The 65,003-nt window shown below is 44.8% G+C and overlaps 1 pseudogene; it reads left to right on the plus strand.

The window, feature by feature from the left end:
* The first annotated feature begins 18,966 nt into the window (after positions 1 to 18,966).
* LOC146855207 (KIF-binding protein pseudogene) lies at positions 18,967 to 58,439 on the plus strand (annotated as a pseudogene).
* Positions 58,440 to 65,003: the final 6,564 nt, after the last annotated feature.

A 65,003-nucleotide genomic window follows, 5' to 3' on the forward strand; every position in this document is an offset into this window, starting at 1 on the left:
AACCTAGTTTATCTAAGACCAGTCTGATCAGTTGGATATCATGGTTGTTAGTATCAATAGCTTTAATGACCATCTTTAAACACTGGCGAACCCATATTGTTAAGCCACCCATGGGTCTACCCCTTGAGCCCTTTGAAGCGGGTACATAATAATTTAGGTATCCCTGAACAAAACAGGGTTCACATGTCCAGGTCTCCTGGAATATGCATAGGTCAAATTTGTTGACAAAAGATGTCCACTCCACAGATTCCAATTTGGAGGTCAGCCCAGCAATATTCCAGGAGAAAAAATTCCCCATGGTTCCCTGAAAACTAGTCGGGCTTTTAACTGAAAGCAAAGGCTCAGAGACAATATAATCATTAGGACAGATATCTGTACCTGTTTTCAAAGGTAGGTATCTTGGCTCATTACAAAAAAGTAATGTATCAGATAGTGGCTCAACAGGGCTCGCTGTCATAACCTTGTTGTTTTCAAGTCAATCTACATCTTCAAGGTTATCTAACACCTCATATCGATTGCTTAACGGGATCAAAAAATTAGGTTGTATCCAAAATGGATCCCCAGAATTGGAGACGGGGCCTAGCCTCGATCTAGGAAAAAAATGTGTAAGTTCCCAAGTAGTAATGAAAGAACTCCTATTCTTCATGTGCCAATTTAAAATATGGCTAACAGCTCTAGAGTCCCTGAAATTAATTATAATAATATCCCCATTGAGATTTTTTGGTGTTTTACCCAACCAAGGTAGTCTCCTAACATGTAAAATTTCCCCATTGACATACGAGGGGAGAGGGCGGTTTTGCCCTAACCAGTGGATAACCTTGTTTTTTAGTTGTGGGTATCGTTCTATGGTTCCGTCCTTTAGAGTGGGAACACCCGCAAGCACCACTACAAAAGGAACAGCTTCCGGTGGAAGGTCGATAGAAAAAGGCCCTTGCGTCTTAACCATAGGAATCAAATTACAGCTTTTACTGACATGCTTTGAGCCCCCTTGTAATGGGATATTACCCTCCCGGGAATCACAAACCCTATTTGTGTGAGTTAGCTTTTGGGTGGTAATTCTACCAGCGTAGTTATTAATTTCATTATTTGTACTACGGTCAACTTGAGGGGCTATCTCCTGTGGTAATGGTAAAGTGGTAGGTGGTACAGCAGATGTTGAAGTAGAGGGAATCTCCGTTGCTGGCTTCATAGGATTCATAAATGCATCCCATTTGGCACCCATGAGAGATTCCACTTTCTCCAACCTTTTTTCAATAGTTTTTAAACTATCCACAATTGGTAACATGTGAGATTTAAATAATTTATCTATACTGCCCATTAAATCCGCAATAGTGGTGTTATTTGCAGAGCAGGATACAGAGGTACCAGGAAGAGGTGTACTATCAAGGCAAGGAGTAGAGCCTGCATCAGTATGAGCCAGTGACAGATTATAATTAAATTTGTTTTTACCTTTGCATTGCACGGTGTCTATCTTCCTCCTTTTCCTGGGCAGCGGGTGTAGTGTTTTTGGTGTCTTAGGGGGGATAGCATTCTGAGATGAAAGCTCCGTAGTTTGTAATAATGTATTACTCGATGTAATAGATTCACTAGTTATGTCAATGGGAGGGGATGAAATAGGTAAAGGCAAATGATTAGGTAGAACATCCATGTTTGAGTTACCAGGAGAGATTAGGGAATCATTATTGTCCTGGGGAATTAAAATTTCTTGATGGGGAGGGGCACTCTTGTCTGAAGGAGTAACTTCATGAGGGGAGGTTGTACTTAGAGACATGTTTTTAATATGCTCTATCGAGTTGCGCCGCCTAACTCTTAATTCTGTAAGAGTGGCTTCTCGATCTGACCCTAAGTTAATTTTCAGTAAATAACTATCAAGGGTACCCTTGTTAGAAGGATTAGTCATGATAATGCAATAGACACCCCAAACTCTACAAACAAATTTCAAATACTAAAATACCTCGATATATTAAAACACAAGGAAACCGCTAACAATGACAGCACGGATAAGGCTTCAACAGTACTGACCAAAGTCAAGAGGGTAGGCCCAGCCCGGCCTCCTTCGGCTCCTGAGGGCTACAGAGGGCCCGCCCTTTGCCCGGGCTTAGCCCTCGCGCGGTCCCGCGAGGTGGGGGGTGGAGTTGCTTTTCAAGCGCCAACGCGCGCCAAACACCGTGTCCCCACTTCCGATGCCCTGAGGGAGCCTGGGTAGTGTAGTTTTTCCGAAGCCGGTGATCGCCGTTCTCATCAGCGCTACAGCGTCGTAGATGCCCCCAATTTGTCAGGGGGGGGAACAGGTAATGTCAACTGCCTTGTTCGTGCACCAAAGGAAATGTTTTAACAGACCCCACTCAACCGGGGGTGGAGTTGCTTTTCAAGCGCCAACGCGCGCCAAACACCGTGTCCCCACTTCCGATGCCCTGAGGGAGCCTGGGTAGTGTAGTTTTTCCGAAGCCGGTGATCGCCGTTCTCATCAGCGCTACAGCGTCGTAGATGCCCCCAATTTGTCAGGGGGGGAACAGGTAATGTCAACTGCCTTGTTCGTGCACCAAAGGAAATGTTTTAACAGACCCCACTCAACCGGGGGTGGAGTTGCTTTTCAAGCGCCAACGCGCGCCAAACACCGTGTCCCCACTTCCGATGCCCTGAGGGAGCCTGGGTAGTGTAGTTTTTCCGAAGCCGGTGATCGCCGTTCTCATCAGCGCTACAGAGTCGTAGATGCCCCCAATTTGTCAGGGGGGGGAACAGGTAATGTCAACTGCCTTGTTCGTGCACCAAAGGAAATGTTTTAACAGACCCCACTCAACCGGGGGTGGAGTTGCTTTTCAAGCGCCAACGCGCGCCAATCACCGTGTCCCCACTTCCGATGCCCTGAGGGAGCCTGGGTAGTGTAGTTTTTCCGAAGCCGGTGATCGCCGTTCTCATCAGCGCTACAGCGTCGTAGATGCCCCCAATTTGTCAGGGGGGGGAACAGGTAATGTCAACTGCCTTGTTCGTGCACCAAAGGAAATGTTTTAACAGACCCCCATCAAAACTGTAATACCTAGAGCATTTCCTTTAGAAATTACATATATGAGAGGGTCTTATTGGCATCAAAATTATGGTTAGTGCTCTAAAAGACTAAAATAAGGACATATTTTCTGAGTTTTCAAATAGCGAGAAAGCACTCTAAAATTATTTGTTACCTTTATGTTTTTTTATCCAGTTGACCACTTGATTAAATGTTGCACTTAGGGGAGAGGATGTGGTGTTACTTCCAGAACTGCAGACTTTGCAACTGGGGAACCAGGTTGGAGTTTCTGCTTCAGCTCGACATTCTGTGATTCTGGTCAAATCACTTAGTCTCTCCATGTCTACAACCAAAATGAATTTGTTCTTGTGTGGTGTAACCAATGCTCATGTAAAGCACTCCAATACCTGTAGTGCACTATATAACACTGCAAAAACACAAAATAATAAGTGTTTTGCACACTTCTGTCATTGGGCTATATTTGGGCTACATCTGGGTGATTTTGGGCTACATTTGGGCTCTTTTGTCTCAGGTGGCCATCTTGGGAGATTTATTTGTTATGAAGTTTCCTAATTTCCTCATGTAGTGCAGTCTCCTCAGTAGGAAATGCTTTCAGTTTTTTACTTTGATTCCATCATGAAGGTATTCAGATATGTCACACATTTGCCATAAATTCTGAATGTTAGCACTCTAGTTGCTCATTAGATCACTGTAGTAAAACTACTGTTCACCATGGAAGTCTGCTCCTGGTATTAAAAGTGCATGTTTCAGTCTGCATGTCAGAATTTTTTAACCCCTTCCATGCTGCGCGAATTCCGCCGCTGTGCTGACGGTTTCTTGCGCGGGCGTGGTCATGACGGAACGGTTCCGTCATGAGCACAGCTCAACCGTGGCTCATGACGGAACCGTTCTGTCATGAGCACCGAAGGGGTTAATGAAATAGAAGAGGATTTGAGAAGTCACTCAAAATGTGCCCTCATTTTCTTTCTTCAGCATTAATCATAATTTCTATGGCAAAATGAACCCCCTCATTGTGTTCCTTTTTAAATTAAATGTTTTAAGTGTTACCAGTTTATTCCAATCAAGATGGCTTCAGGTGTGCCATACTTTTGTCATAATGAAGACAGTTAGCGCTCTAGTTGTTTTTAAGAACACTCTGGGACATTCTGTCATTGGGCTATACTTGGGCTACATCTGGGTGATATTTGGGCTACATTTGGGCTCTTTTGTCTCTGGTGGCCATCTTGGCAAACTTATTTGTTATGAAGTTTCCTAATTTCCTCATTTACTGCAGTCTCCTCAGTAGGAAATACTTTCAGTTTTTTACTTTGATTCCAAAGGCATTCAGATGTGTCACACATTTGCCATAAATTCAGAATGTTAGCACTCTTTTTGCTCATTAGATCACTGTAGTAAAGCTACTGCTCACCAGGGAAAACTGCTGCTGGTATTGAAAGTGCATGTTTCAGTCTGCATGTCAGAATTTTTTCATGAAATAGAAGAGGATTTGAGAAGTCACTCAAAATGTGCCCTAATTTTTCTTTCTGCAGCACTAATCATACTTTTTATGGAAAAATGAACCCCCTCATTTTGTTCCTTTTTAAATTAAATGTTTTAAGAGTTACCACTTTAATCCAAGCAAGATGGCTTCAGGTGTGCCATACGTTTATCATAAGTAGGACTGTTAGCGCTCTAGTTGTTCTTTGGAACACTCTGGGAAGCTGCAGTAGAACACAAAGGAATCAACTGACAGTCTCTGCCCTTGTTGGATGTACATGTTTTACTGAGAATGTCAGACTTCATTCTCACATGACTGAGAAAGATAATGTGAATTTACAGAAAATAAGCTCTCAGTTTAGTTTATAGATTACCTTCCAAACCTCTGTGGGAAAAGCATGAGAAAATATTTTTCTCTCAATCATGATATCCCAGCAGAAGGCTTTTTCACATGGTGAAATCACCTTAGAACATACCACAATTCCTAAAATGAGTATGGTACCATCAACAAATTATTTATAATGTAACTAAAGTCTTAAAACCTTCTATTAACTGCAATGCTTTTTAATGAGGTGCTATCATGTATATTGGTCCCAAGATGGCTGCCAACACTTCTTGGATGAAGTGCTGATAGCCAATCAGATCTCAGGATGATATGTGTGGTTAGGCTCCGCCCACATATATATATGATTTTACTTTTGATTTTCTCAGGAACTACTGAACAGATTGACACCAGACCTGCAAAAGGCACATCCCTGACCTGAGGACTACCTCTCTGCCAAATGTCAAGTAATTCTGTTCTGGCGTTCGGGCTGTACCTTGGACTAAAGGTCCCTATGGAAAATTGCATGGGCAAAAAGCGTTTTGGGACCCCCGTTTTTTCTCAGCCCCCGCTTGACGAATCCCCCCGAGACTTTCAGGGTAGGAGCGGAGCGGAGCGCCTCACCTATTTTTAAAATTTCGCGAGGATTCGTCAACTGGCGCCAAAGTTATTCCAAATAGAATGTTGCAGATTATCTACTGGCGACCGCCAGAAGATAATATATATATATATATATATATATATATATATATATATATATATATATATATATATTCAAACCACCTCCGATTCCACCGCAGAAATCTTGGGTGAGCTTCACCATTCAGCTTAAGTTTATTAAATCAGCTTGACGCGTTTCGGCACACTTGCCTTTCTCACACAAAATAAGGAAGGACATCCAAGTGGTAGTAGTCATGAGTCAATCAGCCTCGTAGGCCTCCTTGATAAGGGCCAGTGTACTGTTGAATCTGGTGATAAAGAAGCATCCTCGGTAAAGAAGTGTCGAGCAGCCGTCCGCTCTGCTGGCAAGTGCAGGCAACTATAACTCACGCGACCGCAATCCTCTGCTGATGACGTCAGATATTACATCACTGTATTTAGACACTTATTTACCCATGTCTTCTTCCATTAATTTTTAGCTATACATATATTACAAATATTTTTTTTTCAGAAAGACACATATGTCATCAGTGATGTAATATCTGACGTCATCAGCAGAGGATTGCGGTCACGTGAGTTATAGTTGCCTGCACTAACTATAACGGGGGAATTTCAATGGTTTTTCACGAGTGAAATGTCCAGCTAACTATAACATGTGTGAAACCTATGGTTTTTTAAGTGAATTTTTAAGGTTTTTTAAATGCTAATTCCTATCTATAACGTGTGTGAAACCTATGGTTTTTTCAGTGAATTTGTACGTTTTTTTAAATGCTAAGTTATGTATTTTTTTATTGTATTTTATTTTTTTTAAAGGTTTTTCACCGTGCGCGTCGCACACCGTGCGCGCTCTGTGGGCGTGCGGTGCGCTTCGCGCTCCGCGCTCCCACGTTACACAGTTCGCGGAATTTTTCCGTTTCTACCGTACACGCACGGTACGCGTACTCTGCGATTTTTCGCAAAAAAATTAAAGGAAATTTTGGCCCTTGGGGGTCCTTCTGGGACCCCCTGACAAAGGCTAGGGGGTCAGGAACTGTCCACCCTGCCCCCTTTTCACGTTCTCCACCTTTGTTTTTCACCCCCTCAGACTGCGAGAGACAAAATGGCGGCCGACACTTCCTGGTTTCGACCGATTCGAATGTTTACTAAGATCTAACAACCAATCAGAATCGCGCTCGCGCACGGCAGCGTGCGCAGACGGTAAGTTTTACCGTACACGGTGCGCGCTTACAGATATATATATATGCTTTTAAATGCTATTTTCTCAGGAAATACTGAACAGATTTACACCAGACCTGCAAAAGGCACATCCCTGACGGGAGGACTACCTCTCTGCCAAATTTCAAGTAATTCTGTTCAGCCGTTCGGGCTGTAGCTTGGACTAAAGGTCCTATGGAAAAATGCATGGGGAAAACGTGTTTTGGGACCCCCCCCCTTTTTCTCAGCCCCCGCTTGACGAATCCCCCCGAGACTTTCAGGGAAGGAGCGGAGCGGAGCGCCCCACCTATTTTGAAAATTTCGCGAGGATTCGTCAATCGGCGCCAAAGTTATTCCAAATAGAATGTTGCGGATTTCCAATGGAAACACGATCCAACTATAACTATCTACTGGCGATATATATATTATCTACTGCCGGTCGCCAGTTGATAGTTATAGTTAGAACCACATTTCCATAGGAACAGCATTTTGTGATTTGCTAATAACTTTGGCGTCATTTGACAAATCTTTACGAAATTTTCCAAAAAGTTTCTCTTTTTTGATCAGCTCTTATCTTAAAAGTCAAGGGGGGGCTGAGAAAAAAGGGGGGTCCCAAAACATGTATTCTCAATGCAATTTCCATAGGAAACTTTAGACAAGGCTTCAGGTCAAACTGCTGAACGGAATTATGCCAAATTTGGCAGGGAGAAAGGTCTTGGTCCAGAAAGCACGCTTTTGTTGAAATGGGGTAAATCCGTTCAGTAGTTTTAGAGAAATATCAAAGTTTACAGATATCGATATTTGAGAATTCTGACATCTGATTGGCTGAGGCGTTACAAGCACGAGTGTGCGGCTGATTGGCTGCGAACTGTTGAAACTAGGAAGTGTTGGCAGCCATTTTGTGACTAGGTTGAAAGGCGTAGGGTGGAAAAAAAGAGAATAATTGTATAAGAGGGTATACACTGTGGTCTTAGTTTAAGCAGTCTGTACGGTGCAGAGGCAGGGAGTTTGAATGTTGCGTAGGCCGTGGAAATTACGTCCGCAGAACAACGGTGCGCGGTATTGCAGCAAGGTTGCATAGGCCCTGGAAATGCAGTTGGGAAAACAATGTGCCGTATTGCGGACAGCAGTGTGTAGGGTGCACACACAGGTAGTGTGAACGTGCAGTATTGCGGCAATGTTCTGTAGGCTGTGTAACGGTGCACACACAGATAGTGTGAATGTGCGGTGCGGAAAAAAAGAGAATAATTGTATAATAGGGTATAGTAGGAACAGTGTGGTCTTAGTTTAAGCAGTCTGTACGGTGAATATAATGCACAGTAATGTTTACATATAATGCAGTGTTTAATTTTATCACGGACAGTGTCACTTTTTTAGACAAAATTTAATATAATGTGGGACCATTGAAAGTAGAAATGTTGTCAGCCATTTCCTCCCCTTCTGCGGAGTATCAGGGACATCTGATTGCGTAACGTGTTGCAAGCAGGAACTTCCCAAGCTTAATGTTCATTGGCTGCGAAACATTGAAAGTAGAAGTGTTGGCAGCCATTTCCTCCCCCTCCGCGGAGCATCAGAGACATCTGATTGGGTGCCGTGTTCTAAGCAGTACCTTCCCAAGCTTAATGTTCATTGGCTGTGAAGCATTAAAAGTAGAAGTGTTGGCAGCCATTCCCTCCTCCTCTGCGGAACACAATGGACATTTTATTGGCTAAAGTGTTACGAGTACAAGATTGCTCCTTATTGGCTGGGAACGGTTCATTGTTGTCAGCCATTTTGTGACGCAGTTCAAAGGACTACGGGAAAAAAATGTAGGGGAGGGTAGGAACACTATTAACTCTGTACAGTGCTCATAAGGTGGTTTATAGGGACTGTAAATGGAAAAATTGCTTTTTATATATTTTAAGGGCCATTTATATAATTTGCATGGGCCTTACAAATCAAGGCAGGAAAATAACAGAGTGTGTTGCGGACTTCTCTTTATTAAGTCTGCGGGTGGGATACTTCCCAGAAGCACTATTTACTTAGAATGTGGTGTTTACTTTTCTGACGGGGAGGTGTGGTTGCAGCGCAAAAATTTCAGTCTAGGTTTGAAACAGGTTTTATTAAGCAATCACTAATATACTTTCTTAGGAAAGTGAAGCTGTATATATCAGAGGCGTGACAAAAAATACGCAATTCATAAAATATCCCTTAAGCGTGGCCGCACCCTCCTTTTTTTTGTCGGCTATAGTTTGTAAAAGCGTTGCCCCATATTCTTGTTAATATACAAGGGCATCAGTTACTTTTCGATAAAGTAGAAAAGAAGTGCTACAAGAAACACTCCCGCACTACATCATCTGAGGTCACAACAACAATCACCAGTAAAAAACTGTTAAACACAAATGACGTGATATTACATAGAAATGTACGCTTCATCAAAACATTACATGAAGCACTATGTATACAATTTTTTTTTGCAACTACTTTTTGATGAAACATTAGCCGTGTAACAAACTGTGAGGTACTACGTTATCTACGGAAATAACTATAGTATGTATTGTAAATTTGTCACACAGATAGATGTCCAAACCCTTTGAAGTACTATAAACACACAGTATATGAATATACAGGGTGAGTTTATAGTATTCCACAGGAGAAAAAGAATAAGGGTCCCTACATTGAATACAAAATTTTTACAATTTGTATTCTGTAGAACGCTGGAACGTTTTGTCGTAGTGCTTAGAGGTCGCTGACTGCTCCGCTGATAGATCAGGTACTCCTTTAAGAATATATAGGATAATAGTATAATATACACTACTATTCCAATATATTCTATAAGGAGAAGGAGAATAACTAAATATTTTCCAGCTGTGAATATGTTCAAAGCTTCTTTTCTCCGGGACTTCGAAATCTTTCGTCCTCGCGCCGACTGGTCATGAAGTCTTCTGAGATCAAAATGACTGTGAATATTAGAATATACATATTCACACTATATTATCCCGGGGGGGAAACAAAGTTAGAATGAGAAGCTGCTAACGTTACATATAAATCTTGAGATTTGGCGCCCACTAGTCACCAACACGTCTGTGGTCAAGTATCGTGTCACTATTATAATATAGAATATCACACTATATGAGCTCAAAGAAGCCAGTAAAGGAACAGTGTATCCTCTAATCTGTCTGTTTCTGAATACAAGCTACTGACGTTACATATAAATGGCAAAAACAACCACTAACACTTTTTTGTAAATCCAAATCTTTAAATATTCACAAATAGCTACGAATTATAAGTATCTACTATGCCATAATGAAACAACTTACAACTCCGTAATATCTTTTGTTGTCGCAAAAGAAGAATCCGACGCTAGAAAATGGAACCTGCATCACAGAATGGACACGCATAAATAACTCGCAAAAACGAAACTAATCGAGCAATGGGTGTGGTTCATATACTTTTTGGTTATTCAGTAGTCTATGGAAGGAACATGCGGCTCCGCCCATTTAGATGTCACATTTTACAGTTGACACGTGCTCACATTTTCACTGTTTAACTTGTGCACGTGTTGGCAAAAGTTACAAAATGTGAAGCGTTAAGGTTTCGATTTCGATCCTCACACAAATTTGTATGACGTTGGAGAGATTAAAAACTGTTACCCGGCAAACCATGTCATTTCCTTTCTCGTGACTAAAAACATCTATTAATTGCCATAATTCTATATAGAACACATAAGAGAAATAAAATACGTGCTAATATTTGTCATCACTATGGTTTTAAATTTGAAAAAATGCTGGGATTTGTAAAGCGTACAGCTACCTCCAGAGGGGTGCTCCGGCGCTCGGGGGCGTCGGGAAAATTAAGCAAGGTATTGCCCACAGTGACATAGTGGTGGGCTAACGTGCCGCCGGAGCCGGGAATCGAACTGTGAACGCTGTTGTTCGAAGTCAGGTATCATAGCTGCTGCGTCACAGTTTTTCTGCACTTACATTTTAATTAGTGCTAATTTAGTTTTAAACATTGTTAAATTATAACTTATATCAGACTAATGTTACAGTTAGTTTTTGACTACAAAAAATATGCACGTCTTTTTGAAATTTACTTAAGAACAATATAGGTTACAAAGGATACAGCCCGCAATCTCCAGAATAAGCAACTAGAATATAACGCCCTTGCACGTGAACAGACTCAGATAAGACTCCTCCGTACCCGCCATAGAGTGTACGAGCTTGGTGAAAGAGCTGGGAAAATGCTTGCATGGCTAGAGCGACGAGATCAGGTGGCTCGGTGGGTCCCAGAACTCCTACTGGAGGACGGGACGCGGATCATTGACCCACAAGAGGTGGCAGAGACATTTGCAAACCATCTAGAGGAGGTATATACTTCCAAAACCATCACTTCCACTGAGGATTCACGTCAGCTCCTGAGGGAAATGACCCTACCCACAATTTTCGATAGTGATAAGGAAGCCCTAGACGCGGATACAACAGCAGAAGAAATCTGTAAAACCATATTTACTATTAACTCGGGGAAGGCAATGGGGCCCAATGGGATCCCGATCGAATTTCTCAAGGGAATGACCCTTAAAGTGGCCCCACACCTCAAAAACATGTACGAAGAGAGTTTGAAGAAGGGTGTCCTTCCCTTAGATCAAAGGCTAGCTTCAATTGTCGTTATACATAAATCCGGCAAACCAGCTACCGATTATGGCTCGTATAGGCCCATATCCCTAATAAGCTCAGAAGCCAAGGTGTTGGCCAAACTCCTCGCCTCCCATCTGATAACAGTCCTCCCCTCACTGATCCATGAGGACCAATCGGGGTTTGTACCAGGCCGCAACACTGCTTTAAATATACGTCGGGTTCATAACATCCTTGGCAGGCAGCCATAGTTACAAGAAGACGCGGTTATATTGTCATTAGATGCAGCCATAGTGTTTGATACGATAGAATGGCCCTATCTCTTGCAGGTACTAGCGAGGTTTAGTTTTGGTCCTCGATTTAGACAGTGGGTGGCACTGTTATACACCACACTATTGGGTCAAGTTAGAGTAAATAATCACACATCAAGTACATTTGCCTTGCAAAGAGGGACAGACAGGGTTGTCCCCTTCTCCCCTACTATTCGCGTTGACCCTCGAGCCACTGGCACATTGGATAAGGCGTGATGTTTCGATACGTGGTCTGCGCTGGAGCAAGGATACGGAAGATAAAATCTCATTATATGCTGATGATATCCTAATCTATTTGGCATCCCCACGGGCTTCACTTAACAGCCTGCTCAACATCATTACCAATTTTGGGAAATATACGGGATATATTGTTAATTGGTCCAAATCTGTACTATACGTGTTGTATGGCCCCCCACCTACACTACCGCATGGATATGCTATTGAGGTTGCCACTGGCGGTTTCAAGGACTTAGATATTTATATTACACCCGACCCAAAAACATTTTAGAAGCGTAACCTTCTAGGACCCCTCCGTCGGCTACAGGACGATGTCGAACACTGGAGATCGCTGCCCTTGTCCCTCCTGGGAAGGGCAGCTCTGTTTAAAATGGTTGCACTCCCTAGACTTTTATACGTGCTCCAAAACTGTCCATTCCCAATTGCCAACACCTACTTTACTGCTATTGAAGGAGAGATTCGCAATTTACTGTGGGATGGAGGGACACCTCGCATTGCCCTCCGGAAATTGACAAAGGGGTGGTACGATGGAGGGATTGCCCTGCCGGATTTGTGTCTATATTATTGGGCCACCCAACTAGTGGCTCTTAACCAATGGATTCATGGCTCCCCGTCGAATCCTGCCTTTCACTTAGAACGCTATCACACTGGAAGAGAGGGATATTTAGGCGCCCTCTATAGTAAGACTATAGGTTTCAGGGACATTGTAGTTAGAAATTAGCATTTAAAAAACCTTTGAAATTCAATGAAAAAAAACATAGGTTTCAGCGACGTTATAGTTAGCTGGACATTTCATTCGTACAAAACCAGAGAAATTCCACCGTTGTAGTTACTTCAGCTAACTATAACTTGCGCACCCGCAATGCACTGCTCATGACGTCACATATTACATCATTCATGACATCACGATGTCATCAGTGATGGCTCCCCGGGGCTCGGAGGTCTGTAACGTACGCCCAAATTTGCATTTTAGTGCCCTGGGGAGGTGGCGGTCCCCGGGGCGTGTGGGGAGACTCGAGCCCCCCCACAGGTTTATTTTTGCCCCCGGGGCTGTGGGGGGGTCTTGTGTCCCCTGCAAATATTTGATAAAAGCCCCGGTCGTGGCAGTCCCCGGGGCTTGGGGGGCCTTGGAGGCCCCTGTAACATTAAAAAACAAGCCCCGGGGGTGGCGATCCCCGGGGCTGCGGAGGACACCTTGGGCCCCCGCAATCAAATTTTAACCATTCCCCTGGGATTTGGCCCACCCGGGGGCTAAATAATAACGAAGCACGGGAGCCTACGCTTAGTTTTTTTAATTTTTTCAGTGTGATTCGCGGATCCTCTGCGGATTTTGCCATTTAAAAAAAAAACATAAATTTTTTGGCCCTGGGGGTCCTTGTGGGACCCCCTGAGCAGGCTTAGGGGGTCAGGGTGTTTCTACCCTGCCCCCTTTTCTTGTTTTTCGCGTTTCTTTTTCTCTTTTCTTGTGACTCAGTTCTACCGAGTCACAAGATGGCTGCCAACACTTTCTGGTTTGGAGTATTGACAGCTAATTAGAATAAAGCTTGTGGTCGGGAGGGTCCGCGGATCCACCGCGCCTCTATAAATCGAAGCTTTAATTTTTTGATTTTCTCAGCAACTACTGAACGGGTTTACACCATTTAAACAAAAGGGCACTTTCTCTCAGCAACTACTGAATGGATTTACACCATTTAAAAAAAAGGGCACTTTCTGAACCAAGCACTACCTTTTTGCCAAATTTGGTGTAATTCCGTTCTGCAGTTCAAGCTGTAGCCGTGTCTAAAGTTTCCTATCGAAAATAACATGTCGTTTTGGGACCCCCCTTTTTTCTCAGCCCCCGCTTGGCGAATCACCCCGAAACTTTCAGGATAGGAGCTGACTGGAGTGGGCCACAAGTTTTGAAACTTTCGCAAAGATTTGTCAACTGGCGCCAAAGTTATTGTGAAAAGAAAAAACGCTTTTCTTATGGAAACTAGGTCCTACCTATAACTATCTACTGGCGACCGCCAGTAGATAATATATGTATGTGTATATATATGAAAAAACAAATTGCCATAAATCCGACTTCTGCAGGAACACAGGTACAGACCACAGCACGCTGAGAATTGGTTTAAGTGCAGGTTTATTCCATATGGATCGGCATGACGCGTTTCGGCCGTGTTGCCACGACCTTGATCACATGACACGCTAGGAACCATTTTTTCAAAATATAGTGCAATCGAACTTCCCTCCTCCCTGTTCAGCCAATGGGAATGCGATAAAAATAAACAGCATACTACAAATATAATCAGGGCAAGAAAAATAGGAGAACTACTTATTCACAGAGTGCAATGGTCATTCCAAACACGAGTTGATTGGATACATAAATAAATGACACCATAGTGGTTAAACTCAACATCATAGTGCCCTGATTACACATTAATCGCAATTCCAGAAATGAGGAAAAAATTGTTAGAGAGGCAAGAGAATTACTTGTGTACAAAAAAGTGCGAATAAGTGCTGTAAGTTAAATTATAAAATCGAGGTCGAACCTCATATACACTAGCCTCTATTCAATGCATCGATAGGTCAGGAGTAAATAATGGAGGAGAGCAGGGAACTGAGTATAGAAAAACATATATAGGGAAAGAAAGGGGAGGGAAAGAAAGGGGAGAAAGTGAGACCCTAGTGAGCCACTCAAATAAATATTCATAATTCCAGAGTAGCGGCAAAATTTAGGAAGACCAACTCATTTTTTAAGCTTCACCCAACAATGCTGATTTTATAATGCTTGTGATTTCTAACACAGTAATAATGTAATGGTAGATCTCATGTGGTGTGCAACCAGATTCTGAAACTGAAGGACATATAAATACACATATAGTCAGTAAATAGCTAGCTATGCATAAAATATCTCGTCCAATAATGGTAAATTGGAGATGGAAATGTGCTGATACCCAATAAAGTGCAAGTGCAATAAATATTGGGATAAATAAGGCTAAAAACACTATGAATATTAAAAACATCCTCAGAAAGTTACTAGTGCCCCACAAGATTAAAACCAACAGTTCATACAATAAAGTGCAAGTGCACCTGTGCATGATCAGCAAAACATGTGCAAAATAGCAAGCAAATAGCAGCAAAAAGAGTAATCTGATGGATGTAATTAGACTTCAACATCGAGTAAAGTGCTGAGATCAAAAAGAGCAGAAGGAGATAATACTGATATAATAAGAAAATAAATATTGCAACACCCATAAAATTGTCAAAAAATCCAGGAACGCAACCTCAGTAAAAGCCCAATCACAACCAAAAGGTTAAAACTAGGTTAAAACCAAAGCACGGACCGGCTAAAAGGAAGACTAAATGAATGCTTACAATACAATCCAGTAAAACAAATGCAAATAAGACAGTAAAAACGAGACAGTAAAAAGGATTACATCAATCAGGTCACAGAGACTGTTCATAGAGACCGCTCACAGTATCATAGAAAAGTATGCAAGTCCTCCCCTGTATTAAGGCCGTTAGGCATTTTGGTGTCAAGTAACAGTATGTAATGGGATTCTAGTTGTCTAAGTCGTTTTTCCCTGTTGCCTCCTCTAGGTAGTTTGGGTACCGCATCAATCACAAAATAGTTCAACTCATTCAAATAGTTGCGATGAACTAATTTGAAATGGCGTGCTACAGGGTAACTGGGATCGGAGTTAACAATGGCACAAAGATGTTGTAGAATGCGTGCCGATACCTGCAGTTTAGTGCTGCCAATATACTTTAGTTTACAAGAACATTCAAGTATATATACTGCATGGTCAGTTTTACACGTAAAGAATCCCTTAATGCTAGTGGGAGTTTGTTCAAAAGCATTCATGAATTCAAAAGTGTTGATGCCAAACTTGCAAACTCTGCATGAGCTGCATTTGAAAAAACCTTTACGATTAGACAACCGGGTATTGGTGGTAACAACCTCGGGGCTGGTCCTCACTAGTGCATCCCTCATAGAGGGTGCTCGTCTAAATGTGATCTGCGGTAAATTTGGCACTAGCTGTGACATAGTCAAATCAGTTTTCACTATGGGCCAATTTTTGTAGATGAGTTTCCTTAAGTCTTTGTCCTGACTGCTGAAGGTTGTGATTAGTCGGACAGGGTCAGGATCTGAGGGCTTAGTGCTAGTACTGGAATTAGTTCTGCGGGTAGTCTTTCTAGTGACAGTCTCAAAATAATCACTACGACTCATGTTATTAGCTTTAGCTAATGCTGTTTCTAATTCTTTTCTTTTGTACCCGCGGGCTAAAAATCTTGAAAAGGAGTCATTCTGGCAAGATGTACGATCTGATTCTGAACTACATATTTGATTGATGCGAAGGAATTCACCGTAAAGTATGCTTTTAAGAAGATGATAAGAGTGAGAGCTCTGGGCATGTAATATAGCATTTCCCACTGTACTTTTGCGTTGTAGTTTGGTTTGTATGATGTTGCTATCAATTTATAATTCTACATCAAGAAATTGTACTCGGTCTGAACTGATCTGAGCAGTGAATTCAAGATTCAATTCATTGTTGTTGACGCACCTTACAAAATCATTAGCTGTTTCGATGGATCCATTCCAAATAATACAGATATCATCAATGAATCTCCGCCAGCGTATAACATGAGCTTTGTACAACTCACTGTGGGTGTGCCTGAGGACATGCTCCTCCCACCAGCCAACGTGTAAACACGCATAACTTGGAGAGAAGCATGCCCCCATGGCTACACCCTGCAGCTGCTGAAAAAGCTCATTGTTAAACATGAAGTTGTTGTTACGTAAACAAATCTCAATCATTCGTAATAACATAACATTGTGCTGATGGAAGATGATGTTTCTTTTGTTGAGATAGGATTCAACTGCATTTAATCAGTCTGTGTGCCGTATACTTGTGTAGAGGGAACATATATCCATGACAATGAATAAATAACCATCTTGCCAAGTGACCGTTTGTACAGTGGATAAAAAATGGCCAGTGTCTTTGATGTACGAGGGTAGTTCCTCAACAAATTCATGGATAAAAAAATCCACGTATTTAGACATAGATTCACAAAGACTACGTTGGGCAGATATAATTGGCCTTTCAGGGATGGGCACCTCTTGTTTATGTACTGTAGGGATAAAGTATAAAACCGCAGTAATTGGAAAATCAACTTTAAAAAAACTGTGTTAATTTTTATTCAATAGTCCATCCCTTTTCTACTGTCCAAGCTCTTTATGAATAGTATCTTTTAATTGTCTTACATCATTGGCCATGGGCTTCTTATAGCATAGTTCATCATTCAAATGACGGTATGCCTCTTATAAGTATTAACTTTTCGCCCACAATACAACATTGCCTCCCTTATCGGCCTTCGTTATTATTACATCAGTGTTGTTGTTAAATTTTTTCATTAAAGTAGAATACTGTTGATCACAATAAGATCGATGTTTCATTGTTTTCAGTACTTTTCGGTTGAGCACTTTGAGATCATTGATGACACAGTCGCTAAAAATATCCAAGGCATCTTTGGGCATGAGTGGAATTAAAGTAGAAGTTGGGCGAAATGGGCTCTGAGCTGGTGAGTTCCCAGTAGTGCCAAGATTGGACAGTTGTTGTTGTGTTGACCAATCAGTGTCATCTGAGTTTTCAACGAGAGCATGCATAGTTTTAAGATTAGTCACATCACTGACAGCAAGCTGAATACTTGGTTTGTCAGAGATCGAAATATTAGCAGCAGTGGTAGAAGCTTTACTCAGTTTAAAGTGTTTCAGTAGCTTTAATTTTTTTATAAACATAATGACGTCAATTCTGGTTTGAACATATTTGAAGCTGCTTTTGGGGCAGAATGACAAACCCAATGCTAGTAATCGCGTCTCAGCTGTCGTTAGATGTACATCAGTTAGATTGATGACAGTGTTGTCCATGGCGGAATTATACATAGTGCTTAGTTCTTTTTCATTGTGTTTCACCATCTGCCCCTGTTGTTTCCTCCTTTTGATTTTGCGTCTTTGTTTTCTACATTCGTTCCTCCATCTGCGCCTCTCTTGGCCTGCGTGGTTTGCCGCAAGGTTTGGCGGCGATCTTCTACTAAAAAACCCCAATTCCTCAGATGGAGAAAGGCTACTTGGGATTACCGTTGGCCCTTTGTATGATCCACTGTCATCTGAACATGTGCTACTGGCAACTGAACTGAGGACTGAGTCATAATCATCAGGATTGCGCAAATTGGTTGTCGGTACTGGTGTTATTTTAGGTATCAGAGCCTGCCTCTTAACAATATCAAATTTGAGCACAAAAGTAAAAATTCTTCCGGATTCATAATCCCTCTTGTCTCTGGCAAACTTAAATATTTTGCGCGCTTTGATAGTTTCTTCGTACTTCTGGAGGTGTAAGTCAATTTCTCCTCTACTTTTGGCATTTTGGCAATGATGTCTTGTTGTTCATATGTTGCCAATAATTAATTTAATGCGTCAATCTGTTTCAAAATGTCATCTCTGTCAATAGCAGCATATTTTATCAGTATGATAACCATATTCATTGAGGCTTCAAGGTTGTTAGTGGCCCATTCCTTAAGCATTCGAGGGTTTGGGTTTTCGAATGAGGGAGCAATTAGCACTCTCAACCCCCATGGTACTCTTCCTACCTCTTTATACTTCTCCAAGGAACGTTTCTCCCACCATTTAGTTAGTTCTGTACGGAGGAGTTTTTTCAATTTCTTTAAGTGGGTTTTAACATCATTGGTGGTTTTAGGATTTATATCATTAGTGTCACCGGGTGTCACATCGTTATCTGGAAGATTGTTGAAAAGAGTTTCCGCTATGGCCTCTCAGTTCGGTAGCGCGTCTGCCAATGACGACATTATTGGAATATAGTCTGAATACACTCAGGTTGCCGCCACTAGTCACGGGCGGGTATCCTGTAATCTAACAGCGCAATCCCTGTGCCCGCAAATGCCAAAGAGATAAACACACATCCCGGCTTACCCTCAAGGGATCCGGTAGGTTCGCTGGCGTCCTCCGACTCCCATAGACCTTCGTTTTCCCAGGAGAAAGCGCCAAGACCCGCGATACAGAAATCACTCGGCTGCGGGGGGCTGGCTCCAAGTTTATCCCTTCCGGGTTACTGAAGTATCGCATCCGCGATGTCGGCCGTGGAAGAGTCAGCTTCAGAGGTACGAGGAGGGTCCGTAAAGGCAAAGACCGACGTACTTTGCCGTTGATAAATGAAAAAACTAATTCCCATACATCCGACTTCTGCAGGAAGGAACACAGGTACAGACCACAGCACGCTGAGAATTGGTTTTAGTGCAGGTTTATTCCATATGGATCGGCATGACGCGTTTCGGCCGTGTTTTGCCACGACCTTGATCACATGACACGCTAGGAACCATTTTTTCAAAATATAGTGCAATCGAACTTCCCTCCTCCCTGTTCAGCCAATGGGAATGCGATAAAAATAAACAGCATACTACAAATATAATCAGGGGGAAGAAAAATAGAAGAAATACTTATTCACAAAGTGCAATGGTCATTCCAAACAAGAGTTGATTGGAAACATAAATAAATGACACCATAGTGGTTAAACTCAACATCATAATGCCCTGATTACATATTAATCGCAATTCCAGAAATGAGGAAAAAATTGTTAGAGAGGCAAGAGAATTACTCGTGTGCAAAAAGTGCGAATAAGTAGATTGATGAATCCCCCCGAAACTTTCAAGGTAGGAGCGGAGCGGAGCGCCCCACCTATTTTGAAAATTTCGCGAGGATTCGTCAATCGGCGCCAAAGTTATTCAAAATAGAATGTTGTGGATTTCCTATGGAAACACGGTCCTAACTATAACTATCTACTGGCGACCGCCTGTAGATAATATATATATATATATAAACACACATATATATATTTATATATACATATATGTGTGCGTGTGTGTATTTATATTTGTGTATATATGTGTGTGTGTGTATATATATCTATATATATGTATATCAAGATATCTTTCTCTGAAATGTCTGAGAAAGATACCCTCTCTTACACTGAGGAGTACATTGATAAACAGTTCAGTTTCTTTTGAACAATACCCTAAACCAGAAAAAGGAGAAACTGCACAAAAAAGTTTATACGTACACAATTATATTGCTCTCTTATTACCCAGTACCTCCATTCCAATATGATTTTTTTAGTACTCCTAGTAAAGAATGAACTAGCTACATTCAATGATGATCCTAAATACATTAAGAACTTGAGTTTCGTGGCGAACCATTGTTCCCCTCATTGTATGGTCTTGGGTGTAATAGATACAGCTTTGGAACACGTACAAAAATAGAAAAAGAAATAGCTGATCTCACCAAAGACATCCTTGGGGATCAGTCTCTCGTCAATGCCAAAGAAGAACCAACACCACTGAAAAAAATCCTTCTCTGATTTTATGATGAACCATCAAACGAAACAAGAGAAATTAGGCAGAAATATTAAAAACTGTGATAAGTCTGACACTTATCCATAATTATCGCAAGAGTATTATCAAGACAAAAAACAGCAGAATCAACAATTGAGGCTGACAGTATCCCAAGTAGTTTGCCACATTTTCTGACACTTCGGTTTCTGACTTTTGATAACTTGCGCCCCCCATCATTCACAGTGTTGTAATGAATGGTGTAATTTCAGATGTTGCAGTTATGGTATCAATGATGTCATAGAACATGTCATGAATTATGTAATATGTGAGGTAATTAGAACTGCATGGCAAAGGCGTGAGTTATGGTTACTGCAGGACACGAGTTTTAGTTACTTAAGATAACTATGACTGGTGAATTTCAGTGAGGTTGTTTGTTGAAAACGGCATCTTTTATCTGACATTTTTACCTAACTGTTACGCCCCTTTAACCTTTGTTTATTCAAGTGCATTTCTATGAATTTTTTAACATAAAGTAACATGTCAGTGACGATCGCCGTGTACTGCGTGGGGTTGGGCCAGGGCCTGTTCTCAACCATCTGTGAGCATCTTACCTCCGCAGTGCACACCATTTGGGCATGTGCAGCGAGCAATTGGGCCTACAACCGGGCCCTGCACCCAACCCCTCGCTGGCATCCAAACCCCCGCTGCGCATGGCCTTTGACCGTGCGCTGCTCGGGGTTGGGCACAGGCTAACTATGTGATGTTACAATATAGAGGGTGTAGGAGAGTAGGATCTGCCTCTTATGTTGCCCCCACTTTTTTCTGATGTTTACACTAGTTTCTGGCTATAGTCTGGCTGGGACCCTGCTAATCAGGGCCCCAGCCTCTCTGTTCTCTCATGACGACATGGAGTGCATATTAGATGCACTAGTGATTGGATACTGTGGTGCCTTATGAGTCCCAAGTATATGGTACCATAGGTACCAAGGGCATAGGTACTTCACAGGCCTACCAGGGGCTGAAACATGTGTTATGCCACCCCTGGGAAGCAGACTAAATTTGACACCACAGGCCTGCTACTGCAGCCTGTGTGAGGTGGTGCTGGCACTCCTCACTGAGATATAGGTTCCCTATATCTCTCAAGCACACACATTTAAACCTATCAGTCACCCTTAAAGCAGGCCCTATCAATCCTGAGGGCAGGGTGCTTGGTTTCTATGTGAGAGGGTGCCTCTGCCTGAGCAGGGCCCCTCTGCAGATCTCCGAGTCCATTCTCTGGGGCTGTTTGTGAATGCGGTCATACTCTTAAGTGCATTATAACCTCGCGGTAAATGCTAACTTTGGAATGGCTGCATCGACACATGTCGTGTTTGGTGTCAAATGCTTTGGAATCATACCCCCACACCAGTAACTGGTGTGGGAGTATGATCCCACCCTTCTAGAGGGATAGACATGTACCCACTGTGGAAACGCAGTAGAATCCTGAAGAGCCCTGGCATCACAAAATGGGTGCCACCAGTCACAGACACTGGGCTGCCCTCCTGCTGATGACCGAAACTCGCAGTGGAGGAGGCCCAACAATAGGTATCCTATCAAAGGGAGGTGTGAACCCCTCCCAGACAGGGTTTAGTGTACTGGGGCTGGGTGGGTGCACTCTTAGAGGGCTTTGAAGTCCTGCACTGGGGGAGCAGTAGGCTCCTCTGTGCATACACCAGTTCAAACCGGCTCAGGGGCTACCTGCCCCTGCTCTGGCACGAAACTGGACAAAGGGAAGTGGGTGTAGCCACCCACTCCCCTGACCCTCCCATAGGTGGGGTCATAGAGTTAGTCCCTCCCTTCCTTCTAGTATAAGTTAGGGAACCCTTGCCATTGCAAACTAGATATCCCTGAACAACACTCTGAAGAAGAATCCTGGACCTTTGATGTTCCACTACCTCTGTAAGACTGAAGAATCTTCCTTGGAGTCAAGGAGTGACTCCCCTGCTTGGCAGGCACCAAAAACTGCAACAACGGTCGCAAACTCCAGCGCTCCCGCAGGAGCCCGAAGTCCCTGCAGCCCAGGAAGAGGATTTCCTGACTTCTCTAAGGCCATCGTGAGTCCCCAGTGACGCTGAGGCAAGTGGACCCCACGAGTGTTGAGGAACCGCAATCCCTGGGTACCGTGCACTATTGTCAAGTGCAACCCTTTCACGACATTCTATGAACCTGTGCTTTAGGCCACGTGTTGTCCAAGCCTCTAGCAGAGATCCCTCCAAAGATCAGAGGCCTACCCTGTCCCAAGTGACCGTGGGCCCCTGTTGAGTGGATCCTCTCGAGGCGTCTTAGCGATCCCTTCCCGGCTGGCTTGTGGGTCCATTGAAGACTTTTCTACAATTCCAAAGGGCTCCCCTGGTTGCTCCAGGCCTGCCCTGACTTACCTTCGCTGGATGAGTCCCCCAGACCTTGCTGGTCTGCACCGCTGACTTTTTATCCTTTCCATGAGACTTGCTGTTGCCAAGGCTTGTTGGCTCCAATCTGGTCGCTGACACCGCAGCAAGCTGCAGACTTCGAGTGACACGCCAAATCCAGCTCCTGGACCTCGTGGCTGAAGAGTCAAGACACCTGTGAACTACCTGAAAACACCCGACGACTGTGGGCATTCATCTTCCATTGAAGTCAACAGGGATTCGCGGCTGGGTTAACACACTGCATGCGTCCCCCATGGGTCCTTTACTTACCTGCCTTGGGTGGTTTCGTGAGGCCCAAACACTTCTAAAGGCCCTAGGCCTTGTCCCTTTGCAAGTCGTTATCTCTAAGTCTCTTTTTTAGTATATGGTCTGGTACGCCCCTAGGGCCCCAGCCATATTTGTGCTTAATTTATTGTGAAACGTTGATTTGTGAATATGTTCCTGACTTCTAATCTCATAAAGAGATTAGTAGAGAGTTGTTTAGTAATAAATACATATATATTTGATATATATACCTGTGTGGTGTCCTTTCATTTGGTGATTTAAGAGATGATGTGGTAATACAAGCTGCTTTACATTCCTTCCAAGACTTAGTCTGAAGGCTGCTCTCCACAGCTACCTCTAGGATAGCTTTCTTTAAAGGTTGTCTTAAACCTACTACCATAAGAGTCGAATTTTACTGGTGCAAGGTGTCCACTTTAATTAGTGGACAGCATATACCAGGCCAACTTCTCACATTGGTGGGCAGCGTGGGGGATTCCAGCTTGCTATTGTTTTACCAGAAAATCTCTATTTGAATTACTAACTGAAAACCACAATAGGTACTCAAGGTACATATAAAGTCAAGCTTAGTATCAATAAGTTCTTCTGAACTTAGAGCTGTGTGTCAAGGGATAGCACACCCTTTCTACAGCTCAAGCTAGGATAAGTAGGTCACAAACTAGTGTCGGTAGTACAACACTGCACAACACTAGAATGTCCTTAAGGGTTGGAACCAGTTTGTCCACCCAGCCTCAGTATAAGGACATGAATTTCTCTGACTTGAAAGCCATGTGTGCTGCAGACGCACCTGAAGCTAGGACAGAGTCCCTCCACACTACACCTGATAGATCTGCTGACAGCAGATGATCTTAGATTACCTCTAGGAGCTAATGGGTCTGAATCAGTGAGTGGGTCAATTATAGTGTCTGGGTCAGATGATGAACATCAGGATGACCAAGACTCTGTGGTTGAAGGGCCAGATCCCCAAGGGTCTGAAAAAGACAGAGGAATTCTCCCTAAGAGAACTGACAGAATGGAGGAAAGGCCTAGGTCCCTTTCTAGGGAGTCTGACCACTCCTATCACTCTGGCAGATAATCTGTCCACTAGAGGAGCTCCTACTTCCCTAGAAGGGAGACCTCCTCTTACAGAATGTACAAACTGCTGCAGTATGAGGAAGAAAGATTTGCCCTCAAAACCAAGCAGTTGGCATTAGATAGAGAAGCCTTTGAGCTCCAGAGAGCTTCTAGAAGAGAGGGGTTAGAACCCCCTGGTGGCAGCAGCAGTGTCCCTAGAGGCAGAGAATATATTCCAGACCATAGGAACCTGAGCAAGGTTGTTCCTCCCTACCACAAGTGGATAACTGCTATGGAAAGGGCCTGTAGAGTACAACAGGTCAACCAAAAGCAGTGGGCAGCAATCTTATGGCTCTCCTTTTCAGATAAAGGTAGAGACCAGCTCCTCACTGTTAGAGAAGAGGATGCTGTTGACTATGAAGTCCTGAAGAGTGCACTGATAGATGGGTTTGGCTTAACCACTGAGCAGTACAGGTTGAAGTTCAGAGATACCCAAAAGGCACAGACTCAGGACTGGACTGACTTTGTAGATTGTGCAACCAAGGCTCTGGAGGGTTGGCTGGTTGGCAGTAGGGTTACTGATTTCAAGGGATTGTATAACCCAATGATGAGAGAACAGATCCTTAATAATTGCCAGAACCAGTTGTTGCTTCAATACCTGGTGGACTCAGATCTGACATCTCCCCAAGAATTGGGAAAGAAGGCATACAAATGGGTCAAAACCAGGGTGAGGCAGAAAACCCAGAACCACGGGGGTCACACAAAGAAGCAGGATTCTAAGGGCTCTGAGAAAGGTGGGGATAAGTCAAAAGACCAGAAGTCTTCACAAGGACCCCAAAAGTCTGCATCGGGTGGGGAGTCATAATTCAACAAGGGAAAAGGCCAGAAGAAGCCCTGGTGCAAATTCTGTAAACAGAAAGGGCACTAGACTTCTGATTGTAACAAGTCCAAAGACCAAACCACCACCCTCCTGCCCCTAAGGCAACTGTTCCCCGTAGTCCAGCTACTGGTGGAGGTGGTACACAGAATAAGGGTGTAGTAGGGTTGACCCTGGGTTCTGAAGTGGACTCTGGCCTAGTCAGAGTACCCACTCAGGCATTGCTGATTTGTGATGGAGACATTGATATGTCCTTCCTGGTGAGCCCCAGTAACCTGGGCAAATACAAACAGCAGTCTGTAATAAATGGCAAACAGGCTTTGGCATTTAGGGACACAGGTGCTAGTGTCGCCATGGTGGCAGAGGATCTTGTGGACCCTGGACAGATCATCCTGGGCGAAATGTACCAGGTGACCAATGCAAACAATGTCAGGACCAACCATAGTCTGGCAGCTGTGAATTTTTCCTGGGGAGGGGTAACTGGCCTCAACAAGGTTGTAGTCAGTGCAGACTTTCCTGTAGAATGTCTATTGGGCAATGATCTTGAGACTTCAGCCTGGTCTGAAGTAGAGTTATGGACTCATGCTGAGATGTTGGTTATCCCTGCAGAGGTATTTGCTGTGACCAGGTCACAAGCCAAAATGCATAACACTGAACCAGCTCTGGATCCTGGAACCATGGACCAGATGCTTCCCAAGAAGAGGAGCAGTAGGGTTAAGGCAGTGCCTTCCCCTCTGTCTCAGATCCAATATTCACCTCTTGAGGGAGGAGAAGCAGATCCTGAAGAAGGAACTGCCCCAGAGGGACTTGAGCCTGATCAGGTTGAGTTCTTGGGGGCAGGGGGCCCTTCTAGGGAAGATCTGAGTAAGGAGCAACAGTGCTGCCCCTCTCTTGAACCCCCCTCAGACAGCAGGCTGCTGCTGAGGCTGCTGGGAGTGCTAGTGGGTCCCATAAAGTTTATTGGGATGAGGGACTCCTATATTCTGAGGGTAGAGATCCAGCCCCTGAGCCACCAGAAGGTAGGTAATACCTCAGATGTTTAGGGGGTTCCTCTTGACCCTAGCACATGATATCCCTTTGGCAGGTCACTTGGGCCAAAACAAGACCTGAGACAGGCTTGTTCCACATTTTCATTGGCCACATATGTCAGAAGACACAAAGGAGTTTTGTCGCTCCTGTGTCACCTGTCAAGCCGGTGTAAGGCAGGTGGCACAACAAAGGCCCCCCTGATACCACTACCTGTGGTGGGGGTACCCTTTGAAAGGGTAGGGATTGACATTGTTGGTCCCCTTCACCCTCCAACTGCATCTTGGCACAGATTTATCCTGGTGGTAGTGGATCATGCCACCAGGTACCCAGAGGCATATCCCCTGAGGACCACCACTGCCCCTGTGGTGGCAAGAGTCCTCATTGGAGTTTTCTCCAGAGTGGGTTTCCCAAAGGAGGTCATATCTGACAGAGGTACCAACTTCATGTCAGGGTATCTAAAAGCAATGTGGAAGGAGTGTGGTGTAACTTATAAATTCACTACTCCCTATCACCCACAATGCAATGGGTTAGTTGAACGTTTCAACAAAACCCTAAAGGGAATGATTAAAGGCCTCCCATAAAAGCTTAGGCGAAAATGGGACCTTTTACTTCCCTTCCTTCTGTTTGCATACAGAGAGGTTCCACAGAAGGGGGTTGGTTACAGCCCATTTGAACTTCTGTTTGGGCATCCTGTAAGAGCTCCATTATGTTTGGTGAAGGAGGGCTGGGAGTTACCTCTCAAACCTCCCAAACAAGATGTGATGGACTATGTACTTGGTCTCCGCTCCAGGATGGCCGAATACATGAAGAAGGCAACTAAAAACCTGGAGGCCAGCCAAAAACTACAAAAAACTTGGCAGGACCAAAAGGCTGTGCTGACTGTGTACCAGCCAGGACAGAAAGTGTGGGTGTTGAAGCCTCTGGCCCCAGCAGCCCTCCAAGACAAATGGAGTGGTCCCCATACAATTGTTGAGCAAAAGGGAGAAGTCACCTACCTGGTGAATCTTGGAACTCCCAGCAGCCCCCTTAGGGTGCTCCATGTCAACAGATTGAAACCATATGTTGACAGGGCTGACATGGGCTTGTTCATGGCAACTGATGAGGAACGGGAAGAGGAGATTGACCCTCTCCCTGACCTGCTCTCACAGAACCCTGATGATGGGTCAGTAGATGGTGTTGCTTTGGCAAGCAGCCTCACTGACCATCAGCAAACTGAGTGCAGACAAGTTCTATAACAGTTTAGACATATGTTTAGCCTGACCCTTAGTTAGCCTTCCTGGTGCACCCATGAGGTGGACACTGGAGACAGTCTGCCTGTCAAGAGTAAAATCTACAGGCAACCTGACCATGTCAGGGACTGTATCAGGACTGAAGTCCAGAAAATGTTGGAGTTAGGTGTAATTGAGCCTTCAGATAGCCCATGGGCTAGTCCAGTAGTCCTAGTACCCAAACCTCATACCCAGGGTGGTAAGAAAGAAATGAGGTTTTGTGTAGACTACAGAGGCCTCAATGCAGTCACCAGGACTGATGCCTACCCAATTCCTAGGGCAGATGAGCTGATTGATACTTTGGCCTCAGCCAAGTATCTTAGTACATTTGACCTAACAGCTTGGTCCTGGCAAATCGGGTTAGCTGAGGATGCCAAAACAGCATTTTCAGCCCCTGGTGGGCACTACCTCTTTGTGGTGATACCCTTTGGATTGAAGAATGCACCTGCCACTTTTCAGAGGTTGGTGAACAAAGTTCTGACAGGAATGGAAACTTATTGCTCAGCTTATCTAGATGATATTGCTGTCTTTAGTTCCTCCTGGCAGGATCACCTGAGAAATGTTTTGGAGGCTTTGCAAAACGCAGGCCTCACTATCAAGGCCACTAAGTGCCAGATAGGGCAGAGTCAGGTTGTGAACCTGGGCCACCTTGTAGGTGGGGGCCAGGTTCAGCCTTTACAGAGCAAAATCCAAACCATAATTGAATGGGTTGCTCCAACCACCCAGACACAGGTGAGAGCCTTTTTAGGCCTGACTGGGTACCGTAGGAGGTTTGTGAAGGGCTATGGATCCATAGTGACACCCTTGAATGATTTAACCTCAAAGAAAATGCCAACATAGGTTCAGTGGACAGCTAGCTGTCAAAAGGCATTTGAAGACCTAAAGCAGGCCATGTGCACTGCTCCCATCTTACAGAGACCCAACTACACCAAAAGATTCATTGTCCAAACAGATGCTTCTGAGCTGGGTGTGGGAGCTGTACTGTCTCAACTGAATGATGAAGGTCAAGACCAGCCAGTAGCTTTTATTAGCAGAAGGCTGACCCCTAGAGAGAAACGGTGGTCAGCTATAGAAAGGGAGGCCTTTGCTGTGGTGTGGGCCCTGAAGAAGCTGAGGCCATACTTGTTTGGCACTCACTTCATAGTTCAGACTGATCACAAGCCCCTCCTATGGATTAAACGGATGAAAGGTGAAAACCCAAAACTTTTGAGGTGGTCCATTTCCCTACAGGGGATGGACTATACAGTGGAACATAGACCTGGGACCCAACATGCCAATGCAGATGGACTCTCAAGGTATTTCCACTTAGAACACGAAGACTCAACTGGTCAAGGTTAGTTTAGTGTCCCTGCGTTTGGGGAGGGGTTGTGTAGGAGAGTAGGATCTGCCTCTTATGTTGTCCCCCACTTTTTTTCTGATGTTTACACTAGTTTCTGGCTAGGGTCTGGCTGGGACCCTGCTAATCAGGGCCCCAGCCTCTCTGTTTTCTCTAAATGACATGGAGTGCATATTAGCTGCACTAGTGATTGGATACTGTTGTGCCATATGAGTCTCAAGTATATGGTACCTTAGGTACCAAGGGCATAGGTACTTCACAGGCCTACCAGGGGCTGAAGCATGTGTTATGCCACCCCTGGGAAGCAGACTAAATCTGACACCACAGGCCTGCTACTGCAGCCTGAGTGAGGTGGTGCTGGCACTCCTCACCGAGATATAGGTTCCCTATATCTCTCAAGCACACACATTTAAACCTATCAGTTACCCCTAAAGCAGGCTCTATCAATCCTGAGCGGTACAAAAGGGGGTGGTGATGGACGGAGCATCAGAACCAATCAAACACTCACACCCAGTCAACACATCTGGGTTTAATCCATCACCATTCTTTAGCCCACTGCACTGTTCCCATGAGGCCCAGGGTCAGACTGATTTGCATATGGCCATGTCTGAACAGGGGTGGCAGAGTGGGCTAAAGAACGGTGATGGATTAAACCCAGATCTGTTGACTGGGTGTGAGTGTTTGATTGGTTCTGATGCTCTGTCCATCACCACCCCCTTTTGTACCCCTATCAATCCTGAAGGCAGCGTGCTTGGTTACTATGTGAGAGGGTGCCTCTGCCTGTGCAGGGCCCTTCTGTGCATACACCAGTTCAAACCGGCTCAGGGGCTACCTGCCCCTGCTCTGGCACGAAACTGGACAAAGGGAAGTGTGTGTAGCCACCCACTCCCCTGACCCTCCCATAGGTGGGGTCATAGAGTTAGTCCCTCCCTTCCTTCTAGTATAAGTTAGGGAACCCTTGCCATTGCAAACTAGATATCCCTGAACGACACTCTGAAGAAGAATCCTGGACCTTCGATGTTCCACTACCTCTGGAAGACTGAAGAATCTTCCTTGGAGTCAAGGAGCGACTCCCCTGCTTGGCAGGCACCAAAAACTGCAACAACGGTCACAAACTCCAGCGCTCCCGCAGGAGCCCGAAGTCCCTGCAGCCCAGGAAGAGGATTTCCTGACTTCTCTAAGGCCATCCTGAGTCCCCAGTGACGCTGAGGCAAGTGGATCCCACGAGTGTTGAGGAACCGCAATCCCTGGGTACCGTGCACTATTGTCGAGTGCAACCCTTTCACGACGTTCTATGAACCTGTGCTTTGGGCTATGTGTGGTCCATGCCTCTAACAAAGATCCCTCCAAAGATCAGAGGCCTACCCCGTCCCGAGTGACCGTGGGCCCCTGTTGAGTGGATCTTCCCGAGGCGTCTTCGCGATCCCTTGCCGGCTGGCTTGTGGGTCCCTTGAAGACTTTTCTACAATTTCAAATGGCTCCCCTGGTTGCTCCAGGCCTGCCCTGACTTACCCTCGCTGGATGGGTCCCCCAGACCTTGCTGGTCTGCACCGCTGACTTTTTATCCTTTCCACAAGACTTGCTGTTGTCAAGGCTTGTTGGCTCCAATCTGGTCGCCGACACCGCAGCAAGCTGCAGACTTCATGGGACACGCGGAATCCAGCTCCTGGTCATTGTTGACGCCTCCTGAACGTCGTAGCTGAAGGGTCAAGACACCTGTGAACTACCTGAAAACACCCGACAACTGTGGGCATTCATCTTCCTTGCCCCGGGTCACTGCCAAGGGACTTTGAACATTGTCCCCTCTGCTTTCAGGTCTTCCGTCTTCTGAATCCAGGCTTGGATTCCACCGGAAACTTCTTCTTTCTTCACAATCAGCAAGTCTTCATTAGCTCCCATTGAAAACGACGCCGCAACCCGACACCAAAAGACACCTATGCACCCGGCTTCCCTGGGTGAGGTAACTCCAGCACTACGGTGCTCCGGTGGGTGTTGGCTCTAGAACTATTTACCCTGTAAGTGACTTGCTTGTAGTCTCCTTCGAAGTGCCCTAAAACTCTTAATTTTCAATCGCGACTTACACCATTGAAGTCAACGGGGATTCGCGGCTGGGTTAACAAACTGCATGCGTCCACCATGGGTCCTTTACTTACCTGCCTTGGGTGGTTTTGTGAGGCCCCAACCCTTCTAAAGGCCCTAGGCCTTGTCCCTTTGTAAGTCGTTACCTCTAAGTCTCTTTTTTAGTATATGGTTTGGTACGCCCCTAGGGCCCCAGCCATATTTGTGCTTAATTTATTGTGAAACGTTAATTTGTGCATATGTTCCTGACTTCTAATCTCATAAAGAGATTAGTAGAGAGTTGTTTAGTAATAAATACATATATATTTGATATATATACCTGTGTGGTGTCCTTTCATTTGGTGATTCAAGAGATTATGTGGTAAAACAAGCTGCTTTACATTCCTTCCAAGACTTAGCCTGAAGGCTGCTCTCCACGCCTACCACTAGGATAGCTTTCTTTAAAGGTTGTCTTAAACCTACTACCATAAGAGTCGAATTGTACTGGTGCAAGGTGTCCACTTTAATTAATGAACAGCATATACCAGGCCAACTTCTCACAGAGGGCGTTATTTTGAGTAAGACAGACTTACTGACATTGTCAATGGGTTACAACACCAAAATATAAAAAGTGGCAATACTGGTTTGGCAAGGAGTGAGTATATCAACTTATATAAATTAGATCTATCATCTTTGTCAAAGATCACCCAAAAATATAATCAAATGTATATTTGATTATCTCACACAATGCAATATTTAATAAATGTGATTGTGAGAAATGTTTAATAAAGGTTTAATTAAAAAATCATGAACATGTTTAACATTTTTCAACTTACAAAATGCAGTCATAAAAACAACCATAAGAAGGCCCAACCGAAAAACATAAAGCTCCAGCTAGGAGTGATTAGGAAAAACATGGTAAGCTCTCCTAGGGTCATGAATTTAATGACTCAGAAGGCTAACTGTTTAAAGTTGCTGGGGGCTGCTGCACCTCCTGCAGCCCTGCAAAATTAAAGGAAAATGCTTTGTGGTTCCCATGCCCCTTCTAAGGTCACCACAAGGATAGAAAATGTAAATGAAAAGCCTTTGCAGGGCATTGTGGGGCGCTCCATGCCGGAGCAGGGAATAATACATGAGCTGCTCCTGCCAGCCGTTTATTATTCATTTATTCTCTTTTTTTAATGATTTCTTTGGGTGTCCTGGTGCCCACCTGGGACACTCACATCTTTCATTTTTGTGTGGGGCCACAGGAAAAACCCTGGGGCTCCCGCAGTCCCACCAGCTTCCTGCAAGTGGGTCCTTGCGCCATGCAGGAGCTTACATGTTTTTTGTTTTTTAATTAAACAGCTGGGGTACCCTAGTGCCTTCCTGGGGCACCCCAAAGCACTTTCCATTATGGTACAGGAGGGGGAGCCTCAGTGTACCTGTCAGCTCAATTCACGAGAGCCAGCCACTTTTTACCTTTTCGATGTGTGCTCTGGTGCCCACCCGGGACACCTACATCGGCACCTTCTGGCTCCCCTACTATTGTTTATGGCAGACAGCACCATTCCTTTACTCTTGCCTGGGTGGAAGCAGAACTTTTCACTGGACATGCCCAGCGGTAAAAAAAGATAGTGCAGGTATGCCCGGGCAGAGAACTACAGTCTCCTGGGGGGTGGACACTGCAACTTATCGTGCCGTGGTTGATAGGGTTACTGGGACCAATCATTAGCCACATGTCCCCTCCTTTCAATATTTATGTTTGTCCCCAGGACAAACATGGTCCCAGGGGCGTCTTTGAGGTTGATCCCCTCCCCATTCTAAAAATGTCAGCCCTGGGGATGGGGTCCCTGGGGCTTCTTTAAAGCTCGGGAAGTGGGACCACTCATCCCGCCTCTCGAATAGAAAGTTACAGGCTCCTTGAGAACTGGGTCCCTGGGGCGTCATGAAGGCTTGAGGAGGGGGGCTGCACATCCCTCTCTCCCTAAAATGTAATGATGCTATTCCCCTGGACCTGGGCCCACCTCATGGGGGGCCTAGAAAAAAAGGCAGGAAACCAAATTGTTTTTGTAATCAGCACCAGAGATTCGCTAGCCAATTTAAAAAATAAATGATGTTTTTGGCACTTCGAAAGGTCTCTCTGTGAATGCCCCACTAAGCCTGGGGGCGGGGGCAGGATATCCATATTATGGCCCTTATATATATTTGTTTAAACATTTTTGTAGACCAGGGGACTGAGTCCCTGAGTCCTAAAATTGGCTGCTGCCATATCTTTGTTGATGTGGTGGCAGTCAATCAGATCTTATTTCACTGTCTGTTGGCTGCGCGGATTCTCAGCAGAGTAAAATATGGAATTATTTAAACCTTACATTTTCAGAAACTACTGAACAGATTTACACCACATCACAAAAAATACAATAGCTTTCTGACAAATTTGATGTAATTACGCTTAGCAGTTTTTACGTTATCTCTGTTCAATTTTCTTATGGGAAAAAATGAATGGGAAGACATATTTTGGGACACCCCCTTTTTCCAGGCCCCTATTTAATGGACCACCCCAAAACCTTTCAGGCAGGAGCTGATGAGGATGAGACTTTTTGGGGAAAGTTTTTTTAATATTCATCAAACAGCATCAAAGTTTTCTTAATTTAAAAAAAAACTGGGTTTAAGGGTTCCTCCTGTTGTTTGTATCACATGATACCATGTCATGAGTGTTGTAATATATGAGGTCATTAGCAGTGCATGATGAGGGCGTGAGTTACAGTAACTTCATTTAACTATAACTAGTAAATTTCAATATTTTTTTAGTTTAAAGTGTTATGTTTTAAGAGACAGTTTCACTTAATTGTAACGTCACTTTAACCTTTGTTTTTTCATTGAATTTCTGAGGTTTTTTTTAATTGTAAAGTAATGATATGTCATTTTAAGTAAAGCAGAGCTGGCTTTGTCAAAGAGTCAGGTCATCAAAATAAAAAAAGCTGCCCTATTGACTTTAGCAAGGGATCAGTACATCAACTTGTATGAAGCAAACCTATTGGCTTTGTCAAAAAGTTGTCACAATAATTTATCAATAGTCATATTCCAAACTAATCCTCATATATACTCACACTGGCAATGCATAATAATTATTTTAGCACAAATATTTAAAAGAAAGCATTTTTTTCTGAATCTTCAGGTCACAAAAGCAGCCATAGAGCCAACAACACAAGGCCCCCTCAGTTCAGATGAAAGGCAAACAGCTCGGAGTGCTATAGAATAAATGGTAAGCCATCCTAGGGTCATACATTTAATTACTGAGGAGACTTACAGTTGAAAACTAAAATCCTAGGGGGGGCTGCTGTGCTCCTTGTAGACCCCAACAACACCTTTGTGACCTATTGGTGGTGCCCCAGGCCAGTTTGGACATCCCAAACAGAGGAACATATGTAAATAAGCCCTTGAAAGGCATTATGGGGCACTGCTGGCCGGGAGAAGTAAATAATAAACGCGCAGCTCCCGACACTCATTCATCATTATTTTTTTATTTTTCTAAAATATTTTTTAGGTGTCCTAGTCCCACCCGGTACTCCCACAGTTTATGTAAAGTTGGTGTCCACAGGGGCAGTTCAAAGGCCCCAACTGCACCTGCGGTACCCTAGTCAGCACCGTCCAGGGTTCACACAACTTTTTTAAATGTTGGGGTTCCCAGGGGGAGCCCCAAAGACTCTGTGACTCTGTGGCTCCTGCTGGCTCCCCAACCAGCACCCATAATAGGCGGTGGCCTGAGCCGCCTCTCTTCCTTTGTTCTTGCCTGGTGGCAGTAGCTTTTGTTTCTGCTCCCACGGGCGAGAGGAAAGCTACGACCCCTGCCCATGAGAGTGGGGGGACTTCAGCCCCAGGATATGGGGTCCAGGAGGCCTTCAGACTGCTTGGATAGGTTGGGAGGTGCAATCACCTCTCTCCATACAATATACATCACCGTTTAGTTAAAAAAAAGTGGGAGTACATCCACGGATTCTCTATACCATTAAAAAAATACTTTTGAGCTATTGGTCAGGGTGTCCATCACTACCCTCCTCTATATTGTTTTACTTATTTTGTCAGGACACAGGGATCGAGTCCCCCGAGTCCTAAAATGACTGCGGCAACATCTTTTTTGATTTTGAGGGAGTCAATCAGGAGGCAGCCAATTTAAGGCTACCTCACGCTGCTATCAGCCAGGTGTCACAGCTGTGGTGTGGGTTTTTTAATCTAAGGTTTTACGTTTTTGCCTGATATTTCTAAGCGGGGTATTTTAAAAAGGACAAATAGGTGAATTTGCTAATTTCTTGTATGAAGTAAAAAACTGTGTTTTGCACTTTAATCTGACCATGTTGTTGTACATCTAGAGTTGCCATTTTTAGTAGGCGCTCTAGCTGTTTTAGGGGGAGTTCTCCTTAAATAAAGGCTATAGCGCGTACATGCCGGTCAAAGGCAAGCCTCTCTGCACCTGTCCGCACCCAGCTGGGACCATAGGCCAGCCACAATACTCCTCTTAAACAAAATAAGGTAAAGTATAATTCTAATTAACTGCGAGCATTATGTAAAATACCCAATTACATTCAGTTGATCTCTGTTATTCAGAATTGTTCTGTAAAACCTGCCTATTAGGAAGTCAACTCAACCAAAGTTGAGCCTACCCTAACAAAGAATAGGCCGAATGGCGTTTGTTCCGGATCAATTACCGCTCTCTGGCAGGCAACAGTTTGGAGATTTTCTCGCTCATCCAGGATAATCAGCTAGACGTGCTATTTTTGGCTGAGATTTGCTTCACTAGGGTTTTTCCGCACCTGATGTAGCTCAGGTCTTACCCTCAGGCTACGTCACTGGCAGACTGGATCGGAAAGCTAATGGAGGGGGTAGGGTTGCTATTATCTACAGAGATTCATTCAAAGGTACTTTAACTCCTTATGCGTTACAACAAACAATTGATGGACGGAATGCTGACAATGCAGACATTCTCCCCCAGTCAAGAGATCTGGGTTAAATCCATCGTTCTTTTGCCCACTACACCACCCCAGTTTAGACATGGCCATATGCAAATCAGTCTTGACCCTGTGCCTCATGGGAACAGTCCAGCCCGAACTGCCAAGCCATGTCTTCCCTGGACCGGAATCAAGCATCCTAGGACCGGTTTCTGGCTATCAGCCGTCATCAGCCAGGATAGCTTGACTCCAGTGGCGTAGTGAGCACGGGTCCCACGTCTGGGAATACCCATCCCACTTAGGGCAAAAAGCGTTACAACAAACAATTGATGGACGGAATGCTGACAATGCAGACATTCTCCCCCAGTCAAGAGATCTGGGTTAAATCCATCGTTCTTTTGCCCACTACACCACCCCAGTTTAGACATGGCCATATGCAAATCAGTCTTGACCCTGTGCCTCATGGGAACAGTCCAGCCCAAACTGCCAAGCCATGTCTTCCCTGGACCGGAATCAAGCATCCTAGGAACGGTTTCTGGCTATCAGCCGTCATCAGCCAGGATAGCTTGACTCCAGTGGCGTAGTGAGCACGGGTCCCACGTCTGGGAATACCCATCCCACTTAGGGCAAAAAGCGTTACAACAAACAATTGATGGACGGAATGCTGACAATGCAGACATTCTCCCCCAGTCAAGAGATCTGGGTTAAATCCATCGTTCTTTTGCCCACTACACCACCCCAGTTTAGACATGGCCATATGCAAATCAGTCTTGACCCTGTGCCTCATGGGAACAGTCCAGCCCGAACTGCCAAGCCATGTCTTCCCTGGACCGGAATCAAGCATCCTAGGACCGGTTTCTGGCTATCAGCCGTCATCAGCCAGGATAGCTTGACTCCAGTGGCGTAGTGAGCACGGGTCCCACGTCTGGGAATACCCATCCCACTTAGGGCAAAAAGCGTTACAACAAACAATTGATGGACGGAATGCTGACAATGCAGACATTCTCCCCCAGTCAAGAGATCTGGGTTAAATCCATCGTTCTTTTGCCCACTACACCACCCCAGTTTAGACATGGCCATATGCAAATCAGTCTTGACCCTGTGCCTCATGGGAACAGTCCAGCCCGAACTGCCAAGCCATGTCTTCCCTGGACCGGAATCAAGCATCCTAGGACCGGTTTCTGGCTATCAGCCGTCATCAGCCAGGATAGCTTGACTCCAGTGGCGTAGTGAGCACGGGTCCCACGTCTGGGAATACCCATCCCACTTAGGGCAAAAAGCGTTACAACAAACAATTGATGGACGGAATGCTGACAATGCAGACATTCTCCCCCAGTCAAGAGATCTGGGTTAAATCCATCGTTCTTTTGCCCACTACACCACCCCAGTTTAGACATGGCCATATGCAAATCAGTCTTGACCCTGTGCCTCATGGGAACAGTCCAGCCCGAACTGCCAAGCCATGTCTTCCCTGGACCGGAATCAAGCATCCTAGGACCGGTTTCTGGCTATCAGCCGTCATCAGCCAGGATAGCTTGACTCCAGTGGCGTAGTGAGCACGGGTCCCACGTCTGGGAATACCCATCCCACTTAGGGCAAAAAGCGTTACAACAAACAATTGATGGACGGAATGCTGACAATGCAGACATTCTCCCCCAGTGAAGAGATCTGGGTTCTGCATTCTGTCCATCAATTGTTGTTTTTGCATTTGTCACCCCGAGTGGGAAGGGTATGCTCAGACGTGAGTCCCTTGCTCTCCATGCCACTGGAATCAGGCTATCCTGGCAGACGAGGGCTGAAAGCTCGAAACCGGTCCTAGGATGCTTGTTTCCAGTCCAGGGAGGACCTGGCTTGGCAGTTCGGGCTGGACTGTTCCCATGGGGCACAGGGTCAAGACTGATTTGCATATGGCTGGGTTCAAACTGGAATGGCATGGTGAGCAAAAAAACGATGGATTTAGGCCCAGATCTCTGTACTGGGGTGAATGTATGACATTGTTCTGCATTCTGTCCATCAATTGTTGTTTTTGCATTTGTCACCCCGAGTGGGAAGGGTATGCTCAGACGTGAGTCCCTTGCTCTCCATGCCACTGGAATCAGGCTATCCTGGCTGACGAGGGCTGAAAGCCCGAAACCGGTCCTAGGATGCTTGTTTCCAGTCCAGGGAGGACCTGGCTTGGCAGTTCGGGCTGGACTGTTCCCATGGGGCACAGGGTCAAGACTGATTTGCATATGGCTGGGTTCAAACTGGAATGGCATGGTGAGCAAAAAAACGATGGATTTAGGCCCAGATCTCTGTACTGGGGTGAATGTATGACATTGTTCTGCATTCTGTCCATCAATTGTTGTTTTTGCATTTGTCACCCCGAGTGGGAAGGGTATGCTCAGACGTGAGTCCCTTGCTCTCCATGCCACTGGAATCAGGCTATCCTGGCTGACGAGGGCTGAAAGCCCGAAACCGGTCCTAGGATGCTTGTTTCCAGTCCAGGGAGGACCTGGCTTGGCAGTTCGGGCTGGACTGTTCCCATGGGGCACAGGGTCAAGACTGATTTGCATATGGCTGGGTTCAAACTGGAATGGCATGGTGAGCAAAAAAACGATGGATTTAGGCCCAGATCTCTGTACTTGGGTGAATGTATGACATTGTTCTGCATTCTGTCCATCAATTGTTGTTTTTGCATTTGTCACCCCGAGTGGGAAGGGTATGCTCAGACGTGAGTCCCTTGCTCTCCATGCCACTGGAATTAGGCTATCCTGGCTGACGAGGGCTGAAAGCCCGAAACCGGTCCTAGGATGCTTGTTTCCAGTCCAGGGAGGACCTGGCTTGGCAGTTCGGGCTGGACTGTTCCCATGGGGCACAGGGTCAAGACTGATTTGCATATGGCTGGGTTCAAACTGGAATGGCATGGTGAGCAAAAAAACGATGGATTTAGGCCCAGATCTCTGTACTGGGGTGAATGTATGACATTGTTCTGCATTCTGTCCATCAATTGTTGTTTTTGCATTTGTCACCCCGAGTGGGAAGGGTATGCTCAGACGTGAGTCCCTTGCTCTCCATGCCACTGGAATCAGGCTATCCTGGCTGACGAGGGCTGAAAGCCCGAAACCGGTCCTAGGATGCTTGTTTCCAGTCCAGGGAGGACCTGGCTTGGCAGTTCGGGCTGGACTGTTCCCATGGGGCACAGGGTCAAGACTGATTTGCATATGGCTGGGTTCAAACTGGAATGGCATGGTGAGCAAAAAAACGATGGATTTAGGCCCAGATCTCTGTACTGGGGTGAATGTATGACATTGTTCTGCATTCTGTCCATCAATTGTTGTTTTTGCACTTTAACTCCTTATACCCTCCCCGATTGTGAAAGTCTTCCATTTTCAATTTCGTATACTCCCACTTGCGCCCTCTCTGGAGTTCTCTTTTATAGGCCTCCTGGCCTCCTGGCTCACTTTCTCAAGGTGTTCCTCGATGTGGTTCCAAGTCTGACCATAAACAGAACCAAATTTACCCTAGAGGGAGCTTTTAACAAACATCTTCATTACAATATTAGTAGTGCTTAAAGGAATCTTCTCCAAGATCTCACTTCTTTGCAGCTAGCTTAACTGGTTGTGGGCCCGACTCATGTGAAAGTACACACCATGGACCTACTTTTTAGTAATATTCCTAATTTACAGGTATCACAACACTGGCCTACTGCTTGGTCAGACCACTACATGATACCTATTACTTTATGTTCCTTCCTTTCCTCAAGTACCCCAGGCCATGCAGCAGGATTGCCGTTGGTAGAACCTCGACCTTGAGGAATGGATATCCACCCTCTATAAATTTAGACCTGAAGGTGCAGATTACCATAGCTAAACTCTCTAAACCAGGTCATCCCGGCAATTTGGCACAAATGTGCTCAACATTGTAATAGATCTCCATTGTACAAATCTCACCTACTAATCTTCGGTCATGTGGTCACAGAGTCTGATTGCGGAAGCTTGTCGGAGGCGGTGACGCCGGGAGGCTCACTGCTCACTGTTGTTCAGGACTTCGTTCTGCTCTGTCCCAGGGTGGAGGATTCAACCTGGAGTGTCTCAGCGAGAGCACAATAACCACATCAACAAACGGCGCAGCAGCTGTACTGAGCAGCCCAAAGTTTTGGGTGTTTGGGAGCCGTGCTTCTCCTTCTTGTTACAAGGCAAGTTTGTCTTGGCATGGCTCAGGGTCCAGGTGTGCAGTAGCCACGCTATGTCATGTTAATCTGTGGAAAGTGTGAAGTAAGTTGCTGGCCACCAAGCCATGTTTAGGTCTTAGCAGCCAAATTGGAGCAGCCTAATCAGGTCTGGAGATGAGGAGGACTGTGGTGTTGCTGGGAGATGGGGGGGAAGGTTTCAGCATGGTAGCTGCTGCACTGCAGTGTACAGAGCTGCGGTGCGCAGAAGTGCCAAACTTCGGGCTGGTACAGCTTGCATGCCACAGCCTTTCCCCACCCTGTGTTTCTCATTGTGCTCATCTCTTGTTCAGGACCAGAGTTTTGTATCTTTCTACTGGCTCTGTTCCATTCTGCCTTGCTCTGTGGCTCTGAGGCCGGTGGAGAGGAGGGAGCAGTGAGCAGGAGGGTTCTGCCGTTACCTGTTGCCCTTCATGTGGACAGTGTCTGGTATGCAGTAGAGAAGCAGTGGAAATTTGCAGGGTGGGTTGCTCCTGAGGAGAAGGAGCAACTTGCTGACTCTATCAGTGGTGTTGGAGTAGAGGTGGATCTGGAAGAACAGCTAAGGTCTAGAGTGGTGGGTCCTTCTGAGTGGGGGCAGAGGTGGCCGGCATTAGGCTGGTGCAGCTTGCCTCTTACAGACGACCTGCATAGCCTCTTCCTGACATTCCCTTACTCTCCCTTTGGCTGTAAACTGGTCAAAAATTGTTTTACAATGATGACAAAAAAACTTAGATTGGGTAGAATCCTTTCTGCCAGATTGTGTCAAAAAACAAAAGCCGATCCATTATAGAATAGAGCAACGCATCTGGTAGCATATAAAGAGAGTGAAATAATACCAGCATATTTTCAGAAATTGCCCAAAGTGACTCCTATTCTCAGTATTGACCAGGAGCAGTCAGGATGGAAGCTAAGAAGCAAGTACCGGAGGATCAGGGGTCGTTAAGAACAGAGGCGGTTTACCAGAAGTCTCCTGAGTAAATTTCTACCTCCAATCCTCTGCAGGTGCAGTCAAGGATGCAGACTCGCTTGCAATCAGGTAAGGATCAGCGATTGCTGCCTCTAGAGGCCATGTGTGTGCGGCAGGACCCTATACAATCAGCCCAAGAGTCCCCCTGGAAGGGGGACAATTTATCCTCGAGGGAATGTTTTTCAGGATGTTCTGAGATAGCAGTATCACAGGCCTCTCAGGCTTCTACTGTATTGGGCTATACTATACTTGACATTTCACCTTTTAAACTAAACAGGGGGGGGGGGGGTATAAATAAAGACACAGATCATTTGTCTGTAATGCCCAAGCAGATGAAAAATCTTTGAAAATGTTCTCCAGTACTCCTAACTTCACAGCTCCAGCTTTACCAGACACCACCTGATCTTATATTGAAGCCGCCGAGTAACGTGCCATTGTCATCAATTCTGTTCCAAATGGAGGAGAATACTGCTAGCTCTGAACATACATTTGATATTCTATCAGTGATACTTTAAGAACTAACTACCCTTAAAATCAGTAGGGGATAGGAGCTTCAGGGATGTTAAAAGCTATAAGGAGATGCGGGTACAAGTGGGTTGTCCTGAGCCTGAACTGGGAATAAATGTCAGGTTTGCCGGTCGCGGCCGATCGGCGAACTACAAAAATGGTCAGCTCCCTCTATCGCGCTTGCGTGGGAGCCGGCCGGGGAGTCCAAATACTTGTTGATACTGAGCAGAGACGCTTCACGTTCCTGCTTCGGGACAGTGTAGGATGCTTCTGGATTCCTCACCTGTGCTTCCGGGGCATCGTTCGCTTTGTGTTGACGTCCTCTCGTTGTGGCGGTGTCTCTTGTACCGGCATTCCAGTTATAAGATTCCTGAATCTTCTAAGGGTCCCCGCTACGCCAGCTATGGGCTCCAGCCCCCTGAGGACTATTCTCTAAATCTAAGAGATAAGACAAAGAAAAGCTACATAAATTCAAATACGGTAACAGCGCTTTTGCGCTGACCTTATTAACTATTATGTGAATCCTAGTATTTACTTATCTGACATGGGCTCCACAGTTATGGAGATCTGTTCTTGTTGCTGATCATTATTCAAAGTTCTGTAGATTCCTAAAACAATTAAGGAATACTGTTAAGTCTGCCTGAAGTTAAGGTAGATAGAATACAGTGCATTAGAGAGCATCTCAGAGAACCTTATGTTATTCTCTGGCCAGTTATTATATGTCCTTAAGTGGGTGTTTGTACAGTTTTCCCTCTACATTTTTCTTACACTTTGATCTTCAACTCCAAACTCTTTATTACTTGTATATTTTTCCTTTTCGAGACATACACACCCTTTTGCTTACACCAGTTACCAGTACTCATGAAAGAAGGGAATATTCAGGTAGATACATACACAACTATAGAAGATATACATGTACTTACCTTTTTCTTCTTATTTTCTCTCTTAACAGCTGTTTCTCTTGGTTGACTGGTTCTGTCCCAGAGCGGGGTGTAACGTAGGACCTTTTGTTTTCCTCGTTGTTTTCTCCCTTACCTCCCTGGGTTACTGTTGGTACTTTGACTCAGTTGGGTACAATAGGTGACCAGGAGAGGTTGAGGACCTTTCATCATTTGCATGACGCTCCTGCGGAAACGTTAGTAAAACTTGACAGAATGCAAAGCCATAAAAAAGTCTCATTTCTGCCCGAACGTTATGGAAATGAGTCAGGTAACGCTTACAGACTTAGCCCACATGCTGGGTAACCTTTAGAAATAAACACAAGCCTTGTCTGCACAAGTGGATTCCCTCCAATGGGGCATGAGGACTGAATCTAGTTTGGGTAACATGGCAGGGGGTACAGGAGTCCAGTTTCCACCTTACTCTCAGTCTCCCGGTACTAATGTCCCTTTTATATATGTAACTACACCCCAGTCCATTCCGTTGGCCCCTCACGGCTTATGGGGGATCCCACCAAGTTTGCTGCCTTTCTTAGTCAGTGCCAGCTCCACTTTATGTGTAAAGCTGCATGCTTTCCGAACGACCAAGCTAAGGTAGCATTTGTCATATCATATTTGGGGGGGTCTGCAGCCAATTGGTCCATACCCTCATAGAAAGAAATGACCCATTGCTGCCTAATACACCCCTTTCAAGGGAGAACTTAGGAAGCTGTTTGAAAGGCATTCCTTCATGCAGTCAGTAGATACCGAGCTCTTAAACCTGAAACAGGGGACAAAGGACTTAACAACCTACATTTCTACCTTCAATATATTGGTAGCGGTGGCGGGATGGCCTGAAGAAAAACATAGCGCCCTGTTCTATAGATGGTGGAGGGATGAATTAAAAGATCTTCTAGCACAAGTGGTTGATCCTCCTGAGTCTTGCACTGCCCTTATAGATCTGGTGGTCAAATTAGATCACAGAATCAGTGAAAGGAAAAGAGAAAGAGGGCGGTAAGAAGGTTGCGTCTTAATCTATACAGAGAATACATCTGATCTAGAAAAACCAATAGAAAAACCAGAACCTATACAGATTGGAAGCATTAGGGAGCCCCTCAGTGAAGAAGAAAGGCAGAGAAGGCATGACAAAAAATTGTGTTTATATTGCGGAAAACGGGGTAATTTTTATAGGGAATGCCCCATGAAGTCAAAGCAGAAAAAACCTTCGGAAAACTAGTGAGCCAGAGTCTCATGAGACAAAGGCTTCAGGTAGTTCACGGTTAATTGTCTTGCTGACAGAAGCAGTCTTGTCATCCCCCAGTAATTTCTTCCTATCCTCTTGCCTGATATGTGGACAACAGGTTATGGATATTCAAATAATGGTGGATTACGGTGCCACTGGTAATTTTATGGACTTACATAGGGCACACAGTAAGAACACTCCTCTGGTGTCCAAAACCTCTTGGACAAAGTCACAATCATAGATGGCAGTAATCTTAATTCTGGTCAAATTACACATGCTGCTAGTGATTTAACATTGTTTATTGAGAACAAACATCTAGAAACTATTGCATTTGACCTTATTCAGTCTCCTCAGTTCCCTGCCATATTAGGGCTGCCTTGGTTGTGCCAGCACAGATGACATTAGCTTTCAGTCCTGATAATTGTAAAGAACACATTTTTCACAATACGAGCAGTCCAGGGAAGGTAGCAGTAATCACCAGTTCCAAAGTTTCTAATTTACCCATCATTTATCACGACCTGAAAGAGGTTTTTGATTCAGAAAAGCCACCAGCATTCCGCCCCACAGGCCCTATGTTTACAGAATTAATTTATTGCCTGATGCTCGCATACCCTGTAGCAGGATCTATGCTTTGACGGAAAAAGAGAATGTGTATCTGCGTGATTACTTGGATGAAATGCTTAGGATCGGTTTTCTTCACCCTTCCGGATCACCGGCCTCCTCATCTCTCTTTTTTTATACCTAAATGGGAAGGGGGTCTTAGGTGTTGCATAGACTATAGAGCACTCAATGAAGTTACAATTGAGAACCAGTACCCTCTACCCCTTATAGCCTCCCTCCTTGAGAAGATAAAGAACGCCAACATTTTCACCAAGTTGAATTTGCGAGGAGCCTACCATCTGGTAAGAATCAAGGAGGAGGATGAGTGGAAGACGGCTTTCTGTACCAAGTTTGGTCTAAAGGAATATTTTTTATTGTCTTTCGGATTATGCAATGCCCCATCAGCTTTTCAGTTTTTTAATCAACAAAGTACTAAAGGATATGTTAGACTTCTTTGTTGTTGCTTATATTGATGATATTTTAATTTATTCTTCATCGATACAAGAGCATGAGATCCATGTTAGGAAAGTCCTCAAGCACCTGCGAGACAATCGTTTATACTGCAAGCTAGAGAACTGTCAGTTCCATACCTCCCATGTATGCTTCCTTGAGTTCATTGTGTCTCCCCAAGGAATCAGTATAGACCCACAGAAAGTCTAAGCCATTACACGATGGCAGGCACAAAAAAACGTTAGAGACATTCAGAGTTTTCTTGGCTTTGCCAAGTTTTACAGGTCCTTTATAAGTAACTTCTCTGATGTATCCTCCCCCTTTACCAAACTCCTAAAAAAGGGGGTTAAGTTTCAATGGACACCTGCTGCCAAGGAAGCCTTTTGTAAATTGAAGAAAGCATTCACACAAGTACACATACTGAGACATCCCGATCCTTCTTTGCCTTTCGTGGTTGAGGCTGACGCCTCACAAATTGCTGTCGGAGGGGTTCTATCCCAAGTAGACCCAACTACATGATGCCTTCATCCTGTAGCATATTACTCACACAAAGGAACACCTGCTGAGTTGAATTATGCTATAGGAGACAAGGAACTGTTAGCTATAAAAAGGGTTTTTGAGGAATGGAGGCAGTATCTTTTAGGAGCCAATCATAGAATAACAGTTCTTACAGATCACCGTAATTTGCAGTTTCTCAAATCTGCAAGAGCTTTGTCCATGCGACAATTGCGGTGGACGCAGTTCTTCAGTGATTACTATTTCATTTTACAATTCTAGGCAAAACAGAACAGCAGATACCCTGTCCCGTTTAGGTTATGAACGTGAAGAACCTCAGAGTGAGCCCTCTCCTATAATAGCTAGGGAGCTAATAACAGGTTCTATTTGTTCTGAAGATGAGTTCTTGAAATCAAATAAAAAGAGGCACAAGGATCTGTAGGTGCTATTTGTTCTGAAGATGAGTTCCTGAAATCAGTTAAAGAGGCACAAGGGTCTGTAAAAATGGAAGAGGTAGTTCGAACTTATGATGTCACTAAAACTCAGGTTTTGTTTTATGTCCAAGGGGGATTGGTGCTTCCTACTCATAGACTCCAGCAACAAGAATTAGAATGGTGTCAAACTCATCTTCTTTCGGGACATCCTGGGCATAAGAAACTGTGGAAATACTGAAAATAAACTTTTGGTGGCCCGGTATGGGGTGTGATGGCAGAAAATACATTCAAACCTGCCATGTATGTGCACAAGGGAAGGCTTCTCATCAGGCCACTGCAGGTTCATTAAGGCTGTTGCCCACTCCACCTAACCCCTGGCATACAGTGACTATGTGTTTTATTGTAGAACTACCAACGACCGCTCAGGGAAACACTACTCTCCTCATTGTGGTTGATTTATTAACCAAGAATGCCCACTTTATCCAGTTGAAGGCAATCCCAACGTCCAAGATATTAGCGTCTCTGTTTGTTCAACACATTGTACGTTTACATGGCCTTCCCTCTGTTCTTGTATCTGATAGGGGTGCTCAATTTATTTCCAAATTCTGGAAGGGGATGGGTGCCCTATTACAAATAGATGTAAGACTATCCTCTAGCCATCACCCTCAGATGGATGGCCAAACCGAGAGAGTAAATCAGTGTTTTGAGCAGTATATACGATGGCAGTTCTTACATTCCTCATCAGACTGGGATACACTTGTATGGGTAGCTGAATTCTTTTACAACAATAGTTGCCACTCCTCTGCTGCTTACTCTCCTTTCTACTATAATTATGATTTTCACCCACAAACCATGCTATCCCCGCTTCCTTCTTCTTGTCCTGCTCCTGCAGCTCTTGACTTTGTAAAGAAGCTACAAGAAATACACAGACAGCAACAGTTAACTTAGAAAAGGCTAAAGCAAGTTATAAAGAATAGGCATATATCCATAGACGCGTGGGCCTATGTATATCCTAGGGAACGAAGTGTGGCTATCTACAAAAAAACTTCAGTGAAAGGGTTTTGTAAATTCAAACCTTGGTATATTGGTCCTTACAAGATATGTAAGGTTATAAATCCTGTCGTCGTGAAATTAGACCTTCCTGCTGCATTAAAAATACATCCAGTGTTTCACGTCTCTCTTCTGAAACCTGTAGAACAGAAGAACGCATACCCCTGACACTCCAGCCCTGTGATCGTAAACAATTAACCTGAATACGAATTTGAGGCTATTATTGACTCGAGAGGGTGAGACGTAAACTCCAGTATCTGGTACATTAGAAAGGATATGGTATTGAAGAACATATCTGGGAACCAGCTAGTCATGTGCACGCCCCTCGTCTACTGCGTCTGTTTCAAAGAAGACATTCTGGTAAACCCAAGCCGGTGGAGGACTATATGGGGGGGGTCTACTGTCAGGTTTGCCGGTCACGCAGGACTACAAACTACAACTACAAAAATGGCCGGCTCCTGCTAACCTGCATGCGCGGGAGCCGGCCGGGGAGCCCAAATACTTGTTGATCCCGAGCAGAGAGGATTCATGTTCCTGCTTCGGGACAGTGTAGACTGCTTCCGGATTCCTCACCTGTGCTTCTGGGTCGTCGTTCGCTTCGCGTCTGCGTCCTTTCGTCACAGCGGTGTCTTCTGTACCGGTGTTCCAGTCAGAAGCTTCCTGAATCTTCTAAGGGTCCCCACTATGCCAGCTGTGGAGAATTCTCTAAATCTAAGGGATAAGACACAGAAAAGCTGCATAAATTCAAATACGGTAACAGCACTTTTGAGCTGACCTTATTAACTACTATGTGATTCCTAGTATGTACTTATCTGATATGGGCTCCGAGTTTATGGAGGTCTGTTCTTGTTCCTGATCAATATTTAAAGTTCTGTAGGTCCTAAAACATTTAAGGAATACTGTTAAGTCTGCCTGAAGTTAAGGTGTATAAAATACAGTGCATTTGACAGTATCTCAGAGAATCTTGTGTTATTTGGAACACCTCTGGCCAGTTGTTATATGTTCTGTTAGACCTGACACCTTGGCGTGAGTCTCCCTTCCTCTTTTTGTCGCTGTGCCTCATGTGTTTTTATGGTGTTGGCCGCTCAGCGCGCTGTGCCACTGCCAACCAGTGTCGCGGTGCGAGTGCTCCCTTGTAAATTATATATGTTGGTTGGATTCCATGATTGGATTGTTTGGTTTACTGTCAGACCCCAGTAAAGTGCGCCAGGAGCGCCAGGGCATGTAAATGCAAACACCGCTGGTGGGCTTGCAGCACTGGTTGTGCCACCCACAGAAGCGGCCGGTAAAATATGTCTAGGGTCTGCCATCGCAGAACCTGCGTGCAGTCTGGTACTGACATGCTGACTGACAAGTGCCCACACTTGCCGGTCCCTAAAACCTTCCCTTAGCTGCATGTTAGTCACCCCTCTGGTAGGCCCACGGGCAGGGTGCGTTGTAAGCATAAGGTAGGACAAGCCTAGATGCGTGGCATGTCCTAGTAGTGAATTACCGCCATCTTGTTGTTCACTACTGCAAGGCTACCCTGTTCTCATAGGCCAGTATGGGCGGCTTGGATTGTTACACCCTATGATCCTAACCGACCCAGGGAACATGGTAGAAGATCGAGTTTAGTATGCCTGAACTCGGAATAATAAGGTACATCTTTTTCCAAGGTTTATTTTAATATTCCGCGTTTGCAAATGCCGCTTTTAGAAAGCTGGCCTTTGCTTGCCTAAACATTTCAGCCCGCCTCTGCGTGATGTGTATCTGATGTCTGGCTGGTGTGAGTGACAGGGCTGGGGGAACCCAGATGGGCAGGGCTAGGTAGCCTGGTGGTGAATAGGACGATCGACAGGTAGATGGGGGGGGGAGGAGTACTCCTAGGCTCTGAATAGGACAGTGCTCTGCCACCTCAATGCCGGCTCCGCCCCCTGTGGAGCGTCTGATAACTCTGCCCTGCACTCTGAAAGAAGAAGCCTGCATCGCGTAAACAAAGTGCTCAGAAACCGGACTGGACTAGGCAAGGACCCCCTGGCCTGGGAGAACAAAAGATTTGCTGTATAAATGTAGGAGCCCTGCTCCTAAGAAACTAGATCCGCTTTTGACCAAGAAGAATCTCTGCCTGAGGAGGAGGCACCGGTAAAGCTGTAGGAGGAAGACTGTCCCTGTCCTGGGGGATTGGCCTGCAGTGGTGACCTTGCTGCCAAAGGGGAGAAGAGAAACTGTTGCTGAAAACTTTGCTTTATTTTTACTTTCAAGACTTGTGCCTTTCCAAAACGATCTCCAAGGGCTTGGAACTGAGCTTGCCCCCTGAACGGAGCCCCAGGACCATTGGGCTCTACCTGATCTTCACTCGCCTGCCGCTGGACTGTGGTGTCCTTTCCCTCGCCGGAGCTGTGACCCTCGTGCCCCAGTCCCTCCCTGAGCCGTGACCAGGACTGCTTAGCCGCCCCCGCCTTGGGAAGAGCCTCGCTCAATCGGAGCCGCTCCCCCTACGCTGTGCTGGGCTGCCCCTGCCACCTCGCTCGCTGGAGGCTCGCTGTGCACCTTCACCCTCCCGCCGGAATCGGCGTTGTGAGCATCTCCAAGCCTCGGACAGCCCGGCCGTAATCTGCGTGCCCGGCTGCCCCGCTTTGTTCACCCGCCACCTGCAACACCCCGCTCTTGTCGTGAGCCTGAAGATCAGACCCCCATCGTGAAGTGTGGGAGCCTCGGACGCCGCCTCGCCCTTCTGTCGAAGAGCCGCTGAAATCCCGCACCCGCCTTTGCGTCAAGAAACAAGGTACTGTACTTACGAACTTGACCGCGAGCTCGCATCGGATCCAGGGTCCGCAACGTTCTGATTTCCCTGTCATCTGCCGTGTGCTTCCCGGTCGCCGCCTCAGCACGAAGTGCGCTGAGGCCCACAGTTACCTTGTGCCCGCCTAAGGAACTTTCCGTAACAAAGAGACTTTACCGTATTTCAAAGAGTTGTGGCCCCATCAGTTTAACGTTACTGGGCCTTGTATTTGAATCTGCTGAAACTACATAAAAGCTTATTTTTATATACTACCTGATTGGTGTCCGTTTGTGGTGCATGCAAGGGGTTTACTGTATGTGTAATCTCATTTGCTTAACCGTGTACGCCTGAGACTTAGCCTAGACTGCTCGCGCCACGCACCTAGAGGGTGAGCAGGGGTTATTTTGGGGAGTCATCCTTCGCCCTGACAAGAAGTAAAGGGTCCCTGCTTGTTGTGGGTACACACCTGCGCCAACCAGAGCCCCCTCATTTCTAACATGTTCTTAGATGGGTATTTGTACAGTTTTTCCCCTACTTTTTCTTACATGTTGCTCTTCAACTCGGAATGCTTTATTACTCGTATATTTTTCCTTTTCTAGACATGCAAACCCTTTTGCTTACACCAGTTATCAGTACTCATGGACGAAGGGAATTTTTCAGGTAGATACATACACGACTACAGAAGATATACGTGTAGGATTAGACATACCCTGTATACTTACCTTTTCTTCTTATTTTCTCTCTTAACAGCTATTTCTGTTGGTTGACTGGTTCTGTCCCAGAGCGGGGTGCCACGTGGGACCTTATGTTTTCCTCGTTGTTTTCTCCCTTACCTCCCTGGGTCACTGTTGGTACTTTGACTCAGTTGGGCACAATAGGTGACCAGGAGAGGTTGAGGACCTTTCATCATTTGCATGATGCTTCTGCAGAAACATGAGCAAAACTTGACAATAAAGACCTATAATGGGAAACTGTTGGTTGATCTATCCCAGTGGAAATCCCTTCTCCTAGAACAAGACAGTTTATGACAAGATTCCCTAGTCAGGGGGAAGAAGTGTTGGGCTCTGAGCAGGATATTGAGAACAGTAAGGAATATTTCCAATTTTTTGAAAGGTGAAAAAAGTCAAAAAGGGTCAAAAGATAGCTGATAGAGAGGAACATGGTATTAAATTAGCCTCAAGTAAGAGGAGAAGAAAAATATGAAGAGTGAAAAAGGAAAGTTTAAGGAGGGTAAAATTCCCTATGATGACCCCGCTGGAGAGACATGGGCTGGGCAAATGGTAGCAGGAGAAGGGATAATTGATGCCCTGGTTGAAACAGCTTTCCCTCCGTCAATTTGTAAATTTGCTGGGGGGAAGTGGGGTCCCAGACGATCCATGTAAGGAATCAAAAAAATGTGAGGTAGCTCCTACATTTCTGTTTTCTAATCCTTATGTGGGGATGAGGGAAGACCCAGGTTATGAGCTGGCACAGTTCGATCAGAGTAAATGGATGCCTGTTCAGGGTTGGATCACACCAATATGTAGGAGTTGAGTCTTCTCTGCTTGAGGCAGAACAACGATGGGGTAAGGGACCAGCAGTTAACCACTCTGAGGAAGCAGAGTGTGTTCTACAATTTGTAGAAATGTTTGCAGACACAGATTCTGCTCTTAATAGATCATGCATTTAATCTCTGTTTGGATTAATCCCAAGGCTATGTAAAATATTCTCTGCAGATATTTCTCTAGTTGTCCTTCTAAAGGCCAGGTGCCTGGTTTTATTTTTATTCCATGATGGTGGCAGATGAAGTTAGGAATTCAGTGGATGAGCTTCGAAGGTTAGGATTTGATATATATGATGCATTAGTCCCGTCGCCCCAGTGCTGTTGTTAACACAGGTGTATACACAGGGGTAGAGTGTGGGACCTTTAAGTCAGCAGTCCAATCATGCTCTTAGGTCGGAAGGATTGAGGAGTCAAGAGTTTGTTGTCTTTGATAACATCCATATTGTGCGGTCGGATAAAGGAAGGCAGATTTTATCGAATTATGAGAAATCAGTTAAACAGAGTGGAAACAAAATGGGAATGGATAGTGGGGTTAATAAATAATAAATAGGTGACTAGTAGACCCCTATACCCTAGATCCTGATGCTATGGGGGTTAGCTTGGTGTCATGGAATATTTGCGGGTCTAAGAAGGGATTCAGTCTCTTTGCGGGCTGTTATTGAAGAAAGAAATGCAATGATAATTGCTCTGCAAGAGATCTGGGAAGGAAGCAATGTGGTAATGAGTGACTATATGGTTTTTAATACTAGAGCCATCAAGAGAAGGTTTTGACGGCCTGTGGGGGTTCTAGCAGTAATGCTGAATGTAAAATACAAAATAGAGGGGCATACTGTTTTTCAAGAATTTACACATTTTCTGTCAATCGCTATCTCTGGTTTGTCAAGGGAAAAGAAGAGAGAAAGGGGGATAAATGGTAGCCCAGATCTAATATTAATCAATTCCTATTTTCCACCAAATAAAAGGATGAATATGCAGCTTAAAGAGTTGGCAGTTTGGAGGAACAAGGTGAGTTTAAGGTTCCCAAAGATACCAATCCTGTTGTCAGGCGACTTTAATGCAAAGATTCCCCATAATCCAGTGAAAGATGAGTTCTAAAGTGAGAAAGAAGATGTCTTTGGTATTCCAGGTCAGCTCTTGGGGCATCATCAGGGGATTTGAGCAGAATACAATGGGGTACGTTGCTTGATCATTTGAATCTGACAAATGTTAATGGTAGATGTGCAGGGGATCAGCCTGATCAACACACGTTTGACAATGGTAGGGTGTCTGCATTGATAGATTATGTCATTATTTCCACAGAGAGTTTTGGTTTAGTTATGGATTTAGAGGTAGGTGACCTAATAGGTAGTGATCATAGGCCCCTAATTCTAACATTGCGCAGTTAAGACATCTTTGGCAAAATAGTGCACCAGTTATTTGTATGAATGAGCATAGATTGATATGGACCGGTAAACTGAAACTCTATACTTAAAATAGGTTGGAGGGTCTATTGAAATATCAGCCCGCCCTGACATCTCAGCTTATTGTGCAAGAGTATGGGAATTTAATAACTTTCATAGGTAATATGGCATCAGTAGACTTGAAGAGGGGTGGGGGCAGGAAAATTGTATGTGGTTCTGCTAAAATACAGGCCAAGGCTGTATTAAATAAGAATATAAGGGAGTTCATTAAGAGAGGTGGGGATAATAAGGATTCATTTTAATAAATGCCACAGGAGAAGCTATAGAAAAAAACTTAGAAGAATAATTTGAGATGAAAGGGAGAGCACATGGTTGAAAGCGATTGCCTCATTGCGATTGGGTAAATCAAAGGAGTTCTGGAAGATAGTAAATAGTGCGTTGTGGTGGCTAAAGATATTGTTGCGGTTCCGGAAGAAAATTGGGTGACATATATCGGAACTGTATAAATTTAAAGAGGCGGCTGGGGTGAATTGGGGAGTAGATAGGTTGGGACCTCTGACATGGGGGGAGCAAAGAACTATTCGGCTGTGTCAGTGGGGTGTATTGAATCCATCATAAAAGGCTTAAAAAATTCTAGGGCCCAGGGCCCTGATGGTATTTATCTGAAATAATGAAACTCAACCCAAGCCTGTGGGCTGAATTTTGGTTATAGTATTTAGTGCAATAATCAGTGGCAAGATGATACAGAGCACTTGTAAAAGTAGTATCAGGGTCCCACTGTATGAAAAGGGGAAGTGGGACCTTCCATCAAGCTATCGGTTGAATACATTACTGGATACTCCCAGTAAGATCTACATGAAACATCTCCTGGGGTTGTTAGAAGAGTGGGTTAATGATGCTGATATTCTCCGTAAGGTTCAAATGGGTTTCCATAAGGGCTATTCAACAACAGATGGCTGTGTAATATTAAATCTATTAGCTGAAAAGTATGCCCTTAAGAAGAAAAATCCATTATATGTGCCATACATTGATCTGTCAACATCATTTGACACTATAAATAGGCCTCTACTGTGAGAGAAGATTAGGAAGTGGGAGTGTCCCCTGGGATTATTAAAGCTGATTATCCAGTTACATGAAAGCTTATGGACCAGGGTCGAATTAGGGGGAAACAAAGCTTTGTCAAGAAAAATCGATACCCCGAATGGATTGAGGCAGGGGTGTATGATGGCACCACTCCTGTTCTCCATATACATTGGTGACCCACTGGTAGGATTAAACCTTACACCGGTTGGCCTCTATAGATAATTAGATGCTTTTGAGGAATTTTGTGAGGCCAATGATTTGAAAACAAATACGCCAAAAACTAAGGTGATGATCTTTTCAAAAAGGGCTCAGAATATGAAGTTGAAGTGGTGGTTAAGTGGCGCTCCAGTAGAGATGGTAAAGGAATATTGTTATCTCAGTCTCCTTTTTCGACATAGCCTTAATTTTACTCCTCATATTGACTATCAGGAGGTTTGTGCTAAGGCGATTGCAGGTGCTTTGTATAGGATGGACTTTGAATCATAAGTCCATTGAAGTCCTCAGTGAGACCTTTAATGCTAAAATTGTTAGTATGTTATTATATAGATATGAGGCTTTGCCAGTAAATTATCTGAGGAGGGTTCAGATCATTGAAATGAATATTTGGAAAAAATGGCTTGGCCTGCCCAAAGGTTCTGTAAATAATGCTCAGAGGCTCGAGCTGGGCCTTACTAGTGTAATATTTAAATATAAACAACATCTCCTCAATTATTGGTTTAGTCTCCATATGACTGAAGAGGATACCTTAAGGCAAACAATAAAATCTTCTTTGCAGAAGCAGCAGTCAGGGCAATGTGCCGTTAATATCCTCGACATCAAGGTTTCCCTAGATGTCCCAGTAGGGGTAGAGCTTCAGAAAATGTCTAGAGGACAGCAGAAACAAATATTAAAAACCCTAGTGAAAGGATACTCTTGGATGAGTGATATAGAGGATGTGTGCAATAGAGATAATCTGTCTCACCTACATGAGTCAAATTATGGGGGCATATTCAGCCTTACCCGTGGGACATTAAAAAGTGGTTGTATTAGAAGATGGGTCCTGAGGGTTAGATTGTGGCAGGTCCCAGCCTTTATTATATGGAAGTGGGCTAGACAGGCAGGGGAGGAAAGAGGAAATTGTCCCCCTCTTACCGAAAAAAGCATCACTATCCTTTTTGCACTTACTTATAATTTGCACATGTTTTGATAATGGCAGAAAAACATTGTTGTTGTTGGTTTTTAGAATGATGCAGGTTCGCCGCAAAAGTGATTTATTGGCAGAAATGTAAAAATGTGATAATATAACATTGTGTTATGCAGTAGCTAAATGTCTGTCTATAGTTGATAAATGTTCAATTGAGCAGAGGCCTATTTCATTAGAAGGATAGTACAGTATCTTCGAGGACCACTCAATGTATTCAAATCAGACTTATGTTGAAATATAAAACAATCCTTTGTGTCCCTTTTGTTATAATAGCATTGTTTGGACACATCTACTGATAAGATTTATGACCATGGTTCACTTGGTATAAAAGAAATGGTATTTTCTGCACAATTATAGCCTCTTTATATAAATATATCTACATGCTGTATTGTTAAGGGTGGCTTGTATAAATTAAATGGTGTCTCCCGTTGCCCTTTTTAAATGATACTATTATTGTATAAATATATTTGTTTGATGTAATTTTTATGCTTTTAAATTTGTATAAAGGCAATGATATTTTGTATAAGATCAATGGCGTGTTTTTAGATTAGTTGTACTTATATTTTAAGTAGTATTGTGTGTTTTTGATCTGTATGTCTACGAAATGTTTGTTTTGCCTTATTGGCATGATACCAAACGGTTAATAAAATCAATCAATCACTACCTGCCTCTACAAAAGCAGTGTAAATGTTTAGAGAGGAAGTCGAGAAATCCCTATGACAAATTAAGTAAACAGGGGAATAGGAAGAAAATTAGGAAATATAACTCCGAAATCAGAATTTCCCAAGCCACCTATTACAATGAAGAAGCTAACTAATAAAGATGCAAAATATTTTAGAATATTAGCTATGTGTTCAAGGATTAATGTAAAATTTAAAGATGAAATAACATGCATATTAAATGTGCAGACAACACTATGCAGACATAGTTATTAATATAGGCTGCAGAAACGCTTAAATGCAAATTTTCTTTAGCTAGAAGTGAACTTGACAATGTTGAAATGTGCACCTGACCTTAATGTGACATGCTTAGAATATTCATTATAACTGCATAATGTTCCGGTTTTACAAATGTATAACATTTTCCTAAGAAACATTTGATTGTGATAACCAAACTTCCGATCTATCCCACATTTCACATAATGCTTGAATAGGAAAGTTGTATATTTTAAAACAGTATTTCTTATTCAGGTTAATGAAATGCATCACTAAACAGTATTTTTGCCGGTTAATGTTTCTTTTCTTTAACCTAGTTCATTTATTTACGCAATGAAACGTTTAACATCAGAAGGTTAAACTGTGTTTGCAACATTATTTTGACTTTTATATTAATGTGTGTTTCTAGTGTAGATCAACACTCATTCCACACAGTTATAGCCAAGCACCCATTCCATTTTCCTGACCCTCAACTGACAGTTCTGGCTACTGCTGCTGCTGTTCATCTTTTGACTTATTATGGATGCTCGATTTTCACAGATTGACAGTGTGACTGTATGCCTATTTGCTTGAATTAATAGGACTCAACTGAGTTTTATAAACTACTCTTAATGGGAAGTTTGGTTGCCCTAATTCGATTTTGAAATTTATGCTCTTTTATTCTCACTCTTTTCCTTTGTATTTGAACTCTTCATGAGTTTTACTAACTCTCAAATTCTCATTTTGTTTTTTAGACTAGGGTATTTGTCCTTTATGGAACGTGCTTGATGCATTATTTGATGATTTGTTCTAACTATATGTTTATGAAATTTCTGTAAAATAACTTGAATTTATTTACTAATCTGAATTAAAAGAACACAAAGAATCTTACTTAACTCCTATTCAGAAATGAACATTTAAAACTAATTTAAACTCTCATTATTGACTTAATTTTGAAACTGTCATTGTGATTTAACTTATGAGGATGAAATAGCTCCTGATTCAAAACACAGTGGCAAAGATCTGTCACCAGAAGCAAGTTATACTCGGAAGCCAGGGCGGAAACGGGGCTTAACCCTGAAATTGATTAAGAAAAAGGTTGAAACATATTATTAAAATGTTGCCCCCCCCCCCCCCCCATCAGGTTTCTGGTAGCAAAGTTATGGTTTACAACATGAACAAGGAACTATAAAATAATTGTCCAAGTTAGAATGAAACAATGAATTCTGAAATCCAATGACTAGAGCTTGCACAACTGACGAGGTGCAATTTTGTAAGTGAGTATTAATAAAGTGATGCGTCATCTGTTGTAATTGTGTTTACTGGAGTATTATTGAGATGCAAGTGAACGGTTGGGCGAATGGAGATGTTTAGTGTTTATATGTAAAGAAGAGTTTCAGGCTGGGCGTAGCCTTAGATCCTGGGATATTGAGACAAGTGCAGGTTTGTGGTGTACAGTATGAGGCACCGTCACCTACACAATTGAGACAGGGAAACTAATAAACTGTTGTGATTGTTTTAATATTGATTGATGTTAGCAGAACCTGATTGCTCAAAGGGTGAAGTTGCATTGATTAGGGTGATTTCACGATGGTCAAGATTTCGCTTGCGAATGTTAAAGTTTTTGCGTAGTAAAAGTTGGAAGGTGTAGAAGACCTTGAAAAGTCTGGTTGTTGAATTACTATTGTTTCTTTAGCAGAGCAAACAAGAATTGTTATAAGCTTTGTTATTGTCTTTTTAAAGATTTTTGTGGAATTATGAAAGTACAAGAGAAATTGTAAAGAAGGGTGAGGTGCTGTGAGGAGTGAGATCATACATAATAACGGTTCGCACAGAGATTAGTTGGTTGGTGTACTTTCATGCAGTGACTGGTTGGTGACATCTGGGTGACACCCTGTGATAAGTCAGTGGTTATGTGAATATTGTATTGGGATTTTTTAATAGGATTTCGAAAAATAACAACTGCAACAGGGTTGGATGAAAAGAAATCTGACGACTAAGGAAAAAAATCAAAATATTGAATTGTGTTTGTTTTTCCTTAACAATTTGTGAGAATCATGAAATGCTTTAGGTGCATATGGGACAGCTGGAGTTGGGCAGGTAGGAACAACCAACAGCCCAGATCCAGCAGACTTCCCCGCTGGAATTTTGATTATCCAGCTTTCCGTCATTGAACTTCAGCTTGGGGTTAATCACAGAGAGACAGAGGAGTTGCCAGCTGGTGAGGAGCACTTGTGACTGCTGGAGCCATACCAACTGAGTCAAGAATGTGTATCAGCTTATGTGCAAGCTCAGCATAAATTTGCCTTTTTGTGGACTGGAAGAGGTGAAATTCAAGATGCTCAAATGTATTTGGAATCTGCTGAGATCCGTTACGTTCAAAATATGAAACAGATTGGAAGCCCTCCACAAGAGCAGCATGAACACTTTATGGGAGAAGAAGGATGATTTACCGAATAAGAACCATTCAAAAGGTTTGAGAGCGTCCACACCCATACTCTTTATTATTTAGCCCAAGTATACAAACACTTGGAGTTGAACGGGAAGTCAGCTCAGTACTGTCGTACCCCCCTTCAGCACCATCTAGAATTCACCACCTTTAAGCCAACGGAATGAGCAATCAGTGCTGCAATAGTATCGCAGTATTATCTTCCTAAGCAAGTGTACACAGAATCGAAACATTGTTTATTAGCTGCTAATGTTGTTTTACTTCAGGCTGACCATAATGTGCCTGAAGAGTTTGTGGAAGAAACAGAACAAAAACGTCTGGAAATTCTTGGAAGAAGTAAAGCTGAAATTGCATGATGTTGGATTAAGTACTATTTTAATCTCTTACAAGATGCTATGAAAAAGCTTGAGTGTAACATTGGTGAACTTGATGCAGATAGACAGTGCAATCTGAAAGCACAAAGGAAAAAAGAAGAGGAAGGGGAAATTAAAAAAGCATTGTGGTTTGGGCCAGAAGGAAAGAAAGTGGGATGTAGATAGCAAAAGCACTTTTTTTGGTTGGACAGTATAATGTTAATGAAGCCAAACAGAATTTTACGTTGGATGGATATCAAATTACCATATCGAAATCCTTCAGGACCATAGTGCTCTTTTTAAAGTACTTGCTTTCTTTGAAGTGGATTATGAGAGACGTTGTAAAATGCCTAAGCTTAAAATAAATATGCAGGAACATCTGTGTAAAGAAATGCTTTAAAGAATGTAAGAGTTTTGTGAAGTGTGATGTTACAATTCTGATACAGGAAGGTGAAGGGGCATCTCCTGAGGGTATGCCTGCACATTACATGACTACTGAGGGCCCAACTTGGATGTCGGGCAGAAAGCCATCCGACAGTCTTTCGGAGGCTTTCCGGCCGACATCCAGGGTTTCCCTCTGTACGCCGTATTGTGATGACGGCAGTCAGAGTGAAACCGGTGGGGGATTTCGCTACTCTTCCGACAGGCAAATTGTAATCCTTTGAATGATGATGGAGACAGCCTCGGCTCCGACGTCGGGATTACGATGTTGGTTTCCGACAGCCTTTTCATGTTGGCCTTTTCAAAATGGAAAGGCTGTTGAAGAGTTACTTTGGGGGCCCGTAGCAGGGCACCCATCCCCCCGGCCCTCCACTATGGGGCCTGGGGGCACCTTTGGTGCACCCTAAACATCCCTGCACCGTGTGCCACATGGTGTAGGGATGTTTACAAATAAACATTTTTCAATGTAAGCTTGTGCTGCAGGCCTTTTCCGCCCGGCGGAAATGCTTCCATTGAAAAATTCATGTTTGGGCGGTCGCATCCTAATCCTGCGGACGGAATTGCCGGTCTAAGTTGGGGCAGTTCCAAACCGCAACGGTGTCCGCTCGACATCGTCATGAGGCCCTGAATTGGGATTACATACATATTAATGGCTTCGCCATTGGTGCAAGAATACTGAGGAAGAAGGTTCATTAATATTTCTAAAATATGGTACTTTTGAGAAAAGAATTATTGAGAGGTTGAAAGAAAAATTGTATAAAATGAAACCACTCCCTAGATCTGCTCAATATGAAGCTTTAAATATGTGGGAGAAAGTTACACGAGAGAAAGGAAGGGAAGAATAACAGAAAAAGACAAAAAGAACAATGCGTAATTATTCAGATGTTCGATGGGATGAAGAACAGCAGAGATGGAGGAAAGCCATAGCAGAAGGGACTAGATTGTATCCAGCAATTTCCACAGAAATATCAGTGAAAGGGAAGAAGACAAAGAGAGAAGTGAAAAAGAAAATGAAACAGATAGTCATTCAGGGGATAATATTTTAGAGGAAATGTTAGATGCACATCCCCCGCCTTATGCAACCCCAATGTTTAGTGCTGGAACTGATGCCAATACAAGCAGTGCAATAGCTACTGCCCTTGTAGAAAATTGTGTAGTGCATGTTGAGAGACCCCTTCAAATACTTCAGATTGCCCCACTATGTGTTGCTCAACCACCGACTGTTAATCCACCTGTGATAACTACATCTGTTACAAATGGCATGGTGCAAGTATCGCAAGCAGCAACTATGCAGACAGTGCCTAAACCAATAGCAAATGCAGCAGTAAACGTTAACTTGACTCCAGAGGTTCAATGAGCTGTAGGATCACATCAGGATGTATTCCGACTTTTCAGAATTCAAAGATTTTTGCATGGAGACCACCTCAGACAGTCCAGGCAATAGGGAAAAGGGTTGTTTTTACAACCTCCATAGCACCAGGGGAAACAAATGTATTTAAAGATGGGATTTTCCAAGCCTAGTTTGAGAAAGCAGCAGGGATTAAAAAGACAGAGCACAGTTAACAAGTTAACCCAGAACCTGAAAAACAGAGCCACAACATATTCCCAAATTAAAGATTGAAGTAGAAGAAATTATTAGGGGATGTTTAGATTTAGAACATTTGAATCTGTATCAGGAAAAATAATTAATTTACCTGTGTTAATAAATTACAAGATGGGCAGCAATCACAGGTAGGTACACCGAGTTGGCCCAAAATTATGAAGTTAAGCTCTAAAAATGATACTCTACAGAGAAGTTTACAGGATTCAATTAGATGATGGAGAAATTGGAACAATTTGTTCTTCTGAAATGTGGTTGCACATTACATAATTAATAAAAATGCATTAGCAAATTGAGTAATTTTGAAACTTTAGAAAACAAATGGACAAGAAAGCATGACATGAAAAAGAAACAACCCAAGTTAGTAGTGGAAAATAATGAATAGGATGAGGAGGGAGCTTCCGCCTATACATTGAGGGAAATAGAGGGAAGAGTGTATGTCCTCGGTCTAGGTCCACTCTCTCCCCGCAGCTCCACTATGCCGTCTCTTGCCTCCAGACCCCGACCTCCTCCTTGGGAGGTTCGAGGTTGCTGCCCACTCCTGCGCCTGCTGCCCGCTCCTGCGCCTGCTGCCCGCTCCAACTGGGACCAGACTGCCTGCAACTACCATAACCCTTCTCAGCCGTTCTATTTTCTTAATTTTTTCCTGTTGTGCCACTGTTATTGTGCCCATCTGTGTCTTGCTCTATCTAATTCCGCCACTGTTTTTATTTTCTTGTGCCTGCCTGTTCCTTTCACCTTTCACCGCTGCTGCCCCTGCGGCCCCTCCCCCCGGAATTCCCCCGCTCCCGCCTCCCAGTCTCTCCTCCCTCCAACCTCCCCTACTTAATGGCGGCCACAGGCAAGCCTGTCTGCGACCGTCCGTGACCCGACCGTGGTCAGCTCCAGAAACCCTGGATCTCCCACTACCCATCGCTACGACACCACCACCCTCATCGCACTCAACCCTGGAAGACTTAGAGAATGCCAACAGGCCTCGTCGAACACAACCCAAGGACAGTTCTCCTGCCTCCGCTGCCGCCAGACCCTCACCGCCACCCCGGCCTCCAACACCACCAACGCCAGCACTAGCGACACCCCGAAATGCATCTTCCTCAACGTACGCTCCGTACACAAACACAGCATGTAAATTTGGAACCTACTCGACTCTCTCTGTCGCCCAACATCGCCTTCTTCACAGAGACCTGGACCAACGTATCCTCCACCCCGACAGCAGCACCTCCATCCCAGACGCATACAAGATCCAGAGCAAAGACCGCCCCAACTACCCAGGAGGGGGCCTCGCCATCACCCAGAAGAGCACCCTCCGCCTCACCACCTCCAGTGAAACCTTCCCCTCCACCGAACACCTGCACGTCCAGTTCCAGACCACCCCCAAAGCCACACTCCGAGGAACTCTTGTCTCCAGACCCCCCGGCCCCCGAACACCCTTCGCCACCACCATCACTGACGTCATCGCACCCCACACCATCACCTCAACAAACTACATACTCATTGGAGACCTGAACTTCTACCTCGACAACCCCAGCGACCCCAACTCCCCTACCCTTCATGACAACCTTGCCAGCATCGGACTTAAACAACTCATCAACACACCGACCCACAGAGCAGCACACACCCTCGACCCCATCTTCACGGCGTCCAATTCAGCCACACAACGCAGCCGCCATGGACCGACCACCACTGCGTACACTTCGCCATCAACAAACCCAAGGCACCCAAACCAGCCCCACGCCGACCAGGAAGGAACTGGAGCAAGGTTACCGATGAGCAACTTAACTCCACCCTCACCCGAGACAACCACACCTTGGCACCCGATGTAAACGACGCATATGACGCAGGCAGAGAATTCCACATCTGGATCTCCGACTGCGCAGACGAACTCGCCCGCTACGCAACCCCGACAGACGACGCCCCACGAAAGCCGCCTGATTCACCATCGTTCTCCAAGAAGCCAGACGCACCTGCAGACACCTGGAGAAGAACTGGAGAAACACCAAGACAACCAAAAACCACACCACCTACAAGGACCCCATAACGGATTACCACAACCAGATCAGAGCTACCAAGAGGAAGTTCATCCATAACAAAATCCTGGCCAACTCCACCAACTCCAAGGAACTTTTCAGTGTCATTCAAGAATTCACCAACCCACGCAGCGAAGCCACAGACATCACCCCATCCCAAGACCTCTGCGACAAGCTTGGAACCTGTTTCCACCTCAAGATAAAAAACCTCTATGACAACGTCATCGACCATCCACCAGGCACCACAGACAGCCCCCTGCCCCCCAGGAACATCAGCCAGCCCACCACCTCCAACTGGACACCGATCACAGCCGAAGACACTGCAACGACCATGAAAAGCATGTAGGCGGTAGGGCCTAGCCAGGGACTTATGCCTCTGAGAGTGACAGGATTTAGGTACTGCCTCTTAAGTGAGTGAGGTGCCCTGTGAATCCCACTGATCTTGCCCAGTAGTAGGAGGACCCAGAGACTCTCTGCCAACCTAACTAGGAAGGATCTAGTCGCCCTCTCCATCCCTACCCCTGTAACAGAACCCCTTAAGGGCGCCAGATACATCTGCGCCACAAGACTTCATCTGTCAACTGAGAACTGAAATCTAACTTCAAGAACTGAAACTGCATGACAAGAGCGAGCTGTAAGCCTTGAATGCCAGAGCTGAGACTGCGTGTCCAAGCTACTCTAGTGAACAAAATACTAAGCCGATTGCCAAGACACCGGGGATCGACCAGGTACTAGCGCTGTGACCCCCGCGCTTCCTACCCTGGTCTGGGACCCCCGGCAGCGTGCTCCGCTGAGCACTTTACCCCATCCTTAATTTGAGCCCCCCCCCCTGCGACGACGAAGCCAGCGCGCTCACCGCTGCGGCCTGGAGGCCTGGAGGAGTGCCCTGCTGTGTCGCGAGGCCCAGGAGAAGCCCGGGGCCCCGTCGCTGCCGTCGCAGCCGAGTGAGGAGGTGCGCAAGGTCGGGGCCGAGTTCCCCCAACGTCGTGAGGACGGACGCCTGCTGACGCCGAGACGGAGGTAAGCCCGGAGGCTTACCTCCCCGCTGGAAGCCGCCTAAAGGAACTGACTAACATTACCCTCGTGTGGCGCTTCCCGCCACCGACCCTGCTTCCCCCGCTGGAGTGACAAGGGATGCGAGTAGCGCACTGTATGACCTGTTCCGCTCGAAAGTATTCACATGCCCGCGATCGCGAGAAGTGCCTTGTGTTATATGCTCTACTCGATAGTGATTACCTTAAAAGGAAATGCGAGTAGCGCCTTGTGTTACATGCTCTACTCGAACGAAGTTGTTTGCCAGGAAATGCGAGTAGCGCACTGTGTTCCATGCTCTACTCGATAGTAATTGTTTTGCCAGGAAATGCAAGTAGCGCCTTGTGTTATATGCTCTACTCGGCAGTAATTACATGCTAAGGGATGCGCGTAGCGCATTGTGTTTTATGTTCTGCACGAAGGAAATTCTACACCAGGTTCACGAGTAACGTATTGTATTATATGCTCTGCTCGACTGTAATTACCTACAAATGGTTGCGCGTAGCGCTTTGTTTCATATGCTTTACTTCACAGGATTAGGGGCCATTGATTACGAGGAGCGCTCAGTTCCACAGGCGCCATGTTAGTGAGCCCAATGTGTCCCCGTTCAAGTATCATGCTTAGTTAGACGGCCCGTTCAGGGAAAGACTTTACGTAAGCGCGCACAGCGCTAGAACAAGGTTAGGCACTGCATAAGTATCACCCAGAGTGTCGAATGTAATGTCATGATGGTATTATAATTCATGTATTACCTTGTTATTTCCTGAACTGCATCTGACCAACTAAACTTGGATAAACTTGAAGTATTTGCATAATTGAACGGTGTGGCGTCCCTTATTGTGTGTGATCCTGGCCCATGAGAAGCGTGTGGTGTATGGTTGCTTAACACATAGCCCTCTGGTTGCCCGACCGGCTCGCGCCACGCTACCGCCTATAGGGCCTGGTGACCCCGGGTTCCTACATTGTTGGCCAGCGGTGGGATCCTTGGGACTTGTGACCATACAGCACCCTTCCGTGAGGCGAAGGGCGCCACAGTTAAACGCCTATCCTACATTTTTTTTGTTCCACAGCTCAGAAACCATTGTTGCTGGATCATTAGTTCCACTGTCCAGGTAGAGAGTGCAAGAAGCCTGGTTAGCTATTGACTGTTGCCTACACCCTAGGAATTTTCTCCTTAGAGTCTAGGTCCCCACCTGCCAGAATGGAATCCCGGCTAGCTGACCTCGAGGGGTACACTGTGAGGCAACTGAGGGAGTTCGCGCAGGAGTTGGGGGTGCCTGGGATGCGGAGGGCCAAGGCGCCGGAACTCCGTACCGCCATTAGGGCATGGGTAGAAGCCCACCCAGAAGGGAGAGGGGATGAGGGACAGGAAGCACCAGATGCACCTCAGGAGGAGAGCGCCCAGGAAGTCCTAGATATCCTGAATGTAGACATGTCCGAGAATGTGCCCCCAGGAAGACGTTCTGGGGCCAGTAGTAAGACAGGGTCTAGCAGGAGCGCGTCTCCAAGGGAGTATGAGGACAGAAGGGAAGAGAGGCAGTTAAAATGGGAGCTGGCCAGGCAGGAGAAAGAAAGAGAAATGGCCAGATTGGAACAGGAAAAGGAATTAGCAAAATTGGAATGGGCAATGGAGGAGAGGAGGATGGCGCACGAGCTTCGGATGAAGGAGTTGGAGCTGCGTGCCCTCCAGATGAGTGTGTCCAGTGAGGACACTGGTGGCAGCATACCGGAAGCTCCACAGGAGCTAGAAGTTTATTTACCCCAGGATGACATCCCCAGGGTGTCTGAGGAGGCATTGGTGGGTGACCCTGAAGGGGGTGGTGCAGGGAGCTCCCAACCCAGCGAGGTGGGAGAAGTGGCAGAT

The sequence above is a fragment of the Triturus cristatus genome, chromosome 4_1, assembly GCF_964204655.1.
Source record: "Triturus cristatus chromosome 4_1, aTriCri1.1, whole genome shotgun sequence".
Taxonomy (NCBI): Eukaryota; Metazoa; Chordata; class Amphibia; order Caudata; family Salamandridae; genus Triturus; species Triturus cristatus.